The sequence below is a fragment of the Gracilinanus agilis genome, chromosome 4 (genome assembly GCF_016433145.1).
Source record: "Gracilinanus agilis isolate LMUSP501 chromosome 4, AgileGrace, whole genome shotgun sequence".
In the NCBI taxonomy this organism is placed as follows: Eukaryota; Metazoa; Chordata; class Mammalia; order Didelphimorphia; family Didelphidae; genus Gracilinanus; species Gracilinanus agilis.
The window spans coordinates 177530093-177584031 of NC_058133.1; the positions used below are offsets into that span (position 1 = coordinate 177530093).

The following is a 53939-nucleotide window of genomic DNA, read 5'->3' on the forward strand; positions in this document are numbered from 1 at the left end:
ATTACTTGCTGGAGTCTCTTTGCTAATATTCTATTTAAGATTTTTGCATCTATGTTCATTAGGGAGTTTGGTCTATAGTTTTCTTTCTCTGTTTTTGATCTACCTGGCTTTGGAATCAGTACCATATTTGTGTCATAGAAGGAATTTGGTAGGACTCCTTCTTTGCTTATCATATCAAATAATTTGTATAGTATTGGTATTAGTTGCTCTTTGAATGTCCGATAGAATTCACTTGTGAATCCATCAGGTCAGCCTTTCCCTTTTTAGAAAACCCAAGTAGGCCAAGGACCATGCTAGGTCCTGATCTGAGCAGATGCAGAGCCTGGATACAGCACATGGAATGTCCCATTCTCCTAAAAGAAAAAGGGCTAGTTTTGGATGAAAATGATCACTGAGGTCAGTCCTGAAGAGCATCATGAAGACATAACATGCTGATATTCCATCGTTTCAGGCATGTCCAACTCTTCTTGGCCCCATTTGGAGTTTTCTTGGCAAAGATACTGGAATGGTTTGCCATTTCCTTCTCCAGATAAGAAGTTCCCAAAGGGCAGTTGGTGAGGAGAGGAGAGGGACAGTTCCTCCCATTTCTCCTTGCTTGTGATGGTATTGGAGATCATGGAATCTTGGGGTAGATTTAGGTTCTTCGAGGTTATCTGGGCCTACTACAATTTGCAAAGTCAGCAGATCTTATTGTCAGTTTTTACAAAACTCTTTACCTCTTCGTTTTGTAAATGAGGAAAGTTGTGTCTAAGTAGGTCAATCAACTTGCTGGAGGCCACACAAGTAGTCAGTCTTGCAGAGGCAGGATTTATATCTAAGTCAAATGACTTCAAGTCCAACATTCTATTTATTTGCAAGTGCATATGGTTATTTTCTCTCTTTTTTTAACCAGTTAGTTGAAGCTACCTTCTTTTTTTTCTGATTCTACTCTACTCCCCACCTCTGCTTTTCTGAGTCATTACTCTGCTGATTGGTTCCTTCCCCTTTCTCCAGAATATATGTTGGGGGTGTATAAAGAAATGTCTTAGTAGAGAAGAGAGGCCATAGTCATAATGAAACTCCAGATAATTCTTTGTAAAAAGATCTTTATTCACTAACAGACCTGTGCCCCTCAAGAGGGACTGGGGGCCTAACTTCCACCAATATATCTGCTAGATCCTGAAATATCTGTCTTCCCCCCCCCCAGCCCCCTGTCCATCCCTGACTCTGTTGGCCTTATATGAAGAGTGAAAACCCATCCTTCTTGAATGGCCTAATGGGGTTAAAAACACATAGAACTTTACTATATATGCATTTAAAGAGGAAATAGTACACATTAAAGCAAAAGCAACAAAGTAAAGTAGAAAGAGAATTTGGAGTCTGAGGATTTGAGTTCAAATCCTGACTCCTGCCATTTATTTAAAGTTTTATTTTTTTTATTATTACATGAAAAAAATTTTAACATTCATTTTTTAAAAATTTGGGTCCCATCCAGAGAAAATACTGTGGGAGCAGAAACACAGAAGAAAAACAACTGCTTGATCACATGGGTCAATGGGGATATGATAGGGGATGTAGACTCTAAACGATCACCCTAGTGCAAATATTAATAATATGGAAATAAGTCTTGATCAATGACACATGTAAAACCCAGCAGAATTGCATGTTGGCTACGGGGGGGTGGGGTGGCGGTGATAGGAGGAGAGGGAAAGAACATGAACCATGGAACCATGGAACAATTTTCTTAATTAATCAATTTTAAAAATTGGGGTTCCAAATTCTCTTCCTCCTTCCCCTTCCTTCAACCTGAGACAGTAATAAATTTGATAACAGGTTTTACATGTATAGCCACGCCTCTGACTTTCTGCATGAATTTGGGCATTTCTCTAAATCTCATGTTTGTTTTATAGAATGTGACTGGATTTGATTATCTTTAAGCACTGTTTGAACTCCTAATCCTATGAGGGCAAACACTGAGAAGTCTCTCTGAACACAGAAGATGCTTCTCCCCTCTGAATGTTCATGACAGGAAAACTTAGGGTGATGAGAACATAACATGCCCTCCATGGTCTGGCTTGATTGGGGATTGGCCTGCTTATGGTTTAAAACAGGTTCTACTTCCAAAAACCTTTCCCTCCTATAGCCTAGGTAAGGATCTCTATGATGAGCTTGTCATGGTGATTAGAGTGCTGGCGTTGGAGCAAGGAACAACCAGGTTCCAACCTGGTTTCAGATATTAGCTAACCGTGTGACTCTGGGCAACTCATTTAGTATCTCTGAGCTTCACTTTCCACATCTGAATTAGGGCTAATAATATTCTTATTTGGGCAGCTAGGAGACTCAGTGGATAGAGCCCTGGGTCTGGAATCAGGAAGACCCATCTTCCTGACTTCAATCTGGCCTCAGACAGGGCAAATCACTTAACCCTCTTTATCTCAGTTTCCTCATCTATAAATCAAACTGGATAAGGAAATGGCAAACCACTCCAGTATCTTTGCCAAGAAAACCCCAAATGGGACCACAAAGAGTTGGACGAGACTAAAAAATGACTGAATAACAGAAAATACATTCAAAACCAAAGGTTTCACAAACCTTAATGTGCTTTACAAATGGGAGATATTATTGTGTACTCTTTCAAAGTAAATCTTGCCACTCCACTGACCACCTGTTCCATTACGTTCTCTGCCCTGGTCTCTTCCTACAATAGGATACACTGCCTGGAGAAGGTTCTGTGGGCTCCCTCAACCCAAAACAGAAGGTGAACTTACCACAGTGATGAAGAACCAAGATATAGCCAAGAAACTGATGACTCAGTATGGAACCCCTGACAACATTGACATCTGGATGGGGGGTGTGGCAGAACCCCTGGAGCCCAATGCCAGGGTGGGGAAACTCCTGGCCTGTCTCATTGGAACCCAGTTCAGGAACCTTCGAGATGGAGATCGGTAAGGAAGCCTGACTTCTTTGTTTTCTGAAAAATTTCATTTAATTAATTAATTTAGAATATTTCCCCATGGTTATATGGTTCATGTTCTTTCCCTCCCCTTCTCCCACCCCCCTCCCATAGCCAAAGAGCAATTCCACTGGGTTTTTATATGTGTCATTCATCAAGACCTATTTCTATATTATTCATATTTGAAGCCTCTTATTTAAAGAGAAACTTTGGTGGTTAGAACCCATGGTGATGCTCAACCAGAATGGGAATAAGAGACTTGAGCTTAAATCTGGGTTTTGGCACCGACTCATTGTGTGATCTTGGCCAAGTCACTGAATCTCTCCAAATCCTCAGTAATCCTTTGGAAAAAATCACTCCTCCTTTAGCTACTCTCAGTCTGGTGTCGGTGTTAGTGACTTCACAAGGAGGGAAAAGTCTGGAGCTCCTTGAGAATCAAACATTCTTTATTCTTGACTGCTAGACCCAGATTGTCCCCGTAGGTAGGAGAAATGGAAGGCTGAGCCTGGGTGAACCTTGTGCTTGAGATAGGGTAGATTTAGGACGCAGGTGAGAGCCTGAGATCCTCCAGACCTGTGGTGTTTCCATCTCATTCTGACCCAGGTTCTACTGGGAAAGTGCTGGGGTATTCAGCACCCAGCAGCGCCAAGCATTGGCCAGTGTTAGCTTATCACGCATCATCTGTGACAACACGGGCATCACCTTAGTGCCGAAGGATATCTTCAAGGCCAACAAATATCCCAAAGACTTTGTCAACTGTACCATGATTCCTCAACTGAACCTGTCAGCTTGGAGAAGCAAGACAGAGTAGCCGGGTAGGTACAGACCTCTGCTGGACAGATCTGGGAGGATGCGAGAGTTTGGGCTTGGAGGAGACGTTATCAGCACCCTCTGCACCCCGACCCTTTCCTCTCAACTATAAACCCACTATGGAAGTGCTGAACTGTTCACATGGGCTTCGTATATGTGCATGTGGGGCCATACTGTATTCTGCAACCAGATAGAAATTGGTTTTTGGATATACCCACTCATTTCTCTTTCCATTTGGGTGGTTTAATTATTCACCATCTTCTCCCTCCCTTTTTACTGTTGTTTCTTTCTTTTTTTTTTTTAGACCCTTAACTTCTATGTATTGACTCATAGGTGGAAGAGTGGTAAGGGTGGGCAATGGGGGTCAAGTGACTTGCCCAGGGTCACACAGCTGGGAAGTGGCTGAGGCCAGCTTTTACTGTTTCTACTCTGCTGTGAGCTTGAAAAACATAACCAATTGTGTATAAAATAAGAATAAGTAGGATGTGAGGGAAGAGTTGAGCATCTTTCCTCTAAGCAAGGTGCTTGCTCTTTAGTACATGCATTTTGTGACCTCTGCTTTGGCTGCTCAGACACTGGGTTTTGTTTTTGGTTTACTCACATGTGGTCGTTCTGAGCTGTACTCTGATTCGATAAGGTGGATAATTTCTGAGTGGAGGAAGTTGGGTAGGCCCAGGTTTCTAGGCTCAACAGCTGCATTCTCACCCAATTGTTTTATTTTAATCTTTATTATATGCTGAACAGCTGTCAACAAACACAAACATCTCAATGTATGCTGGACAAAAAAGAGGTCTGACTATGAGACAACATGTTTCTGATCTCTATAGGGTTTTTCTTTTTCTGATATTTGTTTTCCAACAGGAATTTGTCCCGAGCCTCGTCCCCTTAGCGCTCAAGGGGAATGAATCTTCGTCTGTAGCTGAATTGTCAGGCATCAGATCCCAATCAGGATTAAGGCCGCAGCTCTTCAGGCCAGAGAAGGATTTGGCAGTGACTTTCTTGGCCATTGGAGAGGGAAGTGGTTTTCCTCCTGTAACTTGAATGGCCGGGCTGAAATTGTCCCAGGCCCGCAGCTGCCCACGGGGCAATTCTTCATCTTGGACCAGAAGACAAAGATCCCTGTCAGGGAGGGGAATCTGGGCCAGCATGACTGAGAGATGCCATCTGCTTCTGCTGTCAATAAAGTAGTGCTGAGAGGAGGGCTGAGTCGTCCTTGTCTTTTAGAAGGGCTTCTGGGGATAGGGCTCGAAGCCTCTGAAAAGAAGGGCCTCAGTGGACTCCAGAGGTTTACTCGAAGCATCAGAATGGGAGGGGGCACTGACAGGCACTCTCTGGAGGGATCCCCAAGAGCAAGAAGGGCTGGCTTGGCAGCCAGGAGAGTTAAATGAGACCCCTTCCTAGGAGGCCTGGGGCCATTTTGGGTTAATGGGAACCTCTCTGTGGTGACTCGTTCATCATATGAACATATGAATGTTCTTTCATCAAAGAACACTGGTCTGGAGTGTCTAAGTAGCACAGTAGATAGAGTACCAGGCCTGGGGTCCATAGGACCTGGGTTCAAATCTGACCTCACATACTTCCTAGCTGTGCTGGCCACTTAGGCTCATTTGCCTTCTCTTAGAGTTGTTACTAAGACAAAAAGTAAGAGTTTAGGGAAAAAAAAACAAAAACCAAAAAAACAACTGGACTCTGGGTTGGAAAACCTGGCTTGCATTCCTGCCTCTGACACATACTAGCTGTATGACCCTGGGAAAGTCACTTGACTTCTCACCAAATGGCAAATTCTATGATAAAGCAGACATCAACAAACCTATTTGGCACTAATTAGCAAAGTAGATCAATGGGATAGACTAGCCAATCAGCTCCAGAGGTAATCAAACACAGGCTTGATAAAAGCAAGAATGCAAAACCTGCTGGGGAAACAGGTATGTAAGAGGCAATTAGGCAGCTTAATGGATAGAGTGTCAGACCTAGAGTTGGGAAGACCCCTGAGGATCAAGTATGGTCTCAGATACTTTCTAGCTATGTGACCCCGGGCAAGTCACTTAACCCCATTTGCCAAATCCTTGTTCTATCTTAGAATTGTTACTAAGACAGAAAGTAACAATTTAAAAAGAAAGAAAGAAAGAAAGAAAGAAAGAAAGAAAGAAAGAAAGAAAGAAAGAAAGAAAGAAAGAAAGAAAGAAAGAAAGAGAGAGAGAGAGAGAAAGGAAGGAAGGAAGGAAGGAAGGAAGAAGGAAGGAAGGAAGGAAAGAAGAAAGGAAGGAAGGAAGGAGAGAAGGAAGAAAGAAAAGAAAAGGTTTTTAGAAATTAGAATTAGACCAGCATTTTATACCATTTTCAATAATAAGTTCCAAATGGATACATGACCTAAATAAAATAGCAAGCATTTATTAGGTATTGTGGTAGGGTCACCCAAATCTTAATTGCTTCAATACTTCCTGTAATATTTGGTCTCTAGTTCAATATTTCTTATATGTAGAAGTATATGGTTTTGCTTTAAAGAATTTTATAATTGCAACCATAAATGTAATTCCTCATTTTGAGGAATGTAAATGAATCAATATTACTTGATTATAGACAGCATATATGCATTTTTACATAGCAACATTCAGAAGTAAGGTTTGTATTCTTATGTTAGGATCTTTTTGATAACCACGTATTTCCCCTCACCCACGGAATCGGAATTAATATTTCACATTTAGAGTCTCAAGGAGATAGGGAAGAAGTGGAAGGCCCACTATAAAGCTTTTGATTCCTTTACTTGAGAGAAACTTAAGGCCATACCTTTGGCACTTGTTGGATAATTGGCATGTATCCTGCAAGTGTTCTTGTTCTTTGAATTTTGCTTTAACCTCTATAACTAGCCAAGGAAATTTCTCCCATTCTTTTCAGTAATTTCATAAAGTGTCCACTTGGGCCCAGTTACTCCTATAGCCTCCTGAAATCATAGATAAGACCCTCCATGTCCCCTTGTTAGCAAACCTTAGATAAGTCAGGAAACGTTTCACTCATATTCTTCTCCCTTTCGACTAGTTACTATTATTAAAGATCCCAAAGCTTAGATGTGGAACTCAAGGTAACAGATAACACCCTGCTCTACCTATTACCATCTTGGAATCCCTGAAAAGGAGGGAGCATCTTTAACACAGATCAGTATGAGACTAGCACCTTTGGAACTGCCATACCATCAACTCCCACCAGGGATAGTTGTTTTTGAGGGGTCAGACTGTGTTGTTATTGTCAATGGATTAAAGAATTAGAGTGGAAGAATATAAGATTTGCCTTCAACTCTCTTTGGACTCAGATCTTGGACCCTGAATGACTCCTCGCTAGAACCGAGAAAGACAGGGGCCAAAATGGGGAGGGACAGTGTATGTTTGGCAGTTGAGTAGATATGTGTGATGAGTGAGAGTGAGGCATTAAGGATAATTCTAAGGTTGTGATCCTGGGTAACTAGAAGGATGATAGCTCCCTCAACATAAATGAGAAAGCTTGGACGATGGGTAGGGCTGGTGGGGAATAGATAGTGCATTCCATTTCAGACCTGTTGGGGTTGATATGTTCATGGGAAATTTAATTCAAGACACTTAACGGCAGTTTGTTTATCAATCAAGCAGTAAGGGTTTATTAAGAAGCTACTGTGTGCCAGGTTTTGTGCTCTCTAGGCACTGGGGCTATAAATACCAAGGATGAAGCAATAGCTATTACATTCAATCAATCAACGTTTATTAATCACTTACTATGTGCCAAGCATTGTACTATGTTCCTATTTGCAAGGAGTTTACATTGGATGACTGCAAGAGAGAGAATAAATAAAAAGGAATACAGATAAGGTAGTTAAAGAGGATGGGTACTTGCAGTTGTGAGAGAGCAGGAAAGATTTCATAAACATCATAGTGCTTCAGCTTTTTCTTGAAGGGAGAAGCATACTCTGGGCAGATCTACCCCATGTGCTGGAGGCCTTCCTTACTCTCTACCAACATAATAAAACTATAAATGGAATATTCTGGCCATCCACCTGTCATTCTTTGCTCTTGCTGTGTGAACAGTCTGTCTTCTCTTCCTGTCAAACAATTCCTCGATGCCACCATTTATTCTCATTCCATTGGTAGCTGATGAGGTTACCAAGAGGGAAAATGTAGAGAGAGACAAGAAGAGGGTCCAAGACAGATCCCTGGGGAACATTCATGGCTAGGGAGAGATCCAGCAATAGTGACTGAGAAGTTGTCACAGAGGTGGAAAGAGGACCAGAAGAGAGTAGTGTCACAAGAACTTTGGAGCTAGTGTCTAGGAGGCAAGGATGGCCAACAGTAATGAAGAAGAATAAGAACTCAGAAGAGGCCAGATTTGGCAATTAAAAGATCATTGGTTACTTTGGAGAGAGCAGGTTTCATTGCATGATAGGGTTGAGAGATAAATTGCTAAGGTTTGAGAAGAAAGAAGAAAGGAAATAAAAACAAGGGGTGTTGATGGCTTTTTTTCAAGGAGTTTGGCTGAGAAAGGGAGGAAAGCTATAGAATGATAACCTGAGGAAATAGTAGGGGCTAGTGATGGTTTTAAAACTTCAGGAGGACATGGGTGTATTTATAGGCAGCAAGGAAGAAGCTAGTAAAATAGATTGAAGATTAGAGAAGGGGAATATTGTTGGGGTAGTGGTGGTAATCTTCTTGATGGGGCTGCAGTGGATAGAGTGCTGGGTCTAGAGTCAGGAAAGATCTGAGTTCAAATCTGACTTCAGATACCCACTAGCTGTGTGACCCTGGACAAATCACTTAACTTCTATTTGCCTCAGTCTCCTAATCTGTAAAGTGAATTGGAGAAGGAAATGGCAAACCATTCTAATGTCTTTGCCAAGAAAACTCCAAATAGGTCATCTTGAAGAATCAGACATGATGAATAACAAGCTTCTTGATAAAAATCAGAGGTGATAGGATCAAGAATATATATAGGGGGTTTGTCTCTGGGAGAAGGGTCACCTTTTTCATCAGAGTCTATATATATATATATAGTAAAAGAGAAAAGGAGAAGAAGATAATGCCAAAGAGTTTCGAGATGTGGAGAAAGGGAGAAGAGGAAATTGAGTTTTGGCAAGTCAATAGGACAGGGAGACATGGGATTTGAGAGGAGAGAAGATTGTCTAAGACGAAACAGTTAAACTAATGTGTTATGTTTGAGAAGAAAAGACCATGAAGCCAGAACAGAGGTGTTGGTCAGGGAAAATACAGTGACAGAGCAATCAAAGTCATAGTGAGATGACTAGCTTAAGGAATAGTAAAGAATAGGAAGAAGTGGAAAAATAGGTTATGATAGAATAAAGAAATCTCACAGGTCTTGATCAGAGAATTAGAACAATTGTGGGTGACAGCAAGAGTAAGAATATGCTTTTCCCTGGTGTACAGATAGTTGGAGTGGAGGAGGATGTCGTGGGAGTTGAGTAGATTAAGGAACTGTAAAGTTAGGGTATTTGAGGGAACATCAACACCTAAATATAAAAGGTCACATCATAGAAAAAAAGACTTGGGGAGCGTGATACAACAAAATCAATTCAGCTAGGGCAAGAAAAATGGCTGTCAACTGGCAAGAACATTTGCTTCAAATATCTGATAAAAGTCTGGCAACCAAGATATTCTCTAATCTATAAGAAGTGAGGATGAAACATGTATCCTTTTTCTTGGTGGATTTTAGGCAGTGGGATGCTATAGGCATAGAATGCTATCTTTTATTGTCAGAGGTGGTTGTTGAGTTGGTCAGTTTTCGCTGTTCGGCTTTCTTTCAAGACAAGGTTCAGGAGTAGGGGGAGTATTTTGGGAAATGATTGTGTTGTAAAAAGGAAAAGTATCTTTTGATGGAGAAAGAAAAAGAAAGAAAAAACATCCATTCTGGTCCAGAGTAATGCTTGTTGACTGACTGATTCAGAGTCAAAAGACATGGGTTCAGTTCCTGCCTCTTAATAGTAACTAGCTTAATAGTAACTTCAATCCTGTCCCTTGGTCCCTCACCTGAATCTTGGGTTAACATTCATGTGACTTACCTCACAGGGCTGTTATGAGAAGAGCACAAGGCATATTCAGAGCCGGCTGTGTCCGTGGTGATGTGGGGCAGGGTATCACCAGGATTGGACAATGGACAAGTCATCAGGGTTAGACAATGGACAAGTCCCCAGGCTCTGGGAAGACTTATCCTTTCTGTGTTAGATCAGCTTGGTGGAACTGTTCAGAGTATTTCCATGGAAGCAAAAAGCTGTCCTCTCTGGCCACTGGTGACCCAGAGCAAGTGGTGCCAGCCTCTTACTGATCTTGTTGAAAGATAGGATGAGTTGGGGATGTTACAGGGCAAGAACATAAGTGTTAGCTTGCTTATTTCTCCCAAAGCCTGACTTTTTTTTTTCAGGCCCAGTTTCGTTTTCCAAAGCCTGAGCCTGGGTTCTGGCTACTGGGTGCCCTCCATTCCCCTTGCATACATAGACTCTTTAAAACAGATATTTTATTTTTCCAATTACATGTAATGACAATTTTCACCATGTTTTCTGACATTATAAGATCCAAATTCCCTCCCTACCTCCCTTCTGTCCCCCCTCTTGGAGCTGGTAAACAATTTGACTGGCTTATACATGTATCATCATATAAAACAATACTTCAGATTGTTATTTGTTGTAAAATGAATCGCATTGTTTTAAGAGAATACTCATATAAAACAAAAATCTCCAAATAAAACCGCACATAAACTAATGTAAAAAATCATATGCTTTGATCTGCATCTGACTTCAACATTTCTTTCTCTGGAGCTGGATAGCATTCTTTGTCATAAACCCTTTAGAAATGTCCTGGATTATTGGATTGCTGAGAGTAGCTAAGTCTTTCACAGTTGATTGTCGGATAATATTGCTTTTACCGTGTACAATGTTCTCCTGGTTCTGCTTATTTTGCTTTGCATCAGTTCACTACATGGACTTTTTGGGAGGAAAATTATGCTTCCATAGCATCAAAGGAAGTAATTTTCAGATATGTAAATAATAAATGGGGCAACTAGGTGACGCAGTGGATAAAAGTGCTGGGCCTGGAATCACTCATCTTACCTCATCTTCAAATCTGGCCTCAAATACTTACTAGTTATGTGATCCTGGGCAAGTCACTTAGCCCTGTTTGGCTAATTTCTTCATCTGTAAAATGAGCTGGATAAGGAAATGGGAAACCTCACCAATGTCTTTGCCAAGAAAACTCCAAACGAGGTCATGAGGAGTCAGAAATGATTCAAAAATGAACAATGACAACAACTAGTAAATAGAGAATATATTGTTTTCAAAATACAGTGCTTTATGGGACATGGAGAAGAGTAATACTCTCCCAGAGAGGGTGAATCTAATAATCCTACCTTCCTTTAGGTCCCTTCAAAGGTTCTCATAGTCTAAGAAAAATGAATAATAGTGCAGACACACCCAGTTTGGTTGCTTCCCTTGTCAGTGGCTTATTCTCTAGTTTTAAATGGGAAGAGGAGAGGGGAAAGCAGGTGGCATTTTGGGTTGTGGAGTTGAGGTGACACTAGGAAAAGTATTCATATTGGCTATAGAGCAAGGGTTCTTAACTTGGGGTCCATAGACTCCCTAACCGGATTCACTGGCCTCTGAAAAGATTTTTTTTTTTAAGCCCTTACCTTCCGTCTTGGAGTCAATACTGTGTATTGGTTCTAAGGCAGAAGAGTGGTAAGGGCTAGGCAATGGAGGTCAAGTGACTTGCCCAGGGTCACACAGCTGGGAAGTGGTTGAGGCCGGGTTTGAACCTAGGACCTCCCATCTCTAGGCTTGGCTCTCAATCCACTGAGCTACCCAGTGCCCCCCTAGGAAAAGATTTTAAGGGATCTGTGAACTTGGATCAGAAAAAAAAATTACATCTTTATTAACATTATTAAAATTTGCTTCCTTTTGTCAGTCTATGGATCTTATTTTATACATTAAAAAAACATTATTCTGACAAGTTGTCCATAGACTTCCCCAGGCTGCTAAAGGGATCTATGATACTTCACAGCTCAAGAACCCCTATTCTAAGGATATCCAGAGCAATTTAATTCATATAGTATCACTCTCTCCACTTCTCACTAGCCAGAGCCCCGACCCCTTTCTACCAGTAGGTAAAGTTCTGGACTTGGAAGAAGGAAGAAGGAAGAAGTGAGTTCAAATTCCACTTCAAACAATTAACAGCTTTGGTGATTGTGGGGCAAGTCACTTAACATCTCTCAACCCCAGTTTCTTCATCTGTAAAATGATTAAGCTTATTTTATCCCCTAGGATGTTGTAAAGATCAAATGCGATAATACATGCAAAATACATTGTGAAACTCAAAGTGGTATATAAACACTAGCTATGACTGTTTCCTGTGTCTCTCTGGGTTCTTCTTTTTTAAAAGTACCCTTAATTGATGCCTTTTGTTTGAACACCACTGTCATTTCTTCATAACCCTACCCCATGCCAAGCTCCCCAAATTGAACTTTGCCTAGTTAATGAGAAAAGCAGTTAATGAAAACAATTGATCCAGTGTTCATTTTGGACAATGTATGTGGCATCCTGTCCTGGAAATTCTTGAGTTTTTCTGAACACAAAATATTCTTGGACTGCAAGGATTTCACAGTTTATTAAGTTCATTCTAGTGTACTAAGTTTATTCCGGTCCATAATTGCACTATTAAAATCACAGCTTCAATCAATCACTCAATCCAGAAATGTTTATGGAGCAACTACTATACAAAAATGAATTTGACCTTTTCCCTGCCCTGGAAGAATGCCTGGTCTTTCTGGGGAGGCAAGACAGAAAGATGTTTAAGCAAGTAAAAAAAAAGTGACTAAAGAGAGGCTTTGATGAGTGCTAAAGGGAGAATATGAACCTTCAGCAGTGCCATTTCTTCATAAAGAAATGGGCTTGGGTTGGATTTTGGAGGACCGGTAGGATTTTGATAACTTGAAAGATAGGCATGAAACACATAGATTTGGAGACAGGAAGTGTCAGGCACGTTCCATCAACAAGATCATTTTGTGAATACTGGGAGAAAAGACGAGAAAGGTAGTTGAGAGGGCCTGAAATTCTAGTCAAAAGAATTAGGTTTAACTTCCCAGAAATAGTGCCATGGATAGGGTGGGGCACCTTATTGATGGCGCTTAACAAACACAAGAAGGTTGATGTCCTATTGTTGGTGTTGCCTTAATTCTTCTTACAGGTCCAGGGGGTAAGGTCCAGCTTGTCGATTTCTGAGCACTTCACAAAGCCCTGAGGGTAGTGGTTGGCCTTGAATGCATCCACAGGGACTTCTGTAATGCCAGTGTTGTCACAGACCACTCTAGATAAGGAGACTTTCTTCAGGGCGGCTCGCTGCTGTGGGGTGAACACTCCAGGTTTCTCCCAAAAGAACCTGTGGGGAAGAAAAGAAGGTCTTCAAATGGTCCTTGTCCTACCTTTAGGAACCAAGAAGAAGCCATAGAATCTCTGAGCAGCTAGCGACCTCAGGGGCCGCCTAGCCCAGCTCAGTCCTGAACAGGAATCCTCTCTACAACGCAACCCACCAGTGGCCACTTAGCTTCTGCTAGGAAGACCTCCAGAGAGGGTGAACCCACTGTTTGCCAAGGGAGCCGTTCCGCTTTAGGATGACTTGGATCATAAGGGAGTTAATACAAACATTATATCAATATTTACCTCTTCATAGCTTGTACCCATTTCCCCTGGCTCTCCTCTTGGGGACAAAGAGAACAAAGGAAATAGCCCTTTAAGGACTTGGTTGCCTGTTGTATATACTTACAGATTATAATTTACTCAACCTTAGAAACACCCACTTGCCAACGGACCCATGTACTTGGGTGGGTGCTAATTTGGAAGCTAAAAGGCTGTTGCATAATGGGATGTTAATAATGGGCCTTAAGCAAAAAACCGACAGATTCTTTCTTGATAGAGGGTGATGTGTGCTTGTGCCTCTGTGTGTGTGTGTGTGTGTGTTGGTATCTTGAGGATAGAGCAGGAAGCAATAGACAGCCCTTAATTTGGAAACCATTCTGAGAATATCTTGTCCTTATTGGGTTTTCTCTTTTCTCCATCCCATAGGATACAAGAATCTGTCACCATAGGGAATAAAAATGAAGGGGAGGGAGAGACTTTTATCACCAATCCTAGTGAGGAAAGAAAAAAGTTCCACCCTCACACCAAGCAATTATAGTCATGGAATCACAGAATGTTGAAATTGGAAGACGCCTCAGAATTTCAAAACCCATAATTTATAGAAGAGGAAATTCACACTGCAAGAAGAGAAATGATTTATCTAAGATCAGAGCTGGTCAGTGGAAGAACTAGATAGAACTCTGGACATGAGTTTCCTCCCCAGTCCTGTTTTCTTTCTGCTACTCCAGAACATCTCTTGATATTGTTAGTATCACTTCTTCCATCCCTTGCACCTCATCTTTCTTGCTTAGGGGGACTCACCTGTCTCCATCTCTGATCTTTTTGAACTGCTTCCCCAGGAGACACGTCAGGAGGGGCCCAACTCTGCCCCCTGGCACAAAGGGCTCGGCAATGGCTGCAATCCACAGGTCAATGCTGTCTGCCGTCCCATACAGATCCATGAACTTCTGAGCCAGCTCCCTGTTGTTCCCCAACACGGCACTCAACTCTTCTACAGTCTTAGGCTGTGAGAGGCCACAGAAGTCTCTCCAAGAATTGTATCCTGGGGATTGGATTAGAGGGAAGGTGGAGACAGTCAATCAATCAACAGGCCTTTATTCAGTGCTTACTATGGGCCTGGCACTGTGCTATAAGCACAGGGGATGATCCTGGCCCTCAGAGGAGCTTGCATTCCAACAGGGGAGACGGCAGCCAAGCAACTACATACTTACAAGATAGAGATGAAGTTGATGGAAGGCGATCTCAGAGCAAAGGCACTACCAGTGAGGGAGACTATGAAAAGCCTTTGGCAGAAAGTGACATTTAGGCAGAAGTAAGAAGGGAGACCGTTCCAGACAAGGGGGACAGCTAGTGAAAATGCCTGGAAATGGGAGATGGATTGCTGTGTTCAAGGGAGAGTAAGAAGGCTGAGGTCGCCAGATCCTAGAGTATGTGGAAGAGAGTAAAGTGTAAAAAGATAGAAAGGGGCCAGGGGGTAAAAGGCTTGAAATCATTGCTCTACCAGCTGTTGGGTCGGCCTGCCTCAAGTTCTCCCTGTTCTAATCCATTCTTTTAGCCACTAAAGTGATTTTCCTTAAATGCAGGTCTGATTGCATTCCACCCTCACTCAGTAAACTCCAGTGGCTTTCTATGGCCCCCAGGATCAAAGAGATTCAAAGCCCTTCATAACCTGACCCACTCCTGCCTTTCCAGGCTTCTTACACCTTAGTCCCCACAGCATAGCAGGAGCCTCCCGGCTCTTCCACAAACAAGATATTCCATCTCTTAACTTCGGGCCTTCTCTCTAGCTGTCCCCCTTGCTTGGAATGCTCCCCTCCTCTGAATACTGACCTCCCTGGCTTCCGATAAGCCCCAACTAAAATCCCACCTTCTACAGGAAGCTTTCTCCAGCCCCTCTTAATTCTAGGACCTTCCCTCTCTTAAATATTTCTTAGTCGTCATTCTTATCCATTCTCATTCATCAGAGTAGCTTGCTTTGTACAGATTTGTTTGCATGTTGTCTCCCCCATTCGATTGTAAGTTTTTTGAGGACAGGGACTGCCTTTTGACTCTTTTTTCTGCCTAGCCATTGGCATAGTGCCTGGCACAGAGTAGGTGCTGAATAAATGTTTACTGCTTAATTGCAATTGTTGTCAGCTCTCTACCTTTGATACCCTGAGAGAGAAGAGTCCTAGTTAGTTGCCTGTCCTCGTTCTGGCCGTCCACATATTCATCTGTTCAGGTGCTGTACAGATTAAGAGAGCTCAGTACAGCGCCCAGTACTGCCTCTTCACACTACCCCGAGGCTCCTTTCTTCAGCTTTCCCCCCATTCCTCTGAATAATCTTTGACATTTCTCATTGGTACGGCCAGACAATAATAGTTTTTGTTTTCCTGTTATGTGCAGTTTGTCAAAAGCATGTATAGAGTGATGAGCAGATAGAAAACTAGACTCGAAGCCAGGAGAACCTGAATTCAAGTTTCTTTTCTGACACAAACTAGCTGTGTGACCCAGGGCAAGTCACTTAACCTATAGTGTTTTAGTCAACTGTCTGAGTTGCAAAGAAGGTGCCAGTCAGCATTGGTAGAGGGAATTTCCTTAACTGAGAGTTCTCTACACTGGTGATATCTCAAGTCCAAACCCTATCCTTGTTATATTTAGCACAGCAATAGAAAAATTGCCCTTTTTCCCCTCTTCCCTTTCAGCTTTCTATTCCCACATGTTTTTAAAATTATTTTATTTATACTCTTTTCTCTATTTTTTCCATCTCTATCACTACTAAATTACCCCACTCTCCATGCAAGTCCTACCTCAGAACAAATCAATCTAGTTGAACAAAACAAATTAATCCATTGGTGATGTCTGCACAATGACATTTTATCCTGCACCTCTGGCCAAAAGGGAAAAGTAGCTTCAATATCAGCCTTCTAAAGTCATGAATGATCACTGTTTTGATCAGAACTAGATATTAAGGGGGGCAGCTGGGTAGCTCAGTGGATTGAGAGCCAAGACTAGAGATGGGAGGTCCTGGGTTCAAATCTGGCCTCAGACACGTCCCACCTGTGTGACCCTGGGCAAGTCACTTGACCTCCATTGCCTACCCTTACCACTCTTTTGCCTTGGAGCCAATAAACAGTATTGATTCCAAGATAGAAGGTAAGGGTTAAAAAAACGAACTAGATATTAAAAAAAAGAAAAAGAAAAATCTGTGCATGGGCAGTTAGGTAGCACAGTAGATAGAGCTCCCGAACTAGAGTTGGGAGGACCTGAGTTCAAATCAGACCTCAAACACTTCCTAGTTGTGTGACCCTGGGCAGATCACTTAACCCCAATAGCCTACTAGCCCTTGCCACTTTTCTGCCTTAGAATTGATACTAATACAGTAATAAATAATTGACACTAATACAATAATAAATAAATAAAAGGATTTTTTAAAAGCATCTGTGCATCAGGGAAGGATAGAGGATTATAGGATCTTAGAGCCAGAAGAAATCCTAGAGTCTTCTAATCCAATCTGACCTCATTTTTTAGATGAGATAACTGAGCCACACACTGGGAAGAAAATTGCCCAAGATTTTCCACTTGTGAAATGGGGAAAGGGAATCTTAAGAACTGACTCTAGCTGCCGCCTGCATTTTAGGAGAGCCAGAATTCCTAGTGCTGGATTTAGTATGGGGGAACCTTTAGAAGTCCTGTATGAAAGCAGAGGGTTGCCTGGTCCATGTGTCTCTCACCTGGCATCCCATGGTCCCGTCCTCTCTGCATGTTGATGGAGGCCAAGTCAAATCCATGGATCTTGTGATTTGGCTGGAAAAGCATGTTTCTCAGTTCATCGCTTATCATATTGTCTTGAGTCAACATCTTGGACGGCTTGGCCAGCATACCCCGGACAAAAGGGTCAATTCCACCTGTAATAATATAACCAGAGATATAACCTTCCCTGAACCCGATGACACTGAAGGCTCCAACGGAAAACAAGTATTTCCAAATCTTAGGATTGTTGTCATAGAATCATGGAAGAAGATGTAAGAGAGACCTTCTACTAATAGGAGGTGCAGGGGACATAGTGGAAGGCTTGGAGTCAGGAAGACCCAAGTTCGACTCTGGTCTCAGACACTTACTAACCATGTGATCTGGGCAAATAATTTTACCGTTTGCCTCAGTTTCCTCATTTGTGTAAAATGAGCTAGAGAAAGAAATGGCAAACTATTCCAGGACCTTGGCCTGGAGAAACCTCCAAATGGGGTTATGGAGATTTGGATGTGAGTGAAAAGATTGAACAACAATCCAAAGCCCCCATTTTATGGAGAGGAAATTTGTGAGGGAAAGCACCTTAAAAAAGAATATGACAAATACCACATTTAGTGTTTCCCTAAGGTGATTTGGCCATTGTTGGGGCTTTTAATTAATGAAACCATAAATGCTGGTCTGAGACTGCAGATAATCCCTGGATGAAGGAGATTTAGGAAGAATTGGGAATAAAAAGAGTAATAATATCTCACACCCTGCTTTAAGGTTTGTAAATTTCATATAAATGATCACATTTGATTCTGTGTAATTAGAAAATCTTGAACCCTTGGACTTCATCTCCCAGAATTCCTTTCCTTTTTGTCCCCAAGTTGAGTGCTTATGTTGTTCATATATAGTTGTGTGTAACACCTCCCTGGCTCTCTTTTCCCACATGTGAGGCTGGGAAAGCTAGCTTTACTCAGGCTTCTACTTTTGGCTTTTCTTCCTTTACTTCAAGTTATTATTATTAAGCTTTATAAAATATAATACTTGGAATATTTGGATATAAATTTTTACATTTTAAATTTGGATATAAATCTTACACTTCCCTACAACAACCCTGCAAAGGATCTACAATAGATATTACTGTCCCTATTTTACAGATGAGGAAACTGAGGCTTATAGCAGTAAAGGCACTGGCCTACAGGCACACAGGTTGGAAATGTCAGAGGCAGAATGTGAAACCAGGTCTTCCTGTCTTCAAACCTAGCATTCAAAACATTCTACAAAGTAAAACTGACCAGCTGCTGAAAGTCGCCTCAAAATGCATTTCTGGATTTGTAAATAATTTTATATTTAATATTTCTGAAGGGAAAAATATCACTAGTGCTGAATTTTGATCATGGAACGGTTTTCTATCATTTGGATTCTGTGTGACATAGTTTGTGAAACATTGAATGAAACTATTGTCCGAGGAATCTTCCCGGAGTACTCTGAGAAGCCTGGGACATGTTAAAATGGGCAAATCAAGATAAGAACCCTTGACAGTCTCTCAGTGCTGGGAGTGAGCAGCCAGTCTGGTGAGAGGAGTGGGGAGTGGTGGGGAGAGTACTCCTGGTGGGCACTCACCGTCTTTGGCCAACCTCCAGCTATTGAAGAAGAGAGTGCTCAGGGGAAGAGGCGGCTCCGAGCGCCAGGGCTCATAATGTTCATCTAGTCGGTGGATAGCAGACGGCACCTCAACATGACCGAATCGAAGGGCGAAGGTGAAGACGTTGGCGATGCGGGGATCCTCTGATTCGTTATAGCCCTGGTACCTGGGAATCTCCTTTTCGAACTCATTTCCCAGCACAATAGGCAGGTAATGGTCATAGGTGATAACCTGGGAGAAAAGGGTCAAGGAGAGCAGGTGACTGACAGAGGGCTGAGATCTTTAGGTCAGAGAGAGGAAATCTTTGGCTAGGCTACTTAAACAGTTGATCTCTGAGCTTTGCAAAGCTCTTCGGACCCATGGCCATCTTTCATTCCCCACAACAAACCCACAAAGGATCTACCATAGATATTGTTGTTCCTGTTTTACAAATAAGGAAACTAAGGCTCAGAGCAGTTGGTGTTTGGGAGCGGAAATGATCTGAGTGAGAGAGGGCAGTCATTTTCTGTTTCCATGGAAGAAAAGACAAAACGAATTGGATTTTCCATAGGATGATAGAAAGGCAGCATGATGTAGTGGCTAGAGAGTCAGCCTCAAAGCCAAGAGCCGTGGGTTCAAATCCTGCTACTGACACATACTGGTTGTAGGACTTTGGGTCACTCACTTCACCCTTTATTCCTCCGGACAAAAGTAAGACTATAAGTTTTAGGGAAAGTATAGACCTCTGTTGTTAGAAGGCATTTCTTCTACCAGTGAACCTACTAGCTCAGTCTCTAAGTCAGTGATTCCCAAAGTGGGCACCACCGCCCCCTGGTGGGTGCTGCAGCGATCCAGGGGAGTGGTGATGGCCACAGGTATATTTATCTTTCCTATTAATTGCTATAGATAGGCATATTATAATAATTTGAGGGTGGAGAGCACCCTAATGACTAAGACTTTCAGAAAAAGTTTCCGGTTTGAGATGGCATGTAAATTAGGAAAAATTGTATTGTGAATATTAACACCCCCATTTGGTTGGAGGTGAAGCAAGTTCAGATAGGTTAGGGGTCTCATAGCTGGTAAGTAGCAGAGCTGGGAAAAACTCGAGTGATAGGAGCACAAACATGATTCTGGGATGTTACAAATCCACTGTTTTATTTGAGACTAGAAAGCTGAATGATGAAAGAGGAGGTGAAGTAGTGGCAAAAGAAGAAATAAAGAAATGAGGTCATTATTGTTGTCGTTAAGTTCTTTCTACCTCTTTGTGATCCCATTTGGTGTTTTCTTGGGAAAGATACTGGAATGGTTTACCATATCCTTCTCCAGCTCCTTTTACAGATGTGGAAACTGAGGCAAATGGGGTTAAGTGACTTACTCAGGGTCACACAGCTAGAAAGTCTCTGATGTTAGAAAGGAATAAAGGTAGAGAAGGGAAAGATAGAAAGGAAATGGAGGTAATGAAAATAGGAGGAAGGGATGTGGTGAGGAACTGAGAGAAGTATGTGGCCACAGAAACTAGAACAAAAGGGAAAATGAATGCATTTGCCTCTGATGGAGGCATGGATTGGTCCAGTGATCCTGGAAAGCAGCTGGGAACAAAGTATGAAAAGTTACCCAATCATGCCTACCTTTGGAACCAGGGATATCACTACTAGGCCTATATACTCCAAAGAGCTCAAAGAAAGAAGAAAAAAAATCCATATGTACGAAATTATTTATAGCAGCTCTTTGTGTCATATCGAAGTCCTAGAAACTAAGGGGATGCCTGCAGGGGAATGGAATTTATTTGTTATTGTACTCTAAGAAGTGAAAAGGGGTGGCTTTCGAGAAACCTGGGAAGGTTTGAAGGAACTGCTGCAGAGTGAAGCAAGCAGAACCAAGAGAAAATGGATATGATAACAGTAACAGCATAGATATTAGTTATAATTTATAAACATACAATTATAATTTTTTTTTGAAACCCTCACATTTTATCTTAGAATCAATGCTGTGTATTGGTTCCAAGACAGAAGAGTGTTAAGGGCTAGGCAATGGGGGTCAAGTGACTTGCCCAGGGTCACATAACTAGGAAGTATCTGAGGTCAAATCTGAACCCAGGACCTCCCATCTCTGGACCTGGCTCTCAATCCACAGAGCCACTCAGCTGCCCCCTAAAATATTTTTTAAAAAATAACTTTGAAAAACTTAAGAACCCTTATTAGTGCAATCACCAGCTATGATTCCAAAGGACCAGTGATGAACCATACTACCCACATAATGGATTCAAGATTCAGGATAAGATATATGTTTTAGACATGGTCAATATAGGAATTGACTGTGCATATTTCTTCCAAGGGTTTCAGTTTTTCTTTTCTTTTCTTTTCCTTTCTTCTCTTTTTTTCCCCCCACTGAGGGGTGCATAGGAGGAAGAGAAAATAAATGCTTGCTAATAGAAAAGGAAGAAATAAAATAAAAATTACATTTAAAAAAGTCTGTAGCCAAGCAGATGTGAATATGAAATCTCCTTCCCTACCTGTGTAATTGCACCCACAATTTTCCGGCTTTCCTGGTGGAGTTTTTCTGCATTCCAATGGGGATTGATCTTCTTCAGCTCCTTAGCCAATCGGTTGTGTTCCCGAATAAAAAGTGTATGGATGACTGTTAGTAAAGACTGTTCATTGGCCCGGGAATCACCTGGAGAAATCAAGGCAGCTTTTGGATTCCCAGAGTAGTCACAGGACCCAGGTATAAGAAGTTGAGAGGGGTTTCAGGGAAGACAAAGGGAATAACCTCAGCCTCTAGGTTCCTTATCCCATATGACTTGCTTCCAGGTCATTCCTATTAGAATATATGTTTCTTGAGGAACTTAGGGAACATATCTTCAATTCAATTTCATTTGATTTGTTTTATGGGGGCAGTGAGGGGATATGAAGACAAAAACAGGACACTCCCTGTCTTCAAGGAGATTACGTTCTAGTGAGGAGAGAGGAAATATATATATAACCTGCACATGGATAAGCAATTACAAAAATAATGCAAAATAATTTTAAGATAAGAGAAAAAAGAAACTAATGAACAAAATAATATGAAATAATTTCAAGATAAGAGAAAGAAGGAACTAAAGAACAAAAATAATGCAAAATAGGGAGTAGCTGGGGAACTTGGTGGATAGAGAACCAGGCCTACAGTTGGGAGGTCCCGGGTTCAAATTTGACCTCTGACACTTTGTAACTGTGTGACCCTGGGCAAGTTACTTAGTCCCCACTGCCTAGCCCTTACCACTCTTCTGCCTTAGAAAAATTACTATGTATTTTTTCTAAGGCAGAAGGTAAAGGTTTAAAAAAAATAATGCAAAATAACTTCAAGATAAAAGAAAGAGGAGTCTAATGAACAAAAATAATACAAAATAATTTCAAGATAAGAAGAAGAGGGGACTAATGGAAATAAAAGGGGAATAAGGAAGGCCTGGAATAGGAGTTAGCACCTGGCTTTTTCTTGGAAGGAAGGAAATACATATTTATTAATCCCTATTATTTTATTATATATACATTTATTTATTTGTTTGTTTGTTTATTTGTTTATTTATTTATTTTTAAGCCCTTACCTTTCGTCCTGGAGTCAATTGGCTCTAAGGCAGAAGAGTCGTAAGGGTAGGTAATGGGGGTCAAGTGACTTGCCCAGGGTCACACAGCTGGGAAGTGTCTGAGGCCAGATTTGAACCTAGGACCTCCCGTCTCTAGGCCTGGCTTTCCATCCACTGAGCTACCCAGCTGCCCCTATTATATATACATTTATATGTATGCATATACATATACACATTTATTAATGCCAGGTACCGTGCTAGGTGCTATTTCAAATATCTGACTTAATCCTCACAATGTTTTACAGTGAAGGAAACTGAGGCAGACAGCAGTTAAGCAACCTGCCCAGTGCATCCAGTGAGAAAGTGTCTGAGACCTGATTTAAATTCAGGTCTTTCTGACTCAAGATCCATAGCTCTCTCCACCTGATGCTTTGAAAGGCACCGTAAGGACATTGTAAGAGGCAGGTGAAAAGGGAGAGCATTCTAGGCTTGGACTTCACCTGTGCAGATGTCATTTCCCATTTTTTTCTTTAGCTGTTTTTCGGTCATGTCGGACTCTTTATGACTCTATTTGGGGTTTTCTTGGCTAAAGGGCCAATGTGAGTAGAGAGTGCTTGGGAGAGAATAATGTGAAATATGTTTGATTATGAAGGTAATTGGGAGCCAGATGGCAGAAGACTTTACCTATGAGACCAAAGATTTTGTAGTTTATTCTAGAGGAAATAGGGAGCCCCTGAGTATTGTTGAGTACAAGATTGATGTGGTCATACCTATATTTTATTTTATTTTATATTTTATGGTGAATCTAATAAGATGGAATTTATTAAATTCTTTCTTCTTTAAAATTTAATTTGATTTTTTTGCCAATTACATGTAATAACAAATTTCCACATAAGTTTTCCAAAGTTATATAATCCAAGTTGTCTCCCTCTCTCCTTCCCTCCTGGATCTGGAAAGCAATTCAATCTGGGTTATAAATGTAATAAAGATATCATACTTGTATTTTAGAAATATGGCTTGGGCAGCTACAAGGAGGATAGATTGGAAAGGGGAGAGACTAGGAGCATGGAGACCATTTAGGAGGCTATGATAATAGTGCAGGTGAGAGATCATTTTCTTCTCTTCTTCCTTTCTAATCCCACAATAATGTGTGCAGTGAGTACCCCAGATATCCCATTGGCTGATCCACAGGGAGCCTCTGAGGTAGGTCAGGCCTTTCATTGACACGTGAAAACACATCTCTGCTTTCTTCAGCCTTCTTCCCTGAACAGCTCTGCTCTTCCAGACTCCCTCAATGAGATGCTTTCCCAGGTTTTATCTGGGGCTTTTTAGGCAATTATTAATCTTATCTATCACTTCCAGATAGCACTGAGAAGCAAGCAGCATGGTCTACAAAGGTAATGTGGTAGAACAGAGAGATCATTGCTCAGTAAGACCTGCTACAGATACTCAAGAGCTGTGATATCTTGGGCAAATCATTTAATTTCTATATGCCTCACTTTTCTCATCTGCAAATTTTTGTTGTTATTCACTTGTCTCTGACTCTTTGTGACTCTTTTGTGTCTTTCTTGGCAAAGATACTTCAGTGCTTTGCCATTTCCTTCTCCAGCTTATTTTACAGATGAGGAAACTGAGGCTTGCCCAGGGTCACACAGCTAGTAAGTGTCTGGAGGAGGATGGAATTGAACTCAGGTCCTTCTGACTCTGCTCTATCTGCTGTGCCACCTAGCTGCCCATCTGCAAATAGGGGGTTAGATTTGACTTGTTTCCTTGGAATTTCTGATTAATGGATAGATCTTAAGTTTTCTTCTTACTCCAGTCCATATTATCTTATGACTACCCAAAAGGTCAACTGAGCATTTGGCCAGTGCCTGAGGGCTAATCTGCCCTGTTTCTTTTTTTCCCTGGATCTAGGGTGAGAGGGTAACAGTAGGGGCTTTTCTCCTGCTAAAACCTTCCTTGTGGCATCATGGGAGTTTTCCTGGTCTGTTTTATGGATGGTAGATGGCCCCATTTCTTGACCTTGCACCATCTCTTCCAGTGTCCTCCCCCTCCTTTCACTTGGCCCTCATTCTCTGCTTCTCAGTAGGTGCAGCAGACCATATGTCCCAGATTTTCCAGGACAGCCAGTTTCAAGAAAAGAAAGTATACCGTTAGTGGGGTTTTGCAAAAGGAATTTTGTCAGATTTTGTCAGGTGATGGACCCTGATTTTTGGTTTGGAAAACATGAGAACTATGCCAATAAGACTTACCAGCCAGGAAGCAGGGCACCCCAGCGGTGCTATTGATGAATTCACAGGGACTGGGCTTTTTGTTGTCAAAAGGCAGCAATGCCAATCCGTTGTCCGAAAACTCCTCATTGACTGCCATCAGGCCCAGGGGGCTGCTCATGTTCCGGAGTTTGTTGGCAAGCAGTGGCTCAGGCCCATAGACCATGCTGGCATCCAGGAAGGAAGTCAGGGCATTGATTTGCTCTCGGGTCAGCGAACTGGAGGGGTCCGAAGGGCAGACAAAGCCAGCCCGGAAGAAGGGCATGCAGGGTCCTTGTTTCTTCAACTTGGGATCGCCAGGTGGGAACTAATACAGAAAGCAGAAAGTATCTCAGCAAGATCATGTCCAGGGAGAGACATGATAGAGCGTGTGGGTTTGGGATATTCTTATCTCTGTACATGTTGTTGGGTCCTCCCCCTAGAGAAAGCTCCTTGAGCTTACATTTTGGCTTCCTGGTGCCTAGTACATGCAAGATTGGTACTATAACACTATGGACTGATTTAGCTCATTGAGAAACTTTCCCCATAAGGCCATGTGAACTTTTAAACCCTGATGTGCACAATTTATATTAGCGGATCCACATAGACATTGGTGAAAAGGTTTGATGTGTGGTCAGGAACTCTTTTTTTTTCTCCAGTTTTCTATTTTTCATTTTAAGGGATGACTATCTGGGAGGAGGTCTGCTAGAAAGTGAAGTTGGTATAAAAACAAAAGATCAGTAAAATGTTTGAAAATTCCCTCAATGTTCTAGAATTCGAGGTTGTGAATGTAGGGAGAGCTGATGATGACTGGGGCACAGAAGTCCCCAATTTTTTATATGGAGGAGTTACTTTTCATAGAGGGAAGGGAAAATGTGGTACAGTGGAAAAAAAATTCTGGTTTTCAAGTCAAAAGACCCCAGAGTTCAAATACTAGATTTTAATCTTACTAGCAGTGGGACCTTAGGCAAATCATTTCCCCTCTCTAGGCTTCAGGGTCTACCTCTATAAGATGAAGTCACACAGATTACTTTAGTCTTTCAGTCATTTAGTCATGTCACACTCTCTCCAATTCATCATATAGTTGTCCATATGTAAATGGAAGCCATCATCATTATTATTATTATATGATCATTGTCATCAATTTCCTTCCTATACTGTGGTACCTAGTACTCCAGATGGGGTGTAAAAAAAATACAGCATGACCATTATTAACTCCTTACTCTTGGCAGGGCTAGATAATCTTTTTCTTCTTCTATTTTTAAACTCACCTTCTGGCTTTGAATCAATGCTAAGTATCTATTCCAAAGCATAAATATCTAGGAAGCATTTGAGACCAGATTTGAACTCAGGATCTTCCATTTCCAGGACTGGTTCTCTATCCACTGAACCACCTGGCTATCCCAGATTATACTACTTTTATTGCATGTTTGATTTAAGAGGTCTCCATCCCTACTCCTGTTCTTCTCTTAATAAACACCACTAAATAAAACTTAAATATCTCCTGAAAGGTCCTGTTCTACTCTTTGTACACCTCCTGCTAAACTGCTGCTCCATACCCAAGTTTTGTGGGCCTGAATTTGTATTACCAAAGGTCAACACCAAGAAGGAAGATGGTCAAAGACAACACCAAGACATGACAGGAGTGGGAGGGTGGGGTTGGGGTGGTGGTGGTGGTGGTAATCCTGCAAAGAGCCTACCATGATGGGGAAACAGTTGTCTTCTTGAATGCAGAGTTCATCACATTGCTTTTTGCTGTGCTCATTGACTATCAGCTCAGTATCTGGGGCAAAGTCAAGGTCGTGGTCCACCCACTGTCCCCACTGCATTAACATCAATGACCACGATGGGTCAGGTTCATCAGGTTTATTCAAGTAGCCGGCTATCTGATTGGACACATCTCGGACCTAGGAGAAGAGTAAGATGAGAGGCCATGAAAGGAGGGACGTGAGTGATCTGGTGTTTGGAATTTGGGAAAGAGAGTAGGACTCGGCTGTTCTGGAACTGGGCATGTTGTTCTTGAAGTGTCAAAGATATGGTGGATTCTGAGTGAGAGGGGAAAGCTGTGCCCCAAAATATCTTCAGATAAAGCACATAGAATCTCTAGGAAAACAACTGATAATGAATTTGGGGTGCAGGATTAGGATGAGAGAGATCAGGACGGGAGAGAGAGGCACTGTGCCATGTGGATGGAACACAGGGCATTCTAGCTGTGCCCAGCTGAGTATCTATTTCTTCCCAGTTTAGTTCAAGGATGTGGTTGTGGACTTTGCTTCCACCTTCTGGGCTTTAGAAAAACTTAATCAGGAATTAAGTAAAAATGGCAGTCATTTACCCAATCTCAACAACCTTCTACAGTTCTTACTCTTTTCTCTTTGGTTCTCTGTCTCTTTTTCTTATTTCTCTACCTGTGAAAGTAAATTCTCTTCCTTACCAGTGGGAGAGGGAAGCCATTCCTCTTGGCCCCAGGAGTCCACCCATAGGGCAGAGAAATCCCATCTTCATATTCTGCAGGCAGCCATCGGGCTAGTGCTCTGTTTGATGAGCCCAATATGGGATCCCGTCTGAGATGGAGAAAAAAACAGAGTTCTACCTTTGTCCAGGTCCTAATAGCCTTGGATAGATCTGTTATGTATTAGAGGAGAATGGGTAGTGGTAGGGGCTCTAGGAGGTGTTCTAAGTACAGGCTTTTATGAGGAATGGCAATGCCCAGAGTTATATATGGAACTTTTTGTGTCTGAGGCCAGTGGAAGTGGTAATGATTGTGGAGAGGTTCAAATCTGTCCTCAAACACTTCCCAACTGTGTGACCTTGGGCAAGGCACTTAAACCTCATTTCCCAGCCCTTACAACTCTTTTGCCTTGGAACAAATACACAGTATTGATTTTAGGACAGAAAGTAAAGGTTTAAAAAAAAAAAGAATCATGGTACAAAAACAGAGCTGGAAGGTACCTTGGAGTCCACCTAGTTCAACCTCCTCATTTTATAGTCCTGGAGAAGTCAAGTGGTTTGCCCAAGTCACACAAGTGTTAAGTGGCAGAGTCAAAATTTGAATTCAGATTCTTTGATTCCAAATCCTGCCCTCTTTGTGTGGCACCATGCTGACTGCACTTTCCAATTTTCCTGGCTACAGGAGGGAGAGAACAACCCCTGAATTGTGGGTACCAGAAGGAATGAGCGATGCAAGGCAGAAGGAGTGGGTCTCTGGAAAGTTCTCTATGTTCCCTCTAAATTTTCTTGCCTTGGGACACAACTCTGATGACCCTTCCTTAGTTATGATATCACAATAAAAACTTGAACTCTGGGGAATTGTTAACTGTGGGGGAAATTCAGAATGTGAGTCCTGACTATGGTTTATTAGCTATGTGATCTGGGGCAAGTCACTTCACCTAGAGGACAATGCATCTTAATTGTTCAGCACATAATATGTACTATTACCTACTACAACAATATCTCACTTGGGAGGAAGTGTGGAAGAGAAAAGAATGATGAATATAGAGTCACAAGACCTGAGTTGGAATTCTGCCTCTGCCACTGAGAGTATTAGCTGTGTAACCCTGGGCAAGCTGATTAGCCTCTCTAGGTCTTAGCTTTCTCATCTGTTAAGTGAGGAACTGGACTCAGGGACTTCTAAGGTGTCCGCCAATCATAGACCTGAAAGCCTATGGTTAACAATGGATAATGAATTTTTTTGTAGCAAAGTAACACACGCTGAGTTTCTACAAAGATGTGGAGGGAGGGGGTAGCTGGATGGCTCAGTGGATTGAGAACCAGACCCAGAGATGGGAGGTCCTGGGTTCAAATCTGGCCTCAGACACTTCCTAGCTGTGTGACCCTAGGCAAATCACTTAACCCCCATTGCCTAGCCCTTTCCATTCTTCTGCCTTAGAATTAATACATAGTATTGATTACAGAAGGTAATGGTTTAAAGATAAATAAAATAAGAACAAATTATGGAAACAATAAATAATTATATTAAAAAAAAGATGTGGAGGGGTCACAGTATATTTTGGTAGAGGATGCACCCACAATAAAACCAAGAATCTTTTTTTGTTTGTTTAAATCACTTTTTTTTTTTAAATAAAACCCTTACCTTCTGTCTTGGAATCAATACTAAGAATTAGTTCTAAGGCAGAAGAGCAGTAAGGGCTAAGCAATGGGTATCAAGTGACTTGCCTAGGGTCACACAGCTAGAAAGCATCTAAGGATAGATTTGAACCCAGGACCTTCTGACTTCAGATCTGGCTCTCTATCCAGTCAAGCCACCTAGCTACCCCTAAGAGTGTGAATTTTAAGGATAGCATTGAAATGTCACAGATAAATGTTATGAGAGTTTTCTAGGAACCTGCTCAGTTGATAACCACTCCCCCCCCCCCAAGGGGAAAAAAACCCTCCTGATTCTTCCTCCCTGTCAGAATCAGTTGTGCTGGTTATGAGTGGTTTAGTACTCATGTCATTGTGATGCGTTATTTAATGGGATTAGAGTCACTTAGAGTGACTGAAATTTAAATGACACTAAAGTAATGACCAGTAAGTAGCTCCTTAAAGAATTTTAGGTATGTCAGTTTATGGGCTTCCCCTAAAGAACTTCAAGCTCTTAAAGGGTGGGATGAGGTACTGCTAATGGTTGTGATATGCTAGTATGAGTAAAGAAAATACAATGTGGTGACCTAGATATGATGTCTAAGTACGCCAACATAGTGGATCTTATGTAACATCATGTAATAAATTGGTTTAGGATGCTCATGTGTCATGTGATTTCTAAGCACTTCATGTTTTTAGTAATATAGGAGTATAATGTATGTTTTTATATGTTAGGGTTATATAAATCCATGTACTATGTATGTAGTAATTATTGAATGAGATTAAATGTAATTATGTAAAATATGAATGTAACATTAAGGGCCATATGGAAGGTGGAGGGAGCAATGGCGGGCAAGTGGATTACATGAAAGGGTAGCCTAGGTATCCTTCTGTTTCGGAGAGGAGCACCTTTCCCAGGGGTTCCCACACACCTGTTGTTACATTCTCCGGTAATGGTCCTGTATTTGCTGTTCCAGTCACACTTCACTGATCGGGTCACCTTGTTACAGCCCACCTCTTTAGAAAGCAGATCCAAGTCAAAACTGGGGGCTGTCATAGAAGAAGAACATTTTAGAAGCTCTGAGGTTTTGCCCCTCTTTCCATTCTAAGGTTGGGCTATGGTACTGTCAGACTATTGTCTACAATTTCTCAAACCAGCATAATGCAGTGTGTCAGTAAATATTTAACTCTCTAGGAGGAAAAAAAAGGCATACCTAATACATTTCTAAATTTAATCTGGATTATAAACATTTCCTCCATCAATCTCTTAAATCTAGGTGATAATAAAACAATAAATCAAATCCTATTTTGTAATAATCAAGCTGGTTTGAGCTGGCTCCAGCACACCCCTCCCCTATCCCTCTTAGAAAGGAGATATTCCTGAGACCTGCCGATTTCCTGGCAGGTCCTATTTATTCTTTTTGTGTGTGTTTTTTTTTTCAATCCTTATTTTATCTTGGAATCAATACTAAGTATCAGTTCCAAAGCAGAAGAGCAGTAACGGCTAAGCAATTGGGATTGTGATTTGTCCAGTGTCCCCTAGCTAGGAAGTGTCTAAGCCCAGATTTGAACCCAGGAATTCCCATTTCCAGGTCTGGCATTCTATCCAGAGAACCATTTAGCTGCTCCTAGTCCAATCTCTTCTTAAGTGGCCTGGCTTCCCCTTGTTTCTTCCACCATATGGGCTATGAGCCTAGCCTGATATGATTTAAGGAGGGTAGGATTGCTGGCTCCAGACATCTGTTCGATGCTGACTAATAATTCTTCCCTTTATCACAAGGTCTGAAGGTCCACTAACTCCAGATTTATTGGTCTCCAGGCTACTTTTCTAGACAACCAATATTCCTGGTTATCTCAGTGTGAACCAGTGTTTGTCCTTCTTAACACCGCCCTCCCACCCCCAGATTAGCTGTACAGTGGACCAGAGATGGATGCTTTTGGGGTGCTGTAGGCAGGAAGGGGCAGGATTTTGGGACATATGGAAGGGAGGTTTGGGGCAAATGACTTTAACAAGCCATAGAGCAACAGTATGAGCAATCTGGGATAGAGGTGAGTGCTCCTACCTTTCTGATAATGCCCAAAGGTTTCCCTGGCATTAACAATAAAGGAGGGCAGGGGAAGTTAGTCATCTAGGAGGAATAAGTGTAATACAGTTCAAACCTATCACTAACCCTTGCTATCTACGTGACCTTAGACAAGTCACTCAAGCTTCATTTGTTCTATTAGGTGCCACAGTGGATAAAAGGCTAGATTCAGACAGATCTGAGTTCATGTCTGGCCTCAGGCACTTCCTAGCTGTGTGTCCCTGGGCAAGTCATTTAACTTCTGTCTGCCTCAGTTTTCTCAACTGTAAAACGGGGGGGGGGGGGATACCTACCTCCCAACATTGTTATGAAGATCAAATGAGATAATATTTGTAAAATGCTTACTTAGCACAGTGCCTGAAACATGGTAGGCTTTTAATAAATCCTTGTTCCATCCACCCTCCCCTCCCCATCTGTAAAATGAAGGGGGATTCATTGGCCTTTGAGGTACCTTCTAGCTCAAAATCTATGATTTTTATCTTAAGAAGAGAACTCTAGGAAAGTATCTGGCTTGGGTTCTACTCTCACATACCCCGTATCATTGAGTCCCCAATTCTGCCTATTTCTCCCTTCCTCTTTCAGGATTGTTTGGAAAATTTTTTTTTAAAACAGAACCCAGCAGTAGTTAGGTAGCAAAGCAGATAGAGTGGCACACCTGGATTTGGGAGGACCTGAGTTCAAAATCTAGCCTTAGACACTTCCTAGCTGTGGGACCCTGGGCAAGTCACTTAACCCCAAGTGCCTAGCTCCTACTGCTCTTCTGGCTTGGAATCAATACTATAGATTCTAAGACAAAAAGTAAGGATAGAAAAGGAAAGAAAAGAAAAGAAGAGAAGAAAAGAGAAAAAAGAAAAGAAAAGAAAAGAAAAGAAAAGAAAAGAAAAGAAAAGAAAAGAAAAGAAAAGAAAAGAAGAGAAGAGAAAAGAAGAGAAGAGAAAAGAAAAGAAGAGAAAAGAACTCAGAACCTGAGATATGTATTTAGATGGGGGTGGACATGGGAGGGGATGCTGACTGACAGCCTGTCTTTTGTCTCCTGGGTATTTTCCGTAAAAACCCCAAATCTTTCAAGTTAATCAGAAAGCAAAAACAAACAATAAACTAACCCACCAACCAACCAACCTTTCTTTTTCCATCCCTCCCCATTTGACCTTTCATTGTCTATAATTAAACATACATTAAAAGTAAACTGTGTACAGACAAAGATCTTTGGAGGATGATTACATATTCTAATTAAAGTCATGAATTTCTTAACCTTTTAGGGTTTCTATGGTAGGAAAAAATATCATATTTTAAAATACAAATATGTAACCAAAGCTACCAGCACAGCCTGCTCTATTAGAGTTCCCAGAACATTCTTTTAAACTAATAGATCCAGTTTAAGGTTGACTTCAAAAAATTAAATGATTTCAACATTGTAATCATTTAGCTCTCCCCAGTCTCCTTCCTTTTTTAAAAGCCTGGAGAAAGCAGAAGATGGCAAAAGGGAAGGAAGCACCAAATGTAATTTCCAGGTATTGAATTCCTCCTGAAACCCCCTCCCCCAGTGGCATTTTGGGGGACATTTTGAAAGGAAAATTAGGGTATTTTTTCCTAGAGGAATCATCTTTTCAGATCCTCTTTGTCTGGAAAAAAATAAATTTTATTTATCATCATAGGGACTAGGTCTGTGATTTCACTGGTTTAGGAAATTCTCTCGTGAGGAAACTCCCTCCACCAATGTGGGGTGGCACCTTCTCTGTAAGATGATGAATGTCTTAGAGACTGGGGCACTGAACTATTAAATGATTTGACGAGGTTCATCCAAGTAGTATGTATGTATCAGAGACAGGATGTGAATCCAGGCCTTCCTGACTCAGGTCAATTTTCTATCCAGGCTGCCTCTCACCTTTCAGAACAGAATTCTAATTAATCCCTATTTATATAATAAGCTGAAATGTTCTCCAGTCTGGACCTTCCTGGATTCAACAGACATATGGCCTTGAAGGATCCATTTTCCATCACTCGACCTCAGTTTCCTTCTTCCCAGGAAAAGGGGATGAATGTTAAGCTAGATCAGTGGTTCCCAAACTTTTTTGGCCTACCACCCCCTTTCCAGAAAAAATATTACTTAGCCCCCTGGAAATTACTTTTTTAAAAATTTTAATAGCAATTAATAGGAAAGATAAATGCACCTGTGGCCATCACCGCCTTCCTGGATTGCTGCAGCATCCACCAGGGGGCGGTGGCACCCACTTTGGGAATCACTGAGCTAGATGATTTTCTGAGGTCCATTCCAGCTGGAACCCCAATGATTCTAACTTATGGATCTTAAAAAAAATCCTTATCTTCTGTCTTAGTATTAGTTCTAAGATAGAAGAGCAGTAAGGGCTAAGCAATTGGGGTTAAATGACTTGCCCAGAGTTATACAGCTAGTAAATGACTGAAGCCAGATCTAAACCTAGGTCCTTCTGACTCTAGGCCTGGCATTCTTTGCTACCTAGCTACCCCTATAACCTATGGCCCTAAGAAGGTGAGAGAGAAATAGAGTATGGGAAAGTAGATTACTATTAATTCACTCAATGAACATTAATTGAGTAGGTATTAAAGGAAGAATGCTTTTTTAGGGAAAAGGGATATAAATATCAAGTTCTGTTTCTGGGAAAAGAGCCCTTCTACCTTCCCCTCCTCCCCAGCTAGAATCCCATGATTTTGGGAGTACCTGTAACATTGTCAATGGCCAACAAGTTCATGTGTACTTTCTGTCCTAGGATCTTGATGCATTCCTCCCATACCTGGGCCTTGCGCAAGACCTCCCGTGTCTGGCCAGTGGCTTGTTTGAAGACTTTGGACAGCTGGAGGGAAGTCGGAGTGCTCCCCATGATTGCCTTCACCCTACAAGGAGACAAGGTGATTGGCCATCAGTCAGGAGGAGAGACCCAGTGGCCTCCAGGCCTTACCCCAGGGAGCTAGGATTGCTTATACGTTATTGTGGGAGTGCCTGCTAGATGAGAAACTCTGGATTCCAGTGCTCTTTTGGGAACTCCATTCCCTTCTTCCTCAGCTAGCAACAGAACCTCTGCTCAGCCTATGGCGCCATGTTGGAATGTATTAGTGTTTGCGTTTTACACTTGAGCTTACTTAAATAAACATTTGCTCCAGATATCTCACAGGACAGGTTGTTCTTTGTGGCCTCAGGAAAGGGAATATTACCCTCTAAATCTTAATTTCCTCATCTATAATATGAGGAATGTGAAATTTCTGTTCCTAAGAGAGTATGATCTTTAGAGCACATTCACAAGAGAATGGTGGTCCAGTGTAGGTCTCTGATTTTAGTATTGGGAAAAAACTAACACTTTATCTTGAACTGGATGTACTAGTTGCTCAAATAAATTTTTAGTTTTTAAAACCCCTATATAATCTGATCCCAATCTATTCTTTCCAGCCTTAATGGCTGTCAATTTTCCCTCCATCTCTCTGCAATTCAGCTCATCTGGTCTTCTCTCTATACTTTATGCATGACACATCACTTTTCATTTCTGTGTCTTTTTCTTGGTGGTTCCTCATGCCTGGAATACATTCCTTCCTCATAGAATCTCTCTCTTGCTTTAAAGCCCAGCTCAAATACCCCTTTTCTGATGTCCCTACTTGCGGATTCCTTCCTTTCCAAGCTACTGTCTCTTATGTATTTTTTATTATAAAGATATTTTATAACACATTTCCACATATGTTTTCTGAAGTTATATGATCCAAATTGTCTCCTTTCCTCTCTTCTCTCCCATCTCCTGGATCTGGCAATTCAACCTGGGCTATACATGTATTATCATGCAAAATACATTTCCATATTGTTCATTTTCCTAAGAGAATAATCATATAAAGCCAAAACCCCAAACAAAAACCTAAATAAACCAAACTGAAAAATTGTATGCTTTGATTTGCATTCTGATTCTAACAGTTCTTTTACTGCAGGTGGATAGCATTCTTTGTCATGAATCCCTCAGAATTGTCCTGGATCATTGTATTGCTGAGAAGCTACTGCCTTTTAAACCACTTTGTTTGTTGTTCAGTTGTGTCCAACCATCTGTGACTGCATTTGGGGTTTTCTTGGCAGAATTACTGGAGTCATTTGCTATTTCCTTCTCCAGTTCATTTTATAGATGAGGAAACTGAGGTTAAGTGACTTGCCCAAGATCATAAAAACTAGCAAATGTCTAAGGCTAGATTTGAACTTAGATCTTCCTGATCTACTCTATATGCTGTACCACAATTCCAAAATACATAATCCTATTGGCTTCCTTTAAGACAGCCCAAATTTCACTTTTGCAGGTGGCCTTATGTAGTCTTCTCCCCCACCAGCATCTTCCATCTATTCTGTATATATCTATATGTACATAATCAGTAGCATGTTGTTTCTCTCATTACATTGTGAGCAACTCAACAGCAAGGACTATGCTTTTGTTTCTCTCTTTTTTAATTAATTAATTTTTAAAAATTGAAGATCCTTGGGGTAGCTAGGTAGTTAGTGGATAGAGAACCAAGTCTGGAGACAGGAGGTCCTGGATTAAAATCTGGCCTCAGATACTTCCTAGCTTTGTGACCCTGGGCAAGTCACTTAACCCCAATTGTCTAGCCCCATGTTGGTGAACTTATGGCACAAGTGCTGGAGGGGGCTGCTCCCCTCCCTCTCTCCACGTGTGCCTGAGGACATTTCTATCATCACCTGCCTCTGCCCAGCAGCCCCATGGGAATGCTTCCTCCCTCCCCTGTCTGGGGTAAGGTGGGGGCTCACATGTGGTGTGAGGGTTACAGTTCAGGCAATTGGTCTCTAAAAGGCTTGCCATCACTGGTCTAGCCCATATTCTTTTATGCCTTGGAACTGATACTGAGTACTAATTCTGAGAGAAGGTAAGGGTTTAAATTTTTTTTTTAAAAATGAAGACTTCTCTCCCTCTCACTCCGTAAGCAGAAAAACCAAAGTGCTACAAACACGTATAGCCAAGAAAAACAAATTCCTACATTGTTCATGTCCAAAAACAATATATCTTAATCTGTATTGAGTCTATTGCCTCTCTATCAGGAGGTAGAGAACCTGTTCCATATAATACTCTGGAATTGTGATTGATGATTATGTTGATTAGAGTTCCTAAAACTTTCAAAGTTGATTGTCTTTACAATATTGTTATTGTATAAAATATTCTCCTGATTCTTCTTACTTCACTTGGCATCAGTCCATACAAGTCTTCCTAGGTTTCTCTGAAACCATTTTCTCTTTATTTGTATGCTTAGAACAGAGCCTAGTGCTCTGTTGAGCTGGGTAATTGGGGCTAAATGACTTTCCCAAGGCCACACAGCTAGGTGGTGCTGCTCTAAGATCATATTTGGACCCAGGACCTCTAGTCTCCAGGTCTGCCTCTCTATCCACTGAGCCATCTAGCAGGCCAGAGTTTAGCATTTATTAAGTGCTTAATAAATACTGATTGACTGACTTTATAATAAGGTCAAGAATAAAGACTGCTTTCCTTATCCTGTTTCCTACATTTTCTCTCTTGTCCTTTCATTTTCCAGATTACATTTTCCAGATCACATACACCAGTTTGTGTTCATCTTTAATCACAGGCCTGGGATACTTGACATAAAGAGACTTTTTGACTTCTCTGAATTAGGGGTAAGCTTAAAAAAAAATAGGAGGTTTGCCTCAGTTCTTCCTCTGTAAAATGAGCTAGAGAATGAAATGGCAAACCAGTCCAGTATCTTTGTCAAGAAAACCCCAAATGGGGTCAGGAAAAGTCAAACATGATTGAAAAATGACTGAATAACAAAACCAAAGTGGTTAAAAATACTGTAGTGAAGAAAGGAAGGAACCAGCAGGTGGGGGGAATCAGGAAAGGCTTCAGACAGAAGGTGTTTGAAATGATCCTTAAAATCCAGAAGGTTCTGGGACACACATTTTTTTCTCAAAGAATTTTAAGAACAGAACAGAAAAAACACAGTATGTGCCTGGATTTCCTAAAGGTATAATTCTGCCCAAGAGCAGGAGGAGTTAACTAGACACTTTAGAGGTGTCAAACATGCCCGCAAGGGAGAGTAAACTGATCCAGATTAAGATGTAGTTGGGAAATATTTAATAGAATAAATAAAAACATAATAGAACAAAACATTACATTTAAAAACTGAGTCAATATTTGACCCACAAGGATTCCTGTGTATGGTTTAGTGGGTCCATTTCTATTTGAATTTGATATCACTGAACTGGATGACCTTTCAAAAAATCTGGTAATATTTGTGATTCTTCTGAAGACCACACACCCTAATTAAAATCCTTATCAGCTTGACTAGACTCAGTAGCCTCTCAATTGGTCTACCTGGTTTAAATCTCATCCACTCTTAATTGATTCTGCACAAGACTGCCAAAGTGATTTTCAATAGCTATTATCTTCTTACTGGCCAGGGTAGATAGACAGACAGACAGACAGACAGACAGATAGATAGATAGATAGATAGATAGAGGTATAGATATAAAATATAGAATTCCAGAGTTTTGATTTAGAAGTCTGATGTTACTCTCCTACTCAATAAATTCCAATGACTCCCTATTACTTCTAGGAGCAAATGTAAACTTTTCTGTCTAGCACTTAAAGCCCAATCTACCTTTCCAGCCTTATTACATACATATTACTCACTTTCATGAACTCTATGGTCCTTTCAAACTGGACTTCTTTCTATTTATCACACAACATTGCATCTCTCATGCCCCTATCAATGAACCAGCTGCCCCACCATACCTAGAATGCACTCCTTCATCTCTGCTGCTTGGAAGGACTAGTTTTCTTCAACATTTTACTCAAGAGCCATTTTCCATGCCAAGCCTCCCCAAATGGCTAGTGCCTCTCCCAATAACTGTAAATGTCTATTTATATGCATGTTGTCTCCATCAGTAGAATGTAAGCTCCTTGAGGGTAAAGTCTGTTCCACTTTGGGTTTTGTATCCTTAGCTCCTAGCTGGCACATATTCAGTGCATTGGCCAAATATTATTTTACTGCTATTCAGTGAGTGATCAAGGAGAATGTAGATGTATTCTCTGTATGGTGGCAGCTTGTAAGAGGAGTACCATCCCCATCCCTGCTCACTTACTTGGTCCGGCCAGCCAGGAAGGCCTTATTAACATGGTCCTTGGCTTCATTCACAGCTTCATAGATGACTTCTGTCTTATTGATATTTTCTTAGAGGGTAGGGTGAGGGAAAGAAAGAGCAGAAGGTTAGTTGTGGTCCTAAAGGCCACAGCAGCACCTAACTAATTTTTTTCCACCACTAAGATTCAGAGTTCAGTGTGACTGAATGGGGGATTATAGGTTTGAAAAGGGACCAGGCATCATGACACATACTTCTAAGCCCTGATACTGAGGATTCTGAGAATGGTGGATCTCTTGGGACTTCTGAGCTGCAGTTGAGCTAAAACTAGTTGGATGTCCATACCAAGACTGGTACAAATAGGGTTCCTTCCTCCCCCCCGCCCCCAGCACAGGGTCACAAAATTGGCTAAAGAGGGGCAAGATCAGTAGTGGGATTGGATCCATGAGTAGTTGGGGATTATCTAGTTTTTATCTTTGTATTTTCAAGCATCAAGCATGATGTCTGATGCATTGTAGGAACTTAACAAGTGTTATTTGAATTGAACTGGATTGAATTAAATCAAATTAGCTAATTAAATTAATTTAATTCAAGGCTAGGGAAAAGAAGAGAACAAAGGAATTTAGGGTAGGATTTTCTTGGTTTTCCTCTGAGGTGGTCCCTGTGCCCCATTCCTATAAGCAGGTTTCACACAGAAATGTCTGGTTACACAACTTCAGCATAAGGGAATAAACTAGCAGCATGGTATACCATAGTGAGATCTGGGGCCAGGCCAAGCCAAGGAGCATGTGAATTCTTTACCAAAGGGAGGTATTTACCATTGCTTGCAGTCTCGGTAGATTGGAGCAAAGTCTCTGCAGATTCAGTAGGTTGAGTCAAGATTAGTGATGCCAACAGCCCAGCAAAGGAGAGGAGCAGCTTCATCCCTGAAATGAAAGCCACCACAATACAGCCTAGGTTACCTTCGCCAATCCTACCAGAGCCCTTAGGAGAGGCTCTGAGCACCTAAAAGAATCTGGCAGAGCAGAACCAGACCAGAACATGGCAATGGGAAAAGGAAAAGAATCAATATGTTTCTCAATGTTGCTTCTTCTGACCTGCCTGATTTTAACTCCAAGGAACAAGATGTCCCCAGGCTGGATAGCCCCTGGTGTTCTATTCTCTTTTCATGCCTCCTTTTGGGTTCTTTCCCCTTTTAGATAGTAAGCTCCTTGAGGGCAGGGAGTCTTTCTTTTTATTAATCGTATCCCCAGCACTTAGCACAGCGCCTGGCACATAGTTGTTATTTGTCCTTTGATTTTGAAGGGGAAAAATGACAAATGACAAGGGGTGATGTCTTGATATGAGTGTGAATTGGATTTAAGTGAGGCAAAAAAGGTCATTGGCTTCACTCTCTCTTTCAGTCATCAAAGACCAGTGGCAAGACACAAGTCAGAATGCCTGATGACAGCCTGGGATGCAGTGGATGACACTGGCATGTTCAATGTCTGACCAAACTCTAAGCTCTCCACAGAGCCTGCTTCAGCTGCCTTCATGGCCCTTGGAATAAATTGTTCTCATCCACCCATTCCACCAGGGAAGTCTTCATACGTCCCCCTGCCAGTTACCATTAACCTGGTTTAGCCACTGTGTTGAGATGGTTTTTCTGAAGGGTGGCCTCAACACCTGCTTCAGTTCCTTGGAGTCACAGGTGAGAGTTATGTGAAAGGTAGGCACCAAAGGTGGGTGAGCAGCCCTGAAAAGGGCTCAGCAAGCCCTCACACCAGAGATGCTAGTCTTCTCTAGACACCCATACATGCCTGCACATAGTCGGTGCTTAATACATATTTTTTGGATTGATATTAAAACTGATCCTAGCTAGCATTTACACAGTGTCTCAAAAGTCTTAGGGCACTAAGATTTGAGACATTGAATAGATTTTTAAGATTTGCAAAGCACTTTAGAAATATCACTTCATTTGATCCTCAAAACAACCCAGGGAGGTAGGTGCTATTATTATCTTCATTTTAAAAATGAGAAAATTTAGGCAAATATAGATTAAATGATTTGCCCAGTATTACATAATAGGGAAGTCTCTGAGGCTAGATTTGAACTCAGGTTTTCTTGCTTCCCAAGTCTGTTGCTCTGACCCCTGTACCACCTAGATGTTTAATTTTGATGAGATTTAGAGCTGGGTCATTTAGGCCCACCCCTTCATATTAAAGATAAGGAAAATGAGGCTCAATGAGGTGGAATAACTTGTTTAAGTTCATGCAAATCATCTGATTTCAAAGTCAGTGTTCTTTACACTATAAGGAGGAAGTAATATCCTTACACTTATAAAGAGGGGACAGTCCAAACTTAGATCTGTAACTAATAATAATCATCATCATCATCATCATCCACACCATCACAGCAGCTGGCTTTTATATAGTGTTTTAAGTTTCACAACTGGTCTTATGGGTATTTTTGAATTTTAATCCTTACATCAACCCTGTGAGACAAGTTTTACTGGTATTATTATCCCTATTTTATAGATGGGAAACTGAGACTCAGAGAGGTTGAATGATTTGCTCAGGGTCACCCACCTAGTAAATTTCTGAGGTAGAATAAAAAAGATTTCAAGTCCATTGCCCTAACCACTACATCATATTTTCTTTCAACATATCTCCCAGGATATTTTGAATTAACCCTAGGTATGTGTTAAATATGGGCAGTCTAGGTGGCACAGTGGATAAAGTGCTGGGCCTCGAGCCAGGAAGAATCATCTTCCTGAGTTCATATCTGGCCTCAGACACTTACTAGCTATGTGCCCTTGGGCAAGTCACTTAACCCTGTTCACCTCAGTTTCTTCATCTATACAATAAGCTGGAGAAGAAATGACAAACCACACTGGAATCTTTTCCAAGAAGACCGCAAATGAGAATCAAAATGAGTTGGACACAAATGAAAAACAATAGAAACAAACACACTGGAGGTGTCTGAGATTGGCTAGGAAGTATCGAAGGTCAGATTTGAACCTGGATTCTCCTCTCTCCAGGTCTGGCACTCTCTCCTCTGAACCACCTACCTGCCCCTCACATTATTTTCTATATTCCCCTATGAGGTCTTCCCCCACTGCCTCCTTAGCTTTTTCCTGGATTTCTTGGTGTCGAGTGTTATATTGTCTCCCTCCTGGTTAGGGCACACCTCCCTATGGACTTCTAGACACCCAAAAGGTGAGGGCACAGACAGTAAGGTCCTTGCTTCCCACAACCACCTTCCTTACTCCTATAAGGGACTTTAACTTCCTTCTCTGTAGCCATCCTTCTTCTTGTTCTTTTACTTTCTTCTTTTCTTTTCTTCTTTCTTCTTTTTGGTTGGGTCTGACCCTTCATGATCCCATTTGGGATTTTCCTGGCAAAGATATCAGAGCGGTTTGTCATATCCTCCTCCAGCTCATTTTACAGATGAGGAAACTGAGGCCAACAGGATGAAGTGACTTGCCCAGAATCACCCAGCTAATAAGGGTCTGATGCTGGGTTTGAACTCATGAAAATGAGTCATCCTGATTCCAAATCCAGTGCTCTATCCACTGTGACACAAAATGACAAAAAGTTACTAGGGAATCTTTTTTCTTTTTGGACTGATTCTATGATTGGATTGGTATTCAGATGCCTGGAACTCCCAGTAAGGAAACTCCCTCTGCCATTGCAGGTCAGCACCCATCTTAAGAGGTTAAATTTGTCTAGGATCAAACAGCCAGTATGTAGCAGAGACAGGTTTTGAGTCAATTGTCAACCTTTCCAAAGTGTGATTAATGCTATCACCAAGCTTCAAACATGGTCTTGACTTTCCTCTCCTGATCTTCTCTCTTGGGGAGGTAAAGCTGATTCCATCTTCTGCCTTTTGCACAGGTTGCCTCCTTCCTAATTATGTAGAATATCTCTCCTCTTCCCCTTCAATTTTGTATATCTTTATTTAACTTGTACATCTTTATTAATTAGGTGGCTCAGTGAACCTGGAGTCAGGAAGATCTGTGTTCAAACATATACTTACTAGCTGTGTGTCTCAAACCAAATCACTTAATCACTGTCTGCCTCAGTTTCTTTATCTGTAAAATGGAAATAATAATAGCGAAAACTCCTCCCATAGTTTTTACCTTTTCTTGAGGCTCCTAGAGGCTCTCCACTGAACCTATTGCTTTAGGGGGAAATCTGTGGGTTTTGTTTTTTTTTTTTTTCAGAAACAAAATTAAACATCTTCAGGGCACATGGTGTGTGATATAAATTATTTAGGGATTTTGGTTCTGAGTACCCAGAAGAGGGGAATGAGTGTGTCTGATGGCCTGATGTTGGCATTCTCTGGTGTCAGCTTGGGCATCAATGTGCCAGAACCAATGCAATTTCGGCTCAGAGGGAGGAGAGAATGGGGTTTAAAAGGCGAGCCTGGAAGGAGAGTAGGCTTTTTTACTTCTGCTCTTAAACTGAGTGGCTCCTTACACTGGTGCTTAGTAAGTCACAGGGCAGCATGGAGGGGACCTCGCTGAGCTGAAATTTGGGATCTGATCCTACCTTAAAATAGTAAGGCTGAAATCTCTCTCTCTTCTCTCTCTTTACTAATAAATGCTTATAAATTGGGTGATTGAGCCTTCAGATCAATTGTATTTGTAACAATGGTAAAGAGAAGACCAATCATATTAGAAAATATAAATCTATAAATTATGAAAGACTGGGTAGAAATGAAATTCAGAGACTGAAGGGCTAGGAATATCAGTGAACTAAAGGCTCCTTATTATCCCTTCAGTTTGAAGGAAGATTTGATCTCAAGGACATTTAAGAAACCTCAAGCTACTGAGTGTGCCAAGTCTTGAACTCCCTGCATTCATTATGAATAGGAGATTGGTCCTCGAGTCAGGAAGATCTGGGTTCAAATCCAACTTCAGACACTTAAGCTGAGTGACTCTGGATAAGCCACTTAATCTCTCTCAGCCTCAGTTTCCCAATATGTGAAATGGAAGTGTTTGGACTCGGCCTTCAAGATCCCTTCTAGCTCTAAATCTATGATTATGGTTCCTTGGCAATCTTGCCCAGTATAAATGTTCTGTCACCACCTCAATGCAGGTGATGAGCAAATCTCTATTTACATAGCTTTTCTCTGACCTTGCTACTGAACTTTAGTGTCAACATTTCCAACTGGCTGCTAGAGGTTTCCTTCTGCATGTCTTGCTGGCACCTCAAACTCAACTACCCTAAACTGAAGTCATCATCTTCCCATCCTCCCAGGTTCCCAATCCCACTCCCCCTCCCCCCAATTCCTAATGTTCAATGATGACACCACCATTCTCTCAGGGATCCAGGTTCAAAACCTTGGAATCAGTTTTGACTAATCCCACCCCCCACTCCACACACCCATCCCCATATACAATCAGCTAATTGTCACAACCCCTCAGGCTGTCCTTCACAATCATTCTAGCACCTGTCTCCTCCCTTCCTTGATAATTACCTAATTCTGATCTTTTATATTTCACCTGGATTATTACCTAGTTATAAGAACTTCCTAACTTGGTTTTTCCCCTTGCTAATGTATGTTTCCTGTGGCTGAATGACCAATAGTCTTACTATTCTCCTCTCATATAACTCCTCAAAAACTTTGAGTGGATTCTCATTGCTTATAGGATGAAATAAGCATTTTTCCTGGCATTCAAGGCTCTTCCACATCTACTCTAACCAACCTTTTCAGTTATCACACTACTCTTTCCTCCTCCTACTCTATGCTCTTGTTCAGACTGAAGTATATTCATTCTCCTCTGTATCTCCTGTCCCCATTTTGGTTCGGCTTTGGTATATGTGACTATTATCTCTACCCTTATCTCACCTTTTTGAAATCTCTCCTTTCTTTCAAGACCCAAATGGATGTCATTTCCTTCATGAAACTTTCCTTGAGTTTTCCAGCTGAAAATAATCTCTCCCTCTTCAAATTTCTTCCAAAGCTGTATCGTATTCTGCCTTAGTCATAGTTATTTGTGGATCTTATCTCCCCAATCAGATTGTAGCTTTTCATGGCCAAGGTCTGATGTCCAATTTTCTCTTTATATTCTCAACTTTTAACATGGTCTCTGGCATCCTCCTCTCCTCTCCTCTCCTCTCCTCTCCTCTCCTCTCCTCTCCTTTTGTTTTCCTTATCTTCTACCTTAATTTTCTAAGAGAAGAGTGGCAAGGACTAGGCAATTGGAGATAAGCTCAGGGTTGCATGGTTAGGAAGGGTGTGGCATTATTTTAAGTTGTTTTTTAGTCATTTTTCAGGCATGCCCAGCTCATTGTGACCTCATTTAGATTTCTCTTGGTAGAGATCCTGGAATGGTTTGCCATTTCCTTCTCCAGCTCATTTTATAGAAGAGTAAAATGAGGTAAACTTGGTAAAGTGACTTGCCCAGGGTCACACAGATAGTAAGTGTCTGAGGCCAGATTTGAACTCAGGAAAACTTATCTTCCAAGCTCAGTGCTCTATCCATTGGACCACCTAGTTTCTCATCTAGTAGTTAGTAGACACTTAATAAATTGAATTGTATTGACTAAAAATCAGAAAAAGATCACACAGGCTTTCATATGTGGGAATGTGGTTGCAGTATTATTCTAGAGAAGACAAGATTTATAACTTTCAAGTGCAATAGGTCAATGCCAGGAGGCCAACTTAGCACAGTAGAAAGAGGGCCTTTCGGGGTTCTAGTCTGCCAACTGACAGGGCAAGTAATTTTCCTTCTCTGTGTCTCAAGTCCCTTCTTTAAAATGAAAGGTCTGTGGAGGTAGCTGGGTAGCTCAGTGGATTGAGAACCAGGCCTGGAGATGGGAGATCTTGGGTTCAAATCTGGCCTCAGACACTTCCCAGCTGTGTGACCCTGGGCAAGTTGTTAAACCTCCATTGCCTAGCCCATACCACTCTTTTGACTTGGAACCAATATATAATATTTATTCTAAGGCAGAAGATAACGGTTTAAAATAAAATAAAATGAAAGGTTTAGAATAGAAGGACTTTAAATTCCCTTCCAGCTCAAATTTGCTTTTTTTTTTTTTTTTTTTTAAAGCCCTGATTTTCTATCTTAGTGACAACTCTAAGATAGAAGGGTAAGGCCTGGGTAATTGGGATTAAATGATTTGCTCAGGATCACATAGCTAGGAAGTGTCTGAAGCCAAACTTGGACCAAGGTCTTCCTGATTCCAGTCCTGGCGCTCTACCTACTGAGCCACCTAGCTGCCCTTATGCTCTTCTATTCAAACCATGAAGTTGCCATGCTATTCGAAATGACTGATATTATTCTACTATGGTATAGTAAGGCGGAAAGAGCCTGGATTTGGATTCTCAAGACCTGAGTTGGAATCTCAGTTTTGTTAAGTATTGCTTACTGTGTAACCCTGAGCAGGCAGCTGGCAGTATAGTGGATAGAGGAAGACTCATCTTCCTGAGTTCAAATCTGGCCCCAGGCACATACTAACTATATGACATTGTACAAGTCACTTAGCCCTGTTTGCCTCAATTTCCTCATCTGTAAGATGAGCTGGAGAAGGAAATGGCAAACCATTCCAGGATCTTTGCTGAGAAAACCCCAAATGGCCTCATGAAAATCAGACATGACTGAAAAATGATTGAACAACAATGAAGTATCAGCTATTGTTATTATTTTACCTGACTCTAAATTCAGGTCTTTCAGATGATCACTGTGGTCCCTTTCTGTTTTAAATATCAAGAGCCTATTAACATTGTGGTCAGCATAGCATAGTAAGAAAGAGCATGGACTTTGAAGTCATAAGACCTGACTTAATCTCAGTTTTGCTACCCGTATAGTTTAGGATAAGACTCCGGGACTCAGTTTCCTCACTTGTACAATGAGGGAGTTGGATTAGATGACCTCTGAAGTCCTTTCTAGCTCTACATCTATAATCCTATGATCAAATTTGCTAAAGTATTTGAGTTGTTTCAGCAGAAAAATGGGCAATGCAGAGGTTGGCTTGGAGATAAAGTTGTGCATGGCCAATTCCTGAAGCTTCCATACCAAGGTAAGCAGCAAAATGCCTAAAAGCAGAAAAAGGAGAGATCGCCCATTCCCAGTCCCGGGACCCAGGATTCAGATGGTCAGTTAAAGGGTTCAGGCTGTCTGACTTGCCTGAGCAGTGACTCACTGGGAATCTGATAACAAACTGAATAGTAGAATGGGGGGATGGAGGGTAGAATTTAAACACAAGAGATCCAGTTGAATATTTCCCTGATCCTAAAATTAAGGCATTTACCCAAAAGTACTGGAGTAGAAAGGAAATAGAAATTAAGTAAGATCCCTGTGACCTGGTCTGTTATCATAGAGGGAAATACATCCCAGACCTACATGCCCATACTGGGCAAGGACTTGAAGACCAGAGGGACTAATGAGAAAGTAAATTGTTTATCGAACCCTTCTATGCTAGAAATGATTCTCTAGCCTTAATCACAGGGTCTGGAACTTCTAATGTTTTTTTTTAAAGCCTTACCTCCCATCTTAGAATCAATACTGTTATTGGTTCCAAGGCTGAAGAACAGTAAGGGGTAGGCAGTGGGGGTTAAGTGACTTGCCCAGGGTCACTCAGCTAGGAAAAGTCTAAGATCAGATTTGAACCCAGGACCTCCCATCTCTAAGACTGGCTTTCGATCTACTGAGCCACCCACTGCTAATGGTTTATTAAAGACAAAATATGATTCAGTAATGCTGAATAAGCCAAACCAATATAACCTAGTTTGGGATTCAGAACTGACTGATCACATACTCAGTGGAGACCATCTGTGAGCAGAAAGAAAGATTTAGACATCATTCCTGCAAGGGACTAGGACTGTTAACTATGAACAGGCAGTTGTGTCCTGGACACCTATGGGGAAAGGTAACATCTGTTCTCCTGGTCTCTTGCTGGTAACCATCCATATTCAGCAAAGGAAAGCGAAATCCTGACTGCTCTGCATTCCGACCACCATACTGAAAAGAAAGCTGTTCTCCTCATATGAGATTAAGCTTTCAGACTCAATTCTTAGAATCAAGAGAGCCCAGGTTCTTGTCCCTTGCTGTGTCACTAGCCAGCTGTGTGACCATGGCCAAGTCACTGCAAAGCCTCAATTTCCTTCATCTATAAAATGAAAAGGTTAGATTAGATTGCCTCTAATGTCCCTTCTAATTCTAAAGTTTTCTATGACCCAAGACTCAGGTTCAAAGAGACCTTTATCACTACTTTCTCTCTTCAGACCACAGTGGAATGGACTTCTTATGGTGGTCAGAAAATCTCACCCAAGAAAATGCCAGCTTGGGACAAATCCATCACCTCCCTGAGAAACCCTAGGGAAATGAAATGTCATCACTACCACTGGAGAGTAGAAGAATAGAGCATTTGAGTGGCTTACCTGCCAACTCCTATGGACTCCTCAGGCCACCAGAGTGATTGCTGTGCTCAGGGAAGCCAGACTTTTATACCTTCTGGCAACAGGTACTTTCTTGGAAAAAGCCCAGAAGGAAAGATATTGGGGGGGGGGCAGGGAGGTGAGTTGATCTGGCTTGGAGGAACAGCTCAGGTTCAACAGGAAACACCCAGTGACTCTGGGCAGATGCACGAGGAAATGTGCCAGACTGTTAGTGATTGGTTGATGCAAGATTATTGACTCCGAGTGAAGTAACCCGTCATCCTAGCACATTCAAGGTTAAACACACATACATCTCTTCTCAAGGAAGAAGTGGCTAAACTCCAAGCCAATTCCCCCCTTTTTTCCAAAAGGTGAATTGCTTTTCCAGTTAGTAATTGTTTGCTATCTGATGACCAAGGCCATTATTTTATCCTCTTTCCTCTAACCCTTTACTTTATCTGTTATTTACTTTGCTCAACACACTGCTCAACTCAAAGGATCATTCTTCTGCCCCCGAAATACTGAAAATATTGAATAACCCTGGGAAGAATCCCATACTGGAAATCAGGCGACTTGAGTCTCTGCCACAGACTTGGGCAAATCATTTCCCTACTCAGGACCTTAGATTCTTTTTCTGCCAAATTAAGGTGTTTAATGTGGTATCATTGCTCTACTGATGGAAGAAATTGCAGAAACAATCGAGTCCAACCCATTCATTTAACCAGATGAGGAAACCCATCAAATGAGGAAGCCCAAAGAGGTGAAGTAATTTTCATTAGGTCACACAAGTAAACCTCAGAGGTAAGATTTAAAATTCAGAACCTCTGAATCTAGAACCTGTACTCTTTCCATTCTATCATAGTAGTTGTTTTTTTTTTTTTTAAACTGGAATCATCTTAAGGCAGACAAATAATAAGGACCAGGCAATTAGGATTAAGTGACTTGCCTCCCATTATATAGCTAGACATTGTCTGAGGTCAAATTTGAACCCACATCCTCCAGACTCTAAGCCTTTATCCAGTGTAGTATCTAGCTGCCCCTTTGGCCCAATTGTAATATTCTATAGACTAGCCCACTTCAAAAGCAAGTTTCTTGGATACCAAATATGGTGGCCAGGCTCATGCTCCCAAGCATAGTTCTAGCCTTATGTAGCAGCCAGCTTGGCTTAAGGAACTATTTTAAAAATGTTCCTTTTCTTTTTACTTGAAGCATCTCGATACTCTCTCCCTCTCTCTCTACTCTCCCTCCCCTTCCACCTTTCTCTCTCCCTGCCACTTATTTTTGCAAAACGTATACTTCTGTTATCAAGTTATGTTGTCTAGGAGTTAAAGGATTGAGGTCCAGAAGTTTACGCAGTACCTAGATTGATGCATCCTTGCCTCACTTTGTATGTTATGGCAGGATGCATCAATCTAGGTACTGTGTAAACTTCTGGATCTCATAAATATTCTGACCCCTCTCCACTGTGATATCTTTTATTTTGTTTTATTTTTCCCTGTTCACTGATGCCTATAGGACACCTCAATCTTTTCAGGGAGAGAGCCTCTTCCTAAGAAGCATATTTCCTAACTTGACCAGCTATTTTTGAGAAAATGGAAAGTTTGGGCAAGCTTGCCTGAGAACCAAAATGATTTTTTTTGCCCATAACACTATGACTTTCAAAATCCAAGATGGTCAGATGCATTATGGAGAATGATAGAAGGTACTTTCTGGGAAAAAATTTTATACAGATGGATCTTGATAAAAAAAAATGTCAAAAACATAAACCTTCACCAACCAGCCTTGGATTCCATCATATTCCTTCCTGCAAACAGAGAGCTTTCTAAGAAGGCAGGAAATGGGCAAAGCAAGACGTAATAAATGGACAATTCTGAGTCATAATTCTGAGTTGAAGAGTCATCTTTAATTGTGGGAAATTAGAGCTAGAGGTCTCACAACACCCAGCTTGTGGCAAAGACCTTGTTTAGATATATAACAGTCTCTTTTATAGATAGTCAATTAACATAAGTGATTAATAAAACCAAATGTACAGAATCTGTTAATAAAGTTTAGGAAATTTTGCTAACAGAGTTAATAAATTCCGAGTAAAAGTTTAAGACAAGAGGCCTCATTTGCCCTTATCCTTTCAGTGATTTGGCATCAGTTAAGACTTCTTGTTTGGACATCGGAAGGATTTACAAAGATCAAGGTCTTTGTTTAGTGCTTCAGACTCTAGAATGTATGGTTCATGATATGTCACAAGTACCATCATCACTGCAGTTTTAAAGTAATAGAAAATATGGAAGTGAATCTGATCAGGATGCAATTTTTGGTTTTCTGTCATTGATACTACCATTGATAAACTTCTGGGAATAAACTTAAAGATAAACCAAAAGGTGCCCTTCTGAGCCATAAACTCTGAGGAACCTATAGTGAATACAGATCCTTCAAAAAAGCAAATACCATCTTGTCCTTGAAATAAAATTCCTAATTTCTACTACTGACTCATTGATCATTTCTTCCTTCTTCATCAGGAATCAGGATTTAGTCAAACTGAACATTCCAAAGTTGATAAAAGAAACTCTTAATTTTATTTGGTAGCTATAATATTCCAACTCACACCATATCTATCTTTTCTACTGCTATGGTTAACATTATATTATTATAATTGATATCTTACATACAATTTACTAATTGGATCTAACTCTTTCTAAAGTCATAGTTGCAGTTACCTAAAAGATTATATGTGATCCCTTGTTTTATAATCATTGATATAAAAGTAATAAAGACAATTTCCTTTTCAGAGAGGAGGAATTTCTACTTCTCATCTTCCTTGGTATGAATTTCAGCTCTATAAGACCTCTAAAAATGGCTGTCAGTCCTGTTATAGTTCCTTATCCATGGGTTTTATGTTTTGAGGCTAACTCTTTGTGATCTAGCCTTTGGTAGACCGGAGTGGGGTTAGGAAGTCAATGACCACTGTATTTTGAGGTAAATAGAGAACATTTAATGGCATCTACCCCACATGGTTGAAACCAATGACACAACTATGGAAGACAAGTAAGAGAGAGGATAGAAGTTGAGAATTAAACTTTCTGGCCACAAGGGTGCAATTACTTCCAAGATAGTTAAAGTTTGACCTTTGTCTAATAGGCAGGGAGGGTAGAGAGGAGGTTACCTGCCAACAGATATTCTTGTCTTTTTTGTTTTGAGTGTACACCTGGAGGCTATGGGGATGAACATGTGGATAGATTATTACTATAATTAAAATTTTCCTAAGCCTTTAAGTCTATTTGCTAACATAATGTCATTAATTATTTTTCATGAGACCAGAGAGTTATAGGTAGAGAACCGAAGGGTCTTTAAAGATCATCCCATTATTCAACAAAGGGAGAAACTGAAACCTAGAGAAATAAAGGTCATAAGTTCATAGATTTATAGCTGTAATGGATTAAAAAAAACACCTTACCTTCTGTCTTAGAATAAATCCCAAGTAATAAATAATAAATTCCAAGGCAGAAGAGCAGTAAGGGTAAGCAATTGGAGTTAAGTGACTTGTCCACAGAGCTAGGAAGTGTCATAGGTCAGATTTGAACCCAGGACTTCCTGTCCCCTTTGGCTTTCTATCCATTGAGCCACTTAACTGCTCCACTGTAAGGGATTTTAGAGGCCATGTCCACCTTTATTTTACTTATGAGGACATTGAGGCACAGAGGGGTCAAGCAATTTACCCAGGGTTACACCACTAATAAGTATTTGAAGTGAGATGAGGAAGCTGGGTCTTCCAGAGTCTAAGCTCAGTGCCCTAATCACAATGCTACTATGCCTTTAGTGATTTATCTAAGATAGGTGTTCTTAACCTTTAATGGGCATCGCAAATTCCTTTGGCAGTCAGGTGAAGCCTACAGACCCTTCTTCAGAATAATTTTCCCCCCATAATTAAAGGAAATACTAAATTAAAGTTAAGATTAGTGAAAATAAGGATGTATTTTCCCCATCCAAGTCCATAGACCCCGTAAAATCTGTCCATAGACTCTTAGGAGCCCACATATACGAGGATAAGTATCTTTTGTTTAAGATTATAAATCATCTGCACCTGCCATTCAGCCAATCAAAATTATTTCAGTCAAATTTGCTTAGTTTTAATAAATACTTCTTGTAATGAAGTGATAACTCCAGTGTTCTGCAGGAATAGATATTATCTGTCATAATGTATATCTTGGGTGAACAATTTGAAGGTGGATGCTTCCCTAAAGGGCTCACGAGAAGGGCCAATTGGAGATAGCCTGTATTGACAGGATATGGCATAAGTCACTTCCCCAAACCTTACCATAACCTTTGCTTAGGTTGACCAGAAGAAGGACAAAGCCAATGATTGGCTCAGAGAGTCCCAAGAGGAAGAAGGCATGCAGAGGTTTATGTCAAGGGAAAAAATAGATATAGCACACGGAGAAAGCAAAGAATAGGAAGCCAGAGACTCTTCTAGTTTGTGGAGGTTGGAGGTGAGGAGCAGGACTTTGGGATAAGTTTAAACTAGGAAGATTTATACGCACAGTGGGATTGGTCTATTCCTCTATATCTATACCCCCCCACATGTATATATGTATTCATGTATGTATATATATATATATATACATATATATGGAGAGAGAGAGAGAGAGAGAGAGAGAGAGAGAGAGAGAGAGAGAACTTAAACTTTATCTTCCTATAATAAATTCTTGTTAAACCTATGGTTAACCAAATCTTAAAAGTTTTACCTCTAAAACATCTTATTTTTGTCCTCTTCTCTTCATTCATCTTCGTTTAAGCCCTTGTCTCCTACCTCGACTATTGTAATAACTTCCTAATTAGTCTCCTGCCTCAAGTCTCTTTCCATTCCATTCTTCCTCTACCCATCTATCTTAAGTGCAGATATTATTATGTCACTTCCCTACTCCATAAATTTCAGTGGCTCCCTCTTGCCTCTAGACACAAATACAAATACTGATTTTATTTAACTTTTAAATGTCTTTACAAACTATCCCAAACTGTCTTTTCAGTACAGGGTTTAGATTTGAAGACATAGCATAAGAATTAAGAGACATACTATCCCATTTCCTACCTCCTGTTTCCTGTCCCAACCTCTCCTGTGAATAAATAGGTGTCAGTGGTGTACCAAACTGATCTCCACAACTTTTATCAACTCCCACCAATATTTTTAACACACAACAGTATCATTATTTTCCTTCCTCCTTTATGGTTCAATCCAATTGATTTTCTCTCTGTTGTTCACTTATTCTGACTCAGTGCTTTTGCACTGACCACTGTCAATGCCTGTGTAACCACACACACACACACACACACACACACACACACACACACACACACACACACACACTTGCTGCTACAACCAATGGGGCTGGGGCATTTTTGCCTTATCTTTTTCTCCTAAAAAAAGCTCCTTTCATTTCTGGATCCATGCACATGGCCAATGTTCAGTACTGAAGGAGGCTGGCTTCTAACAGAGGGTTCAGGATCATCTTTATCATATCCTCTTGGTTTTCGCACTTTGTCTAGGAGAAAATTACTTAAAGTTTAAATTTAGATCATGTCTAGGGTCTTCCCCAAAAGGGAAAGAAATGTAGAAAGTATTCAATGTCAATGTACAGTGTAAATTAGGTATAGGACACAAAATAAATACTTAAAACAAATGATACACAAGCATGCATTCAAAAAAGACTTAAACATGCAACAGTAACAAGTAAGTTTTGTTTTGTTCTTTTTCTTTTTTAAACCCTTACTTACCATTTCAGAATCAATACTGTGTATTGGTTCCAAGGCAGAAGAGTGGTAAGGGCAAGGCAATGGGGGTTAAGTCCAGGGCCCCACAGCTAGGAAGTATCCGAGGTCAGATTTGAACCCAAGGCCTTTTCCCCACCCCCAACCCCCAGTCCACCCCAGGACTGGTTCTCAATCCCCCCAAGCCACCTAGCTGCATGATAGATTTAGAACTGGATGGAGTCTTTTATTGTGATTCAGTTCATTCCAACTTTTTGTGATCCCTGTGGTTCATAATATGCCAGGTCCTTCTATCTTCCACTCTCTGTCAAAGTCTGCCCAAGCTCATGTTTGTTCTTTCCATGACACTATCGCATCTTCTGTTGTCCCCTTCTCCTTTTGCCTTCAATCTTTTCCAACATTAAGATCTTTTTCAGTGAGTTCTGTCTTCTCATTAACATGATATTTTAAGTATTTTAAAATACAGTATTTAAAAATATTTTAAGCTTCAGCTTCAATATTTGGCCTTCCAGTGAATAGTCTGAATTAATTTTGTTGAACATTGTTTGTTTTAACTTTTATCTGGTTTAAAAAAAATTGAAAAGTTCTTAACAGATTTTGGCTACTATCTTAAAAAAAGCTGAATGGAGGGCCTGGGTTCTAAAGGTGAGGAGAAGTCTAGAGTAGTGTAACTATTTGATAGCTGATTCTGGCTGTTATCTTACTCACAGATGAAACATTGTTAATAATGATTTATGTTGGGGCAGTGGATAGAACAGGCCTGGGATTCAAATCTGAAGGACCTTGGTTCAAATGTGACTGCAGATATTTCCTAGCTGTGTGACTCTAGGCAAGTCATTTAACCCTAATTGCTTAGCACTTACTGCTCTTCTGTTTTAGAATTGATACTAAGACAGAGAAGGTAAGGGTTTGAAAATAATTATTTACATCTTTGTTCTATTATTTAACACACTGGTAATAAGCTATAATAATAATAATAATAATAATAATAATAA

The 53939-nt window shown here is 41.0% G+C and overlaps 2 protein-coding genes across 2 annotated transcripts in view; one reads left to right on the plus strand and one right to left on the minus strand.

Annotated features, from left to right (window-relative positions):
* MPO (myeloperoxidase) overlaps positions 1-4936 on the plus strand; it is a 21382-nt gene extending 16446 nt beyond the window's left edge. The window contains exons 10-12 of the mRNA XM_044675067.1: positions 2687-2924; positions 3536-3747; positions 4604-4936. Of these exons, the coding sequence (XP_044531002.1) occupies positions 2687-2924; positions 3536-3743 (446 nt within the window). The 3' untranslated portion in view covers positions 3744-3747; positions 4604-4936. The remainder of the gene's footprint in view (positions 1-2686; positions 2925-3535; positions 3748-4603) is intronic.
* Positions 4937-12932: 7996 nt separating this feature from the next.
* LPO (lactoperoxidase) lies at positions 12933-38742 on the minus strand. The gene is made up of 12 exons (XM_044673600.1): positions 38643-38742; positions 37822-37888; positions 33412-33584; positions 29562-29679; positions 26981-27110; positions 26247-26453; positions 24550-24874; positions 21248-21408; positions 18735-18987; positions 17111-17284; positions 14199-14439; positions 12933-13140 (listed from the first exon to the last, which is right to left on the minus strand). The coding sequence occupies exons 1-12, from the start codon at positions 38740-38742 to the stop codon at positions 12933-12935; spliced, it is 2157 nt and encodes a 718-aa protein (XP_044529535.1).
* Between the last annotated feature and the right edge of the window lie 15197 nt (positions 38743-53939).

Excerpts from the sequence above, each read along its gene's own strand:
- LPO (XM_044673600.1), bottom strand. The coding sequence starts at position 38,742 with ATGAAGCTGCTCCTCTCCTTTGCTGGGCTGTTGGCATCACTAATCTTG. Across the intron at positions 18,988-21,247 it reads TTGTGGGTGCAATTACACAG|GTTATCACCTATGACCATTA; the intron begins GTAGGGAAGGAG and ends CTTTTCTCCCAG. Across the intron at positions 14,440-17,110 it reads ACGGGACCATGGGATGCCAG|GATACAATTCTTGGAGAGAC; the intron begins GTGAGAGACACA and ends TCCAATCCCCAG.